General features: G+C 45.9%; 1 protein-coding gene across 1 annotated transcript; it reads right to left on the bottom strand.

Annotated features, from left to right (window-relative positions):
• Nucleotides 1-8,822: 8,822 nt before the first annotated feature.
• On the bottom strand, nucleotides 8,823-34,900 carry E2F7 (E2F transcription factor 7). Its single transcript, XM_065403215.1, has 12 exons — nucleotides 34,808-34,900; nucleotides 30,449-30,727; nucleotides 25,925-26,093; nucleotides 22,489-22,776; nucleotides 21,474-21,632; nucleotides 20,431-20,575; nucleotides 18,548-18,732; nucleotides 17,972-18,044; nucleotides 15,332-15,872; nucleotides 14,045-14,318; nucleotides 11,068-11,492; nucleotides 8,823-8,999 (listed from the first exon to the last, which is right to left on the bottom strand). Exons 1-12 carry the CDS (start codon nucleotides 34,898-34,900, stop codon nucleotides 8,823-8,825), a joined length of 2,808 nt encoding a protein of 935 aa, XP_065259287.1.
• Nucleotides 34,901-72,089: the final 37,189 nt, after the last annotated feature.

A 72,089-nucleotide genomic window follows, 5' to 3' on the forward strand; every position in this document is an offset into this window, starting at 1 on the left:
GGTACAGGGAGAGGTCTCCCTGCTGGATTAATGTGACTGCTTTGTTAGTGTCTTTGATAACCAGGTGCATGTAGGAATGTAGTTTCAGTGTTAGTACTAATCATTTAGGCTGGACTGTTATGCTTTTAATAAGAACAGATTTAAAATTTTTATTAAAGCTAATGTTAAAAAAATTTATATAATACATAGGTTGGGAAAAGAGTGTCTGTACATCTGGGTATAGTGCTTAGATTATCCACAAATACTCCTCTACCCCGATATAACCCGACCCGATATAACACGAATTCGAATATAACGCAGTAAAGCAGTGGTCCAGGGGGGCGGCGCTGCACGCTCCGGCAGATTAAAGCAAGTTCGATATAACGCGGTTTCACTTATAACGTGGTAAGATTTTTTGGCTCCTGAGGACAGCATTATATTGGGGTAGAGGTGTACAAAGTTAGTTTTTAAAAGTCATATGATACATAGAGTACACAATCAGCAATAACCCAAATTTAGGTGAATAGATTTAACAATACAGTTTAGATACTAGAATCTGAATACCCGGGTACATCACTCATGAAAAGTAGTACGGAGCTTTGGTTGTGGAAAGCAAAATATATCAATGAGTGGAGATTGTCCCTCAGTAATTGAGAATTAGGTAGGTTGTCCAATTAGAAACTACAATTCATGAGGAAAGTATTTGTTACTTTCCTGACTGAGCTTCTCAGCAATCCACCCCCTTTGAAAATGATGGGCTATATGTAGGTGGCTGACTTTAAAAAAAAAAAAGTGTTTAGTTTTATAACTATAGCTGTCACATAGACACTAGTGCCATCTCGTGGAGAACAAGGGCAAGAATATTGCGTGGTTGCTAGTGGGATGGAACAGCATAATTAATCATGAATGCACAATCTGTCATCTCACTAAATATTCAATTTCTACATTCCAGATGAGCTGCATACAGATGTGCTGCATGCACGGACAAGATGGGGTGCACAACCTGCTCCATGTATTAGAAAGCCATGGCCCACTCACCTGGGTGCACGGGCTTCACAGTGTAAGCTGCAAGGGGCAGTCCATGGCCTGGCCTCCTTGCCACTTTCTTTTTGATGACTTGCTCCTCAGGGGCAAGTGGAACCTGCAAAACGCAGGGACTGCTACTGTGCAATGCCCTTGCACAACGGGACTGGAGTGGCTTCTGGGTAGGCCCCTTCTCCCATCCTGCACGGGCTGTGCAAGAGCTACTCGTCAACTGAGGGACTGATTTAGACGGCAGAGCATTTATTTAGTGGAGGTGATGCACAAGATGGAAAAACCCAGCTTGAATCTCAGACTAGGGCACAGATTTTGACTCCTGATGTGACCTTTATATGTGTTCTGGCTGCATGTAGCAACCATACAGCTGGTTGTGGGGGGAATTCCCTCAGCATAAGTACAGTATCGGGCTCCTGTCATTCACCCTACACTGCTTCCGCCCCCCCCTCCCCAAGCTGCCGTGTTGGGGGCAAGGGGTTGGAGTGGAGGAGAGAGCAGGCTAGTAATGCAGAGTTCTGTAGTGACTCTAAGGCTGCTCTAACTTACACTAGGGCTTGTTCCTGTCCCTGGAGCAGCCCAGCATCAAGGTACAAAAGTGAAGTAAAACTTTCTGGAGGCACAGAATTGGACCCTGAGTTTGGAGGGCTGTAAGTTAAGTAAAAGGATAGGATTTTTCCCCCCTGAAAATAGCACATTTGGTACAGAAGTAGAAGAGAATAACACAAGGGAGCTCCTGAGGCCATACCTAGCTCTTACATAGCAAGTTTCATAGTAGATTTCAAAGCACTTCACAAAGGTCAGTCTCATCCAGGGCCGGCTCCAGGCACCAGCCGACCAAGCACGTGCCTGGGGCGGCACCCGATAAGGGGCGGCCAATCTTAGGGTGGCGGGGGGCGCTCAGGGTTTTTTGTTTTTTGGGGGGGGGGTCGGTCGGGTGGCGCTGGGGGTGGGGTGGGTTGTTTTTGTTTTGGCGGCTGGGGGGGGGGGATTCGGCAGCGGCGCTCCGGGGGGGGTGTGGCGGGGCGCTCCGCAGGGGGTGGGGGTGTTCGGCAGCGCGGCTCGGCAGTGGGGGTGTTTAGCGGCACTCGGCGGGAGGTGTGTGTGGCGGCGGGAGGGTTTGGCGGCGCGGCGCTCCGCGGTGGGGGGGGGGGTGTTCAGCAGCGCTCAGCGGCGGGCTGGGGGGTTCGGTGGCACTCCGCGGGGGGCTGGGGGGTTCGGTAGGGGGGTTCGGCGGCACTCCACGGGAGGTGTGTGTGGCGGTGGGAGGGTTCGGCGGCGTGGCGCTCCGCGGGGGGGGGGGGTGTGTGTTCGGCGGCGCTCCGCAGGGGGCTGGGGGGATCGGCAGGGGGGTTCGGTGGCGCTCCGCGGGGGGCTGGCGTGTTAGGCGGCGCTCCGCGGGGGGCTGGGGGGTTCGGCGGGGGGGGTTCGGCGGCGCTCCGCGGGGGGCTGACATGTTCGGTGGCGCGGTGCTCCGCGGGGAGCTGGGGGGGGTTGGCGGCGTGGCGCTGGGGGGTTTCGGCGGTGGGGCGCTCCGCGCGGGGGGGGGGGGTGGCGGCGCGGTGCTGCGGGGGTGTGTTATGGCGGCGCCATGGAGGGCGGCACTCTTTTTTTTTTTGCTTGGGGAGGCAAAAAAGTTAGAGCCGGCCCTGGTCTCATCATCCCCATTTTACAGATACCGAAGCTGAGGCACAAAGAGGAGAAATGACTTGCCCAGGGTCATGCAGCAGACCAGTGACTGAGGCAGGAACAGGGCCGGCTCTAACTTTTTTGCCGCCCCAAGCAAAAAAAAAAAAGAGTGCCGCACTCCATAGCGCCGCCATAACACACCCCCTCAGCACCGCGCCGCCACTCCCCCCCCCCCGCGCGGAGCGCCCCAGCGCCGAACCCCCCCCAGCGCCACGCCGCCAAAACCCCCAGCCCCCCGCGGAGCGCCGCGCCACCGAACATGTCAGCCCCCCGCGGAGTGCCGCCGACCCCCCCCCCGCCGACCCCCCCCCGCCCCCGAACCCCCCCCAGTCCCCCACGGAGCACCGCCGAACCCCCCCCACCCCCCTGCGGAGCGCTGCACCGCCAAACCCCTCAGCCCCCCGCGGAGCGCCGCTGAACACGCCAGCCCCCTGAGGAGCGCCGCCGAACCCCCCCGCCGAACTTCCCAGCCCCCTGCGAAGCGCCACCGAACACCCCCCCCCCGCGGAGCGCCGCGCCGCCGAACCCTCCCGCCGCCACACACACCTCCCGCGGAGTGCCGCCGAACCCCCCAGCCCGCCGCCGAGCGCCGCTGAACACCCCCCCCCGCGGAGCGCCGCGCTGCCGAACCCTCCCGCCGCCACACACACCTCCCGCGGAGTGCCGCCGAATCCCCCTGCCGAACCCCCCAGCCCCCCGCGGAGCGCCGCCGAACCCCCCAGCCAACCGCTGAGCGCCGCTGAACACCCCCCCCCACCGCGGAGCGCCGCGCTGCCGAACCCTCCCGCCGCCACACACACCTCCCGCCGAGCGCCGCTAAACACCCCCACCGCCGAGCCGCGCTGCCGAACACCCCCGCCCCCCGCGGAGCACCCCGCCGTGCCGCCACACCCCCCCCCCCCGGAGCGCCGCTGCCGAATCCCCCCCCAGCCGCCAAAACAGAAACAACCCACCCCACCCCCAGCGCCGCCTGACCGAACCCCCCCCCCAAAACAAAAAACCCTGAGTGCCCCCCCGCCACCCCAAGATTGGCCGCCCCTTACCAGGTGCCGCCCCAGGCACGTGCTTGGTCGGCTGGTGCCTGGAGCCGGCCCTGGGCAGGAATACAGCCCAGGTCTCCACGCAGTTTAAGGCTATGGCTACACTACAGCCTAAGTCGATATACATTATGTCATTAAGAAGTGTGAATTAGCCACGCCCCTGAGTGACATACTTACGGTGACTTAGGCACCGGTGTGGACAGTGCTATGTTGGTGTGAGACATACATAGCACTGTCGCAGGCGCTGGAGTAATTAAGCAGACAGGAGAGCTCTTTTCCATCAGCTTAGAGCCGCTATAATAGAGAGCTTACAACAGCACCTAGGATGACACTCTTGAAAGCAGGGCACAGAGCATCCTTGTCTATGGAGTGACATAGCAGGAGAGTAGGCTGAATCCACACCTGACCATGCGTCAGAGCATGTTAGTGTAAGCAGTCTGGATGAGTTCTCCCCTGACCTCTAGTGGTGAGCTGTGGAAAAAGACTTCAGAAGCTGATCTCATTTGCATGGACACAAACACCCTGCCTAGGTGCTCAGCATGATGGGATTGCTTGCCCAAATGATCACTTGTGGCTGATGTTTGATCCCCAGTCTCGTTATTGGGGCAGGAGTAATAAAGGGTTGTTATCCTTGTTGTGTGAACTGAGGGCGGCTGGCAGAGAGGCGTGGCAAGCAGCTAGCAGGGCGGCTGGCAGAGAGGCACAACCAGCAGGGCGGCTGGCAGAGAGGCAGGGCAACCGGTCAGCAGAGAAGCTGGTGGAGAGGGCCAGAGCAGAGCCTCGCAGAGGTGTGGCAATCGGCTGCTGGAGCAACTAGTGCCCGAGCAGTGCAACGTGTAAGGTGCCTCCTTACCCCCCTCTCCTGCCTTCCACCCAGGATGGGAGGTGAACTCTGCGGATAAACTTCTGTACTCTGGGGCTGCACTGACCAAGGACAGCAACTGTGAGTGGGGTGCAGAGAAGGGATGGGCACGTTAAAGGGACTTTTGGGTTGCTGGATTTAAGACCCTGAGAGGAAAAGGACACTGCCCAACTTACTTGGGGGTGGGTCTTTTGCTCATGGTTTGTGTTTATGAACCCTAGTTGCCGTGTTTTCCCAAATTAATGCTGAGTTAATTCCCTCCTTTTATTAAAAGTTTTTGCTACACTAAGATGCTGTGCTTGTGAGAGGGGAAGTATTGCCTCTTAGAGGCGCCCAGGGGGTGATGTGTAATTGTCCCAGGTCACTGGGTGGGGGCTCGAACCAGTTTTGTGTTGTATTGTTGAAAAGGAATCCCTAGATACTGAACCCAGCCTTGGTTGCTGCTGGCTCCACCTGGCAGAAAGGTTACATTACAAAACTTGTCTCTTTGCAAATCCTTTTTGTAATAGCTAAGTCAAGGCATTACAGCAGCAAAGAACACATGAGTGAGACTCGGGACTAAGTTTTTAAGAGTCACAGCCCAGAATTTGCAGCTAAGGTGGCTTTAAGCCATTCTTGTGCCCCGCTGATTCTGGGCTACTCTGGAAGCCAGAACAGCCTCTGGCATAATTTAGACAGACCCTCAAAGCAGTTTGTTGTTTGACTATGGCACCAGCGCTGCCCAGAATCTCTGCATGTGCCGTGGCCCTACCCTGACGCTCCTCTCCGGCCCATAGCCCCTTAACATACACGCCTTATGAGGGAGTTTTTGAAGGATAGCCTGTGGTGGTCTCCTTCAATTTCTGTACTGGGATTTTTGGAGCCCCTTTGCACTGTTCTGGGGCTGTTACCCAGTATACAGGGGTCAAAGAAGAGGTGAGAATCTCACCCATGGTAAGGAAAGCTGCTGAACCTGGAAGCCACTCTGAGGTGCTCTAGGTGGCTCTCAGTTACTGTATTTGGTGCTCAGATGTTAAAGTGATGGGTAACCTGGATAATACATTTTAGATAGATAAAAGCAAAAAAAAAAAAAAACCTCCTCCACAATCTCTGCTTTTTTTTTTTAAGTTCATTTTTTATTATTTTTGTAGTTTTAAGATTTTTCTAAAAGGTATTAAAAAAAATGCAACCCAACAACAGTGTGATTGTAGTACAGTTATATGCAGGTAGCTACAAAGAACATCGCTAGATAGGAGGAAAAGGAGGAATGTCTAACCAGTGAAGAACAGTTACAAGCAGCAATAAAATTAATATCTATATAAAACTAGCAGTGCAATGATACAAAGAGGAAGCAGCTTTACATTAAAAACACAGCTTTTTAAATACAGAAATAGCACCTTTTACAAAAGAAATTGAGAAATGTAAACCTGGTAGGTAAATTCAAGTATATAAATTATACATCCCCCCTCCCCCCAACACTTGTACCAGAACATAAAGGTTTCACAAACCCTGCACAACATCGTGCATGTGCACTTTCCTCAGTGCAAATTCAAATCCTGCTTCACCTTCGCAGTTTTGCTGATTTGTTTGACTGAACACAATGGAAGAGGAAGTGTAGACTGCCATTGCCTCGACTACCAGAAATACTCCAAATCAAGTGCAGCAGCCTAAATGCTGCAAATTCTTCTGCAGGTAGCATGGTTTGATGGGTTATTTTACACTCCACAGTGGTCTCGCTCCTGCTTCTGTTTACCTGGGTGAGAGTCTTGCCATTGACATAAATGGGACAGTGTCAAGCCCCATAGCAACCCTTGCACTCTCTGTATGTTACAAAAGCTAAGTAGGCCTGATTCTGCTCTCACCATAATTGGTCTAACTCCACTGACTTCAGTAGAGTTATGCCTGATTGACATTGGTGAAAATGAGATCAGAATCAGGCCCAGTGTTTTAATGAAAAGTCAACATGTGGAAGTAGATATTGGAAACTGAAGATTTTCTGTCCCTGTATTTTTAAGTATAGTTAGGTCAGTCATGAAACGGAACAGCCTTGCTGACAAAATGAGATGGGCTTTGCAATGATGATTTAACTGTGGAGTAAAAAGGCTTAATATTTTAAATCACTCCTCCTCCCTCCAGACTGCCATTTCACTAACATGCTGCTCACAAGTAAAGGAGCAAACAGATTAGTGTAGACTCTCCATACAGTCACACAATCTGGAACAATAGCAGTCTGTTTCAAGCCTGAACAGGTACTGACGCGTAGTAGCTGAGGAAGAGTCACAGCATAAGTAGCTGTAATTTATGCTTGGCAATATTAATGTTAGCTACAGACTTCATTTCACCTTGGAAAGCAATTTATAATTGGGAGTGTAAGAAAAAATGATTCAAATACAATCATGTAAACTTGCAAAACTGTAGTGTAAAAAATAAAACTTAAATTTTAACATTGGTGAAGTTTCCCTTTCCCACACCTGAAATTTTCTGTTGTAATTTTCCTGTCAAGTTGGTTTTTTTAAAAAGAGGGATTAAAATACTCCCTCCTTATAAGGCTGTTATTGGTCTACTTCTAACATAAGGCCACTGTACTCCCACTTCCAGCTCCACTAAAATTCATTCTTAAATTCCATATTGTAAGGACACATTTCATTATAAAACCCCACACAAAAACATCCTTCACTCCCAAGACTAGAGAAGTAGCACACTAGACTCTGTCTGCTCTCAAGAGAGCAATACCAGTAAACACACCACATTCTCACTACATGAAAGAAGAGCTGATGTGGCTACCCATATTTTTGATAAAAACTCAAAATAACATGATAATATTAAAAAAGAAGACTGAAAAAATACAATTGCAGATTAAGTTTGTGAAAACACATCTCAAATCAGTACTAACCATTACATTATTTCCACTGTTAGAAGACTCTGAATGCTAAGTGTGACATATCCCTTTCTTTATTCCTACTTTCCCTCCAGGAATAAAGATAACTACCTCCCTCTCTTCCCAAATTCATGACTCCCACTCATTGATATCCTCTTTCTACAATTTAGCCACGTAAGTGCCTAAATACAAAGCCTCCCATTTTTCACTTGTATTCAAATACGCCATTCATGGGGGACCATCCTTGTTCTTAATCTCCAGGCATATTAAAACGTAGTTGGATAACTATTATTTCTAATGAGAATTACCAAAAACCCCTACTGTCATTGGTGAACAGTTATGCACACGAGTATTCCCTTTGGAAACTGGATCTAATCTTGTGATTAACTGCTCATCAGTGTAATCTGGCTTTAGAGAGAGATTCTAGACCAACATTTCAGAGGTTCACTATTCCCAAATTAATTTGTCAGATTGTGTTATTTAGGAACCAGCTTCTGGACTATTTGTCAATTAACTTGTACTTTTTGCCCAGTAAAAGACACAAGACAAAGACTAATACAGTTCATTAACACAACTACCAAAAAAAGTTAAGATTCACAGTTATTTTGGTCTTAATATTTTTCATATGTATACATTCATCCATACTGTAAGTTTATCAGGCTTTTGTAAAACAAGTGCAGGGAAAACTGTACAACAACCAATCAATATTCAAGTAGTCATACCCTGAGAAAATCTGTTATTTTGAGGCTGCAAACATTTTGCACTAAATCCCATTCCAATGTACAAAATAAATAACAAGAGGCTGCATTGCTGAGGCAGAACTTGACAGATTGGAACCCAGCAAGCAGCTGCTTTTACAACTGCAGGAGGTTATCGTATTTTACCACAGATTTACTCAGGGTAAGTAAAGGACATGTAAAAAACACTAACCCTAGATAAGTGCTAGACAGCTCATTTTAAAAAAACAAAAAAACAAAACAAAAAACCCCACCACCCAAACAAACAAACAAACCAACAAAAAAGCTCCATGAGACTCCAGTAAGTCTCTTTGCATCTCCTCACAGCAATATGATATTTTTCAAATTAAAACCATAAATGCAATTTGATGCTCACATTGCTGCACTGTACACAAAGTTTGAATCCTAACTAGTATTACATGAGCAATTAATAAAGATATTTCAGTGATAGGGATGATTCATGAAAGAGAAAGTTAAAAGAACTAGTGGGCAAATACACAACAGGGAAGTGTGCCAATAGGGATGACATTTTAACATGCTCCTCTTGTTATACGATAGCTGTTTCTTTTGTAACAACTATGAAGTCATATTACAATATGACCACACCTTTGCAATGAGTTGGATTAGTCACTGCCACTACTTGAGATTTCTAGTCTTCTCTGAACAGAACTGGCATTTCTGGTCTGGTTGCCTTCATTTTTCTTCCATGCAATAGGATCTCCAAGGCTGCCAGGAGTTTTGAAAAATGCCTCGTGATGTGTAGGACGAATGCTCTTCGGAGTAAGTGGGGTTGATGATGGCTAGTTATAAAAATGAAACAAAGCAACTCAGAAATGTCTTATCCAAAAGTGAGAACACACACAATTCGTTAGACATACGGATAGTTTTCAAACCAGGTGTCTAAAATTAGGCTCCTAAATCCATATTTACACAACTGAAAAATCAGACAAATTCAGTAAAGTGCCTCCCTACCAGGTGCCCAATATGGATTTTAGGTGCCTAGTGCTAGTCATCCGGTTTGAAAACTTTAGCGAGAGCTTTATAACACAATCACTTTCCTTGGATATGCAACCTATCACTCTTTTTAGTGGTTATATTGTGACTGATTTTTTAATTCTCTGTTACCACATTTTTCATAAGTTCGCAAACATCCACAAATACAACTTATTTTAATGGCTCGGCCATTCCCCAGTAGTGAAATAATAATTTTAAACAAGTAAGACTAAAGCAAAAACAAGCATAGTGGATATGAGAAGCAGGTAGTGATGTACTATAAGTAGGGCTCCATGTCTGTCATGGAGGTTGCGGAAGTCAAGGATTCCATGACTTTCTGCGACCTCCGTGACTTCTACAGCGGTCAGTGTGGCTGACCCCAGGGCTGCCCAAGCAGCTGGCTCTGGAGCCGGTGTTCAGGTGGCCCCACCTGCTGTGGCTGGAGTGGCCCCAGGGCCTGCCGCACTAGCCACTGCTTGGGCGGCCCTGGGCAGCTGGCCCCAGGGACCACCTGAGCAGCGGTCCCTGGGCGGCCGGAGCAGCCGCTGCTCAGCAGCCCCCAGCACTTGGTGCCCCTGGCCTCCAGGCGCTCTCCCCCCCGCCAGCAGTGGCCCCTAGCTCCTCCCCCAGTAGCACCCCCAACACCCCCACAGATTTAGTTAGGGGTATTTATATTTGGATTATTGCTTATTGCCCATAACCTGTCCATGACTTTTACTAAAAATACCTGTGACTAAATTGTAGCCTTAACTATAATGAATGCAGTTTGATCTCATTTATAGTACGAAACACAGCTGATTTCCTCCCCATTCTGAATTTGTATTTGTGATTTCTTTACCCAAGAAAAACCACAAACACTGTGCTAATTTTTTTTAAATTAAGATCTTTTCTCTATACATTGTATACAATATTTTTGCTCAGCGCTCTAATCTGACACTACCACTAGGAGGTTGTATTATTTACTGGTTACAGTAAAAGATTGGGGGTGGAGCCTGGAGGATTTATATTTCATACAACTTTTCAACCAGAGGCTCAGTCTGAGTTAAAATGAGAATCCTTCTGCACCACACTGCCCCTGCCCTATTTATTTACTTTACACAATGCAGATTTTTAGTGGTAGTGCCTATCTGTAAGGCTGTAAAAAAAATTGCTGGCTGCAATTTTATTGCAGAAAGCACAACTTTTAACACATACCGCAAATTTTTATAGTTACCACAAATTTGAGTGACCCAAATTAACGTGAACTTGTAAACTAGGTTGCAGTGTCACTCACAGACGTCATGGCGGAGGTGGAGACCAGGCCAAATTTGAGTGAATGGTATTGTAACCTGGCACATGTGGTTGCAACACCACTCATATTTTACCTGGCTGCCTCATTGTCACGCTTGCCTTTGAGAGCCAAGCAGGACACATATCATCTCTTCTGTGCTGCTGCCCTGCTTTGGAAGGTAGGCTGCATGCCTTAAACCACAACTTTAACAAAGTGTTAAACCAAACCCTTCCTGCCCTCCCCAAAACTGCCCCACAACTTTCTTACAGCCTTACCAATCAGAGCACTGGGGAAAAGCACAGACTCTGATTTCTGAGAAAGAGTAATAATTTGTTCTACTTCAATATATGGTGCTAGCAAACTTGCAGATACACATATCTGTTTAACGTTACACTTCAGCCTGGCAGGGTTTTTAAAAAAATATTTAACTGCAATGGTAGCCACTGCACCAGAGTTTGTTATCCTCTCTCTCTGAGGCAGACAGACAAACACACACACTCTGAAGCTGAGTAAATGACTCCAGAACCGATTCACTTTCATTCAGTCTCAGCCACTTGACCCCAGGATCGCACTTTTGTATAGCGTCCCTTTAATTAATTCCTCACCTGCTGTAGTTTCAGAAGGGTGACTGGAGGCCCCGTACAAACTGGGGATTCCAGTTTAACCGTGTTGCAAGATCTTCCAAGCACAGGGCTCAAATGTACAGCAGAAGGAAATGGTTGCTGTGGATCCACTGAAGGTATTTTGGAGGTCTTTGGAGTAACCATTGCTGTGGTGCCAATAAAGACGGGTGGTGTTGACGTTAGGCCCGGCATGCTGAAATTCGTGGACGCAGTATTTGGAAAAGAGCAAGCAGGAGCAGAAGAAAGTGGATTGGTGATTGCTGGAGAACAGATAAGAGGGAAGGGTGCCAAGGCTGTAGACGGCACTACCACACAGGGAACACTAAAAGATGGTAACTGGCTTGCAGACAGACCAACAGCACCAGGGGTTTGGTTTGCAGAAAACAGGAAGTTAAAACCACTTAATCCTAAACCAAAAAGAGAGAGAAGATTAAGGAATTAATGCAGTTTGCTAATTGACATTAACCATACTAAACAGTTATTCAGTAAAAGGGAGAAGCAGAAAGTGAAGTTGTTTAGGAAAAAGCAAAACATGAAGGTAACAAACTACATGCCTGAGAAAGCTGCTCAATCTCTCTACATTTGTTATACCCCCACCTTTCCTCATCTTCCTTTCAATTTTTTCTCTCTTTAGATTGCAAGCATCTGTAATGCACCAAGCACCATTTGCTATTGTATAAATAACAAAAGAACCATAAGCTGCACCCTGTATACACAAGCTTAGTACTTGTTTCCCCACTAATAGAAATAATTTGCTGAACTACTTAAAAAAAAAAAAAAAAAAATGTATACACAACTTTAAAGTAGGGCTGTCAATTAATTGCAGTTAACTCAAGCGATTAACTCAAAATAAATTAACTCGATTACAAAAATTAGCTGTTTTAATATCATTGTTAAACAATAATAGAATACCAATTTAAATTTATTATAAATATTTTGGATGTTTTTCTGTTTTCAAATATATTGATTTCAATTACAGCACAGAATACAAAGTGTACAGTGCTCACTTTATTTTATTTTTGATTACAAATATTTGCACTGTAAAAATGATAAACAAAAGAAACAGTATTTTTCAATTTACCTCATACAAGTTCTTTAGTGCAATATCTTTATTGTGAAAGTGCAACTTACAAATGCAGATTTATTTTTGTTATATAACTGCATTCAAAAATAAAACAATGTAAAAACTTTAGAGCCTGCAAGTCCACTCAGTCCTACTTCTTGTTCAGCCAATCGCTCAGACAAACAAGTTTGTTTACATTTATGGGGTGCTACCTGTAATTCCCCACCTTGTAAGGCACTTTCACAATAAAGAGATTGAACTACAGTACTTGTATGAGGTGAATTGAAATATACTATTTCTTTTGTTTATTGTTTTTACAGTGCAAATATTTGTAATAAAAATATAAAGTGAGCATTGTACACTTTGTATTCTGTGTAGTAACTAAAATCAATGTATTTGAAAATGTAGAAAATATCCAAAAATATTTAAATAAATGGTATTCTGTTATTGTTTAGCAGTATTATAAAACTGCGATTAACTGTGATTTTAAAAAAATCTCATGATTAATTTTTGTAATCGTTTGACAGCCCTACTTTAAAGAAATAACAAATTTATAAAAATCCACTTGTTAAGGGCCCAATCAAACTAACTGCAGTCAATGGAAAGACTTTCATTGTCTTCAATAGGATCTGAACTGGCCCGCAATTTATCGGATCTTCTGAACACCTTGATCAACATTTCAAAGTAAGGCCCCCAGCCTGTAAGTTGCTCCACACAGGTGAACTCCTGTATCCATGTGGAGCTCTAGTGTCTTTGACTCAGTGTCACAATGGGACCAAATTCCAAGGGAGCAACCTCTCCATTCCACAGCAGCTTATTCTCTTGCCATAAAATCCTCTTCCCTACACCCCACTCAGGTGCCTGGAAAGGGGAAATCTTGTAACTGTCTTTAGGAGAGCAACTCAACTCCCTGGACTTCAGCTGCTGCAGTGTTCTCCAGGCTGCTTAACTCACCAGCCTAGTCTTCTAGTTCTCCACACTATTGGCTACAAGCCGGACTTCAACTCTGGCTCCCTGATGCCTAGCTCCATGGACCAAAGCATACATTGTAATGCAAGTAACTACCCCTTGTGCCACCTGCAAACTGATCCTGGCAGGGCAGGGAGCCAGAAAACAAGAATTCACATGCCTGGCAACAGCAATAGGACAAATTCTTCAGCAGCAGTGCTGAAGTGTATGACATCCTGGAAAAATAGATTCCATGACTGTGGAATCCACAAAGCCCTGCTTGAGATGAGTGAGGCAGTTCACACTTGCTAGAGCTATTATTTCACCAATACATCTACACTACAAGCGCTACAGTGGTATAGCTGCAGCTACACTGCTGTAGTGTAGACACTACAGTGACAAAAGGTTTTCTGTCACTGTCATAAATCCACTCGCTAGAGAGGTGATAGCTAGGTTGACCTAGCTGTGTCTGCAGTGGGGGTTAGGTTGCCCTAACTACATCACACAGGGAAAGTTTTCACAGCCCTTAGCAATGTAGCTGGGTCAACCTAAGTTTTAGGTGTAGACCAGACATACATTCTCCTTTTCAAGGTTCCCGCTACAATCATAAGGGCTAAAACAACAACAAAAAAGGCAATATTGGTTCCGAAGAACAGGACTATTGTGATGGGTAACGTGTGTTACTATGGTAATACGGGAAGCCCTGGTTATTCATTGTAATCCATATTTAGGTACCTAAATAAAAAAAGTGTACTGGTTTTGAGAGTTGATGAGTACAAGCAGCTCCCGTTGACTTCAGTGGGATTTGTAGGTGATCAGGTTTTCTGAAATTCAGGTCACTTTTATTTAGGTGCCTGGATTTAAGAACCTCACTTAAGATGCCTAAATGTTCAAATTTAGGCCTCATCATTTAGTCCTAATGTATCCCTGTGTATCTATAGTCCTTACCTGCAGCTGGCTGCACATAGAGATACTGTGGAAAGAAGGGCTGTTTGGTATTTTCTTGAGAGATGTGCTCTTTTCCCTGTGAGGGATCTTCAAGGTCTCTGTTCCGAGATTGCTTTTCCCGCTCCTGAGAATCTAAAGGTTTAGTTGTATCCTCTTCTGCAGCCTCGTCAGCAGCAGCAGGAGTTCCTAAGTCAAGATGAAAAGCTCCTAGATGCACATTAGAGGCACAGCTGCTTCCCAGGGGATATTCTACATCAGGTGGCTCAAAAGGTTTCTGAGCAAAAACACAATTAGGAAGGAAGAGTCCAAATTAAAAAATAGTATATGAGCTACCATCTCTCACATGCCTTCCTTGATTGAAGAGTGAAATTCACCCTGGTGCAGAGGGCCAGCACAAGGCCTGTGCACCACTGAAGTCATGGTTTGAGGGCTCCACGGTGCACGGGCCATCTGCACAGGGCTGAATTTCACCTTAAATGCTTAGACTTATTAAATAGATGTAGTTCTCTTGCAAAAATACCCCTGGAGAGGGCTTTTTTTTTTTTTTTTAAATTTGAAGGAAAAACTGAATAAGGATTGTAGATCCCTTGTAGATGCCCCAGACAACTCAGATACAAACACTGACGTGGGGCCAGGACATGCCCCCTACTTCAGCACCTGGAGTGGACTCTGGATGTGATCCTCCTCCCTTTGCAGAAAGTGGCTCATTGGCTTTCAAGGCCCCATCCTCTCCCCACCCACTCATCCTGCTGAGAGGAGAAGTTGGACTAGGAGGACAGAGCGGGAGACGAGACAGGGAAGAGGGGAAGATGCAGATCACCTCTCCTGTGGCCATGTAGAATGAGCCATGCTGCCAGGGTGACCCCTGCTGGGACAAGAGCTGGTGTGAAGGAACAATGTCTCCTGTGGAACTGCCAGGTTTGGAGGCAGCTCCAGTGACAGGACAATGTGGAGAGGAATCCTCACAGATTTCTTCCCCTCTCGCAGGTTTTTCTGTGGCAGGGACTGATCTGGGCCATGGCTCTGTGGAACAGGTGATCTGTGCCTCATTGTGAGGCAGTCATTTTTCCACCAGAGGCACAGCACATCTCTTCCAATTAATGCTTCACCAAATGTATTTCTTCCCCCAGATTATACTTGTGCGGGAAGGTGGCATTTGTTTCTCTAAATAGGTATCTGCAGTGAATGTTCATCTGCAGAAAAGACTATTTCAAGTAATGTAAGTATCTTTCCCCTGCTCTCTGCCTTAGCAACAAAGCTGGGTATCAATTAAATGCACTTCCCTACCTTGGGTAGCACCAATGAGAGGGGGACATCACTCTGCTCCATAGTCTTCCTTTTAGCAGCTGGCTCTATGCTGGCTGCAGGTGTGGAGAGAGATGCACACTTCTGGGAACTACGCTTGTGATAGTTAACAGCAAATACAGCAGCTTGTGGCTTTAGGGGTGAGGCCTGCCCCTCAGGGCTTCTGTTGCACTTTTCTCCTGTAGTTGGAAGGTTCTCCCTCGACAGACTTTCCTGAGGACTGCCACACAGCATGAAGAGAGACGCAGAGGGGAGGTAAACAAAAGGCTGGTTGGGGAGCAGAGCAGTTTTCCCATTCTCTGTTTTGGACGAGACCAAAGTGGGAGTCTGCAAAACTTGGCCATTCATACCATTTGGCAGGGAGAGGTGCGACATGTCTGAGTGAGCAACAGGAAACACTGGGTGAGGTAAGGGGTTAAGGCAAAAATCAGAGTCCCCAGGATCCGGAAGAACAGAGAAAGGAGAGATTATAGCTGGGCTCCTCGATGAATTTAAGATTGTTTCAGTGGCACAAATTTTATTCCTAAAAGAGGTAAGGAAAAGAGAAAAAAAAAAAGTGTTTAGTTCAGAATGACATCCCCATTAACCACCCTTAAAATAAAACAGTGAGGATCTCTGGGGTTATGTGTGGAGACTACCTGATAGAGTGCAGTAATTATCAAACACTTTATCAGTCACTTACATATCATGTCAAACCACAGAGAAGCTGACTCACAGATTCTTTTGCTGTACTACCATTCAGTTCTTTCAATAAGTGCTAGCAGGGAGATACAACATGCGCCCACACATTAAGGGCTCCATGTTATTCTCACCTACGTTAGCAGAGGGTGTTTGGAATTTGGCAGTGGAGCAGAACAGCTCTGCAGCATGCTTACCCCTTTCTTCCACAGAAGCTTCTCCGTGGGGTTTAATCCCCACCCTTTTAGATGGGGAGAAAACAGTTGCTCTCATTAGCATATTCTGGCTCCAAATTAATGAGTAAAGTCAGTATTAACTTGTGTGGAGAGTTGGTTAAAAACCCTAAAAGATTCATCGTTTTGTTAGAAATATTTTGTTTCATTTTAGTGGGAAGAATCCCACTATTTCTTAGCTATTAAAAACTTTTTAAAGGGGAGAGGAAGAATTATTTCTTCACAATTGCAAGATGGAAATTCTATTTTTTGCTTCAAAATTCTGATTGAAACATTTTTTGTCAAAAATTTCAACCAGCTCAGGCTGCACTTCCACAAGTCCAAAACCCCCGTAAAGGTTCTGGATTCAGCAGCCAGTGTGTGCATGGGCTATTTTTAAGAACCAGGCTGCCATAGGGCTGGGAACCAGCCCAGAGGTACTGGGGCCCAAAGTCACAGTAGAAGTTAGGTGGCTAAATACCTTTGTGACTCTGGGCCTGGGCCTGCCAGTGGATGACCCAGGTCTATTGGTAGCTCATCTGAGACTGGTTAAGGGAACTGAACCCTCACAACCCTGACAAAAGAATGAAGAATGAGTAGAAATTCAGTTTTCTTGCCCCATTGGGGTGGAAAAAGCTCATGGTTAAGGCTATGATTTAGTCACAGTCCGTGACCTGTCCATGACTTATACTATAAATCTTGGTTTGGGGGGGGAGGGGGCTGCTGCAGGGATGGGGGCACTCCAGGCCAACCCACCAGCTACCGGGGGCTGCTGAGCAGCGGCTGCTCCGGCTGCCCCTGGGACCGTTGCTGTGGGAGGGCCGGGGAGCCGCTGCTCAAGGGGGGGGGGGGAGCACTGCTTGAAAGGGGGGGCGGGGCCAGCAGCAACAGCTGCAGAGGGCTGCCCCGGGACCGTTGCTGGGGGCCACCGAGCAGCGGCTGCTCTAGCCGCCCCCAGCACCGTTGCTCAGGCAGTCCCCAGGGCCAGCCACACTGGCTGCTGGCTTGGGCAGTCCCCGGGGCCAGATGCCCGGGGCTGCCCGAGTAATGACTGTTGCGGTTGGCTGCGGGGCCACCCGAGCGGCTGGCCCTGGGGTTAGCCACACTGGCTGCTGCAGAAGTCGCAGATGTCATGGAAAGTCACAGATTCTGTGACTTCTGCAATCTCCGTGACAGACACGGAGCCCTACTCATGGTAGGGGAGCTTGTAGCCCTAAGCTTCCAATAAATATATCGTATGAAAATTTCAAAACACTCCAGGGAATTTATACATATATAGTCCATTAATTGTATAGGAAGATTTGCCTAAATCCCCTATGCTGCTTTGAAAATCTCAATAGCTGTTTTATTTCTCTGTTAAAATGTGATGGAGGGATAGCTCAGTGGTTTGAGTATTGGCCTGCTAAGCCCGGGGTTGTGAGTTCAATCCTTGAGGGGGCCATTTAGGGATCTGGGGCAAAAATCTGTCTGGGGATTGGTCCTGCTTTGAGCAGGGGGTTGGACTAGATGACCTCTTGAGGTCCTTTCCAACCCTGATATTCTATGATGCATGTTGGTGTGAATCTTTTACATGCACATGGGAGAACAAAAGTCATCCTGAAAGCCAATTTCTATCCTCTAATGGAAGTCACTGGAAATTATAGATCTCCATCCCAAGTACAGAATTTGACCTTAAATTAAAATGCACAGGGCAGGGAACTGAGCAGACTGCAAATTTTAAGACCCAACTTACTTTGTATCCTTTTCCATCTTCTGTCTGCAGACAGCTGCTAGATTTATCATTTTGGAGCAGTATTCATCTGAACCTACAATGCAAGCTGAAAGAACAATGGGACACTGAATTAATTACATAGATTTACTAAGCACATTTTCATATTGGTAATACAAAGAGTGGAATGCAGTTTTTCCTACCACGGCATGTTTTTATAACATTCACTATTCAGTTTGAGCAGCACCTCCAAGGAGCTGAGCACCCTCAATTCCACGCAAGAAGCACTCAGCACCGTGCAGGCTTCAGACGATTGACAGGGAATTCTGGAAGGACCTGTAATTGCTTTATAACTTTACAATTCTAAAGTGTGAAAGTGCTATAAACTGGATTGTTACAGTAAACTCCATTTTACCAGGAACCAGACAATAAAAATCTGTTCTCTTTCTATTTAAAGAATCTTAATCTGTCTGTGCCATACTTCCAGTGTGTAGAGAACAGAAAATTTACTGAAAAATAAGAGCACTGCTCCAAGGCTGAAAGTGACTGCTAGTGGCAGACACAATGGGTTAGGAAAGAGCAACAATTCTTGGTAGTTACCTTGCCTCTCCCTATGTGGGCTGTTGGGTTCAGAGCTGACCTTCCTTTTGATCCCTTCAGAAGGATGAACAGTGTTAAATGAAGCATGCCGTGCGAGCCTCTGTTTTCCATTAGCACAGGTTTGATGTTGGACACACGCCCCTCGTTTCAGTTCTGGTAAAGCAGCAGATGTTGGAACATCAGTTCTTGGATCATCTAAAGGAATTGGTTTTTGTAAAGTTATCACCTGAAGGACACCTGTTGTCATGGTAGCTTCTGCCACGTCGTGGAGCTTTGCTACGGACACAGCAGAAGAAAACCCCTTTAAACCCTACACTATTCTAACACCACAAAACTATGTCAGAACTAGTGGACAAGATAAGGTCCCCCCTACCCACTCCAGGGCTGTATATAGCTCAAGATCCTGGGCTACATCTAAGCTCTACTTGGAGCAGCTGTGGGGAGAAAAATGGGAAGATGGGGCAAAGTATCATTAACATTAACCCTTACTTCTCCTTTATCCTAGGATTGGCCAGTCCTAAAATAAAGCAGCATAAGGGCTCTACTTTGGGAGCCAAGGATCGCCAGGATGTAGGCACACCATGGCCATGCCCTTTATCTCCTGAAACAAACTCCCCATGTCGGGGGACAGGAGGCAGAGGAGCAGCTCTGCACCACCCAGGGGATTCCCCACGTAGGGGGAATAGTCAGCTGCCTGTTTCAGGCCTATTTATTGACCCTTTGCAGCACAAAGGAGGCCACTGGATGGGCCAGAATGTGGCCCCAAGGAACTGATTTTCCATTGCCTTGCACCTTAAACTAGTGTAACATGCAAAAACAAAACATACAAAAAAACCCAAACGTATCCATAAATATCTCCAATCTCTCCCCTTTCCCTTACATTCTGGCAGCGATTTTAAAGGCTGCCTAGATAGGTGACCTACATTAGGAAATTCAGACACTACACGTTTATGGGTACAGAAGGTAATGAATTCTGACTCACTCTTCAACTAGAAAACAACCATGTAAAATTTGGGAAAGAGCAGGGTAGTTTAAAAAAATTTTTTTGTGTGTGATCGTTTTGAAGAAAAAAAAATGGATTTAAATAAAAAAAAATACAATTTTTTATTTAAATTGGATTTTGTTATTTAAATTATAAGTTTTTCTTTTTAAAAATAAACCAGTTTAAAAAGAAATCTGCTATTAATACAAAATATGTTAAGGCCTAAACTTATAATCTCTTAAATAAAAAAATAAAATATGCTGAATCCATGAGCCTCTATCAAAAAAACCCCATGAAAGGCGGCTTTTCTATATAAAGAAATAACTTGTTTTTCCCTGATTAACTTTTGAGGTCTGGCTTTATAAATTTGGCACACTAAGTCATGTACTGTATTAAGGGCTTATTTTGTTTAATAAAAATAAATGTTATATGCGGTTGTGTGTTTAATTAAATTCCAGTTACCATCATAATGCAGCTCGACACAAATCATGAGCACAAAGTTAATTATGTAGTAAATAAGCAATATATCATTCACCATTTTCTAACATACTAAAAATGTACAATTAATTAATAAGAATCTGACAACATTAAGCTATATAATTGTTTTTATAAATGTATATAGTTATTGTGTACCCTCCTAGGTAGCAAAAAAAAAAAAAAAGTTCAAAATCGAATGTAAAGGCTCTATTTAGTTGTAAATCAACATATTTTAATGGTTATATTAACCAGTGAGAATGTACCTTTCTTTAGAAAATAGCTGAAGTACAAAGGAAGAGTTATTAAAATTGATGATTTAAATCACTAAGTGGAAAGCCTCAGTTTAAATCAATCCACCCGGGAAGAAAGTTCCAGAAAAATACACAAACAGACAACCCTCCCCCTCCCAACCGCCAAACACCACAAATTACCACTATTTCCACTGAATTCCACAGGCCCAATCCATTTGAAGGCTGGTTTGCGACCCCTTTCTTCTGTGACATGCACTTTCTTTATGAGCCCTAAGCTGGTCAGAACGTTGGCGATATCATACAGTCTTCGTACCTTTGCTGAAAGGTAAACAAAAGTGTAAAGAAATATACTGTAATTATGCCTGTACAACAGTGGTCCCCAAACTGCGGGGCACATGCCCCTAGGGGGCCTGGAGGAATATTTTTTTGGGGGGGGGACGAGTGGGGCCCAAGTCAGCCCCCACGGGAGGCAGGGAGGGAACATCACCCAGCCCCACTCTGTCCTCAGCCACAGCTCTGGCCCCCAGCTCCCAGGCTCCTCTCCCGGCCGTGGCTTCCAGTCCCAGCCCTCTCCACGGATCCGCTCCCGGCCACAGCTCCATTCCCGGCCATGGCCTCTGGCCCCTCGCTCCCGGGGGGAGCGGGGCAGGTAGGTTCAATTATGGGTAAGGAGGGGGCACAACAGAAAAAGTTTGGGGACCGCTGCTGTACAAGCTAATGAATTTCTGCCATAATGCCACAGTAACTTTTGGGAATAGGTTAAAAGGAAGTATGTCAGTTTATGCACAAGTCACTTTGGAAAAGCATCCTCTCTTCCTTCTGTCCAATGAATGCATTCCCCAGCAGGAGCAGAATTGCTTGATAAAAATATTTCATCCCATCCTGAACTCAGCAGCAGCATAGGAGAAAACTCATATCAATCCATTTTTTGTTTTTATAATCCCTACAACTCCGATGAATTGAATGATGATGTAGCTGGATGACAACACCCATAAAATACAAGTTGTGCAGCTGAATGCTTCTTCTCCCCCCCACTAGTATATCTGAATATTTAGGGCAGGGGTATTTTTTATGATTATAGTTAAAAAACCCTTAATCACAGATGATTCTATCCATGCTGTCTGAGATTGAAAAAAATCTCAGATGTCAATCTGAATGTGCCTCCATTTTCCCTGCTGACTGGATGATTAATCCATTTCTTAACAATGATACTCACTTTTAAACTTGCTGTGATCTGCTGCATCCTGGCTTTCTTCTATCAGTATTTTTGCTGCTATGTCAAGAGTGACTATCTTGGTTTTGGAGACAAGGAACAGCATGACGAACTTTTGGCTCATAATCCGTAATGACTTGTCCTTTCTGCTGTTTGCAGATGCTGCGTTACAAACAAAATGAGAGTCTTTTAGCATGTCATCTATCAAAGACAAGAAAGCATTAAGAAGGTTTCTCATGCACAACAAGGGTAAAGTTCCTTGTTGGAAAACATAAATCTTTTTATAGGTAGCAAATAATTATGTAAGGCAGATGACAACAGCATTTTAGTCGTCTTCAAAAGGTAATAAAAATTAAAGTGTAAAAAATTGGTTTTAAATGTTACGGAGTCTGGGCCTGATTCCCTGCTCCATTACAGTATAACTGTTGAGTGCCATGGAGTTTATACCAACATTTGACCAGTGTAACAGAGTGGAAGTTCTGGCCCTCTGTTATAGGTGAGGACAAAGCACCATTTACCAGTCAGAAGGGGAGCGGGGGAAAGAGAGAAACAAAATGTTTGACAAAGTCCTTCACAAAAGGCTGTTATGGAAACTAGAGAGACAAGGTGGGTGAGGTAATATCTTTTATTGGACCAACTTCTGTTGGTGAGAGAAACAAGCTTTCAAGCTTACACAGAACTCTTCTTCAGGTCTTGGAAACTTACTCAGAGTGTCACGGCTACAAACAAGGTGGAACAGATTGTTTAGCATAACTAGTTAATACGTGTTTCAAGGGACCTGTCATGGACAGGCCACTGAGTGAGAGGGAAAAGTCTGGAATTGCTGCCATCTGTGCTGTACCTGCACTGTGAATAAAAAGAGGAGCCTTATCTCTAAAGTGGTGAATTCAGCACCTTTCACAAGCAATATCGTGCATTTTACATTTAAAAAAAATAAATCAATTAAATAAGAAAAAAGCCACACTGTATGTTGAACACTATGACTGCATCTGTACACTTCGACCATTAGTCAGCTTACCAGAGGGGCAATCTGCCTCCGAAAAGTCAAGTAACTGTCTGTCTTGGGAATCCGGAAAGGTCTCCTTTTTACAGTCTCCAAATTTATACTCAAGGTCCTGCTCTTTATGCTGGAAGTAAGCCATCTGTTCTTCGTACTTCTGGAGCTCTCCTATTTCCTGAAGATTTTTCAGAGTTTGACTCAGGCTGTGTCGTCCGTGCCAACAGTACTGATTCTTGGCCACACGGCTAACGAGGTGCAACGATTCCAGAACATTCACTATGTCATAGATGCGCCTACGCTCAACTCCTGTTTTAAGGAAGAAAGAGACTTAAAAGCATGCCCATTTTTAAACATGCTTCTACTCTCTCCTCCTTTTTGTATAATCGCGCACTGAACAAGATCTACTCACAGCAAGTTCCCTCTTTCATCATTTCCCTGGGTAAGTCACAGAGTTTGCTCCTACTAAAATCAATGGGAGTATAGCCACTGGGCCTGATTTTCCATTGCCTTGCACTTGTGTAGTACTGTGTAAATTACAGGCACCAACAAATACGTCACAATGTGTACAGCAATGGAGAACTGGACCTACAGTCTTCAATGGGAGCAAGAGCTGGACTTTAATCTCTGACCTCATCTACACATAGGGTGACCAGATGTCCTGATTTTATAGGGACAGTCCCGATTTTGGGGTCTTTTTCTTATATAGGCTCCTATTACCCCCCACCCCCGTCCTGATTTTTCACATTTGCTGTCTGGTCACCCTATCTACACAAAGGAAAATTTTCAAAAATTCCCCATAGGTACCCACTCTAGTTCAGCTCTACTAGTGTTAGCAGTGTTTGGAGCCTGAACACAACCAGGCCAATGCCTGCAGTCACCATTTTAAACAGTCATCTAACCCCACTAAGAACTGGTCTAAATGACAAAGTGCTGGCAACAGCTGTCTGCCTTAGGGCTCACAGTATTGCTACCAGCAGTGGAGCGGAACAAGCACTAGTATGGTGAGAAGTTTTGAAAGATTTCTCTAATGTTTACCCATCTGTAAAATATAGATAATAATGTGGGTACTGGGACTTTCCAATTTGTTAGTGTTTTAAAGTGCATGGAGATTTTTTGAGTGAAATGTGCTACTAAAGTACTGAGTGCTATACATACATAGACATATTTTACAAGACTAGTTCCTTTGAGCACCAGCATCATAAACCCTCTCCTACATGATTCGCTGCATAAAACTCCAGTGCTTGCCAGCATACTGGTGATATGTTGATGGGAAAGGAGATGATGTCACATTGTCAAGATATTTGTACAATTATTCCCAGCCCCACATTGCCCCCAAACACAGGCACTGGAGCCCAAAAACAAATAAGATCAAGATATATATTTTTAGCAAAGTGCACCATTGTCACCCTCCCTCCCATCCCAATCCTCAGTATTCTGCCAATAGGTTAAGAAGCTGTTCAGGAGAAACAAGATTAAGTTGCTAGAGTCAGTGAGAATCTATGCACCCTGTAATGTATTGAGATAATTTTAGTCTCCATCTGCAGTCTGATCCTGCATTTCTTAAAATTCCTATGGTCTTCAGTGGGAATTTTGGGTGAACAAGGAATGCAGGATCAGATCCCCCACAATAAGATTTATTTAGCAGGAATGTTGCAGTGATATTAGATATTAGCTGAAGAATTTGTAGATAAACAGGAAGGGCGTGGACAGACATCTAAGCTAAAACCTGTAGGCTTGACTCATACACTTCTATCACAAGGAGAGATAGGCACTTTAACCCTGGGAGAGGGGAGATGGTGTTTGCACCTCTGTCTTCTCTCATGGGTGCAACCAGAGAAGTGCAGCTTTAATCTGTGGCCAGAGAACTATTGGGAACCCTATTAATGAAGGCTGCCCAGGTACCATAGGCCCTGAGCAGAGCCTGGGAAGCACTGTGTACTGCTGTGATTCGTAAATGGATTTTTCCTAGCCAGGAGCTGTGTGAATACAGCCTTATCTATTGATGGCAAAATCTACATTCAAGCTATTATTTGCTACACAAAGATCAGCAGTGGTATAGGAAATGAAAACCAAAGGGGAAAACAAACCACTATTTTTAAATAAGACACAAACTCTACTAGTACATTTAAACAAACTCCTTTCTTTTAAGTCACCAATGAAATATTCCTCAAAAGGAAAAAAAAAAACAAGTAATTTCATTTCCAGTTAGCAATGAAGGACTACATGTGTTCAGCTTCATGAGGGCAGAGCGCTGGGATTTCATATTAAATGGGGATAACTCTAATACTTAAAACAATTAATTTAAAAAAAAATTCTTAAAAAATGATTACCATAGAAATCAGTCCTTATCTATTATTTATTCTTTTCTGCATTCTTTTCTGTTTCGCTAAGTCAATTTTGGGCACCTCAGAAAGTACTTTAGGAGCTGTCTCACCAGAGCCACATAGGGAGGAAATCCCATCTCTGTTCCCTCTCCATCCTCCTTTTCAAAATATAAAAACTGCACTGAATTTTCTGCAAGTTCTTATCTAATTTCCTATCTCTTTCCTATGAAATAAATCTGAATTATTTTTCTCAGATGCAATACTTTGCATTTATTCAGGCTGAGTTATTTTTGTTATCTCTATTATCTATAGTCTCTCTGGGTCCCTTTGTATTATTTTTTTGTCCTGGATGAGGTTCACAACAGCTCCCAATTAAGTCTGACTTGTAAGTTTAGTTAACATGCAGTTTACTACTTGCAGATAACTAAAGAGGATGTTAAAGACGACCAAAGCTAACATTGGTGTGGTCCCTGAACCACACCACTAGATGCCTCCCCCCAGTTCAACACATTGCTTTTTATCATTCCCCTTTTTGCAGTCCTTCTGTCATTTTTCAGTGTGCAAGACATTGTTCACGTCCAAGACAATTTGGCTATTTAGATTCTGGAAGCTACTGTATTGGATGATTTATTGAAATCAAGATATAAAACCTACTGATTTCCCTCATCCACCAATTTGTAGTTCTATCCAAAAATTCGCCACAGTTCTTTTGTATGATTTGTTCTTTATAAACCCTGCTGCTTATTGCTCAGACTTCAATTAGCTGGAAAATAAAAATCTAGGCATACATATTTAGCAGCACGATTAGTTCACCATGAGAGCACTCAGAGTGATTTGCAATTTTTTTTTAAATGATAGGGTTATATAATAATGTAGTGGTAGAGATCTTCTTAAGTATTAGGCACCTGCAGCTCTTGCTTAATTTAACTAGAAGGGCACATCCAGCACCTCCCAAAATAAATAAATAAATAATGATTTAAAAAAAAAAAATCAGACCTTAAATGTATTCTGCAAATTGGTCAGTACTTTTAAATGGGATCTATTTTACTTTAAGTGCCTTTATGTGGTAGACATATCTTAAAAGACTGCATTTGTCCAGTTCTTGCAGCATTTATTTCAGGCATACATACCAAGACTAGAAGCCACTTCATCCAAAGAAATGGTAGATTTTTCTGCTGACAAAGGGTAACTTGGGTAGCGAGCTAGAAACTTTTGGCATAAGAGTCCTAAGCTCTTCTGTTTTCTGCTGGGTCTCTGCTTTTCAAATTCATCCACTGTGCCATCATCTAGCATATCATACTGTTGAAAAATAAATGTTATTCCTTTATTGTAGAGCTTCAACAGGCATGACAATAGCAAAACAGGGAACATTTCAGATTCTAACATTCAAACTCAGACTACTGTTACAAAAGATAAAATACACATGCCCAAGGGCCTTCATACAGGCTTAGAATGTGATTGTCTCTCTAAGCACCTGGGTCACATGTTTTGACTCATGAACTTGTTTTATCCAAAATCCAGATACAGTGGAGATCATTATGAAAGCATTTACAAGGACATCCCATGGTGGCCAGGTGTTGGAGGACACAAAAGGTGTAACTATGTTCCCACCACCCGTAGATGATATGACCCTATTTGGAAGTAACATTCCCTTTTGAGACCATAAAAAGGAGGATTTCTGCAAACACCTTGGAGTGTCACTCACCAGAGATGTCTACCAACCACCAGAGGGCTCCTGAAAAACTTCTGCACAGAAATTCCACCATCCCTCTATTTGTGGGTATATCACTTTAAGAGCTCAGAGGCATGTGACCCTAGTTCTGGGGGATAAAATTCAGCTGTCTCAGCATTTTGGGCTGTTTAACATTTTGGCAGGCTGTTAACTGAATAAAATCCTATGGAAAAGAATGAGTAGGCCCTTGTAGTATTCCTGAAAGCTGGAGACCTCAGGTATATATAAGAAGGTATGTTTGTTACAATAGCCCCTAAACAATGAACTGACTGTAATTTTTATTTGGACTAGTAATTCTGAAGTATTGATTCTCTTGTTGGAGTGAAGTTGTGTATGTCAATTGCCTGTGAACTTTTTTACTCTTAAGACTTGCAGTATCTCAACTACCTCTTACTGCAACATGAGTAATGAATCCCCTTGCAACATACTATGCTTGGGAATAAATGCCCTTGGTTTTTAAATGGTTTGAAAACTGCAGTTTTCACCTAATGTTTTTGTAATCTATTTTCCACAGACAAGGTTTCGTTCATGAGGGTAAATTTAACAAAAGCTGACATATGGTCTATCAACTTGCTCCAAGTAACATACTGAAGAAGTTCAGAATACTTGAAGCAGTCATGTGCACAATAGCTGAATTAAACTCCATTTTAAACCAACTTTACTATTTAGTCAGTAACTACATTTTAAAATGCGTAATAATAATATTTATATGGCTTTTCAGCAGTAGCTATCAAAGTGCTTTATAAATAAGGCCCTACCAAATTCAGGATCCATACTGGTCAATTTCATGGCCAGAGGGTTTTTAAATTGGTCAATTTCATGATTTCAGATGTTTACATCTGAAATTTTATTGTGTTGTAACTGTGGGGGTCCTGACCCAAAATGTGACTGGGGGGGGGTGTAGCAGGATGGCTACCCTGCTCCTGCCTGAGGGGTTTAAAACAGCCCTGGCAGAGGGCTGGGGCAAAGGGAAAAGCTACTGGGCTGATTGGGGAAGTAGCCACAGCTGGGCCATGCCCCAATCAGGCCCCAGCTGGCCCTATATAAGAGGCTGGGAGCCTGGCAGCTCAGCAGTCTCTCTCTGCATTCAGAGCGAGAAGGGCCTGGCTGCAGGGAGCTAGACCGGGTACCTGAGTGGAGCAGGGCTGGGGAAAGGCAGAGGAGCTGGGGAGCTCCAGCCTGGATAGCCCCAGGCTGCGGCCTAGCGGAAGGCCAAGGGGTACTGGGGGTTGCAGAGGGCAGCTCAGGGCTAGGCCAAGGCAGCAGGTCCAAACCCCCCTTGCCAGTGATGAGTGGCCGATACTGCAGTCTGCCCCAGGGCGTGGGGGCTAGATGGTGACTGGCAGTGGCCTTATCCTGAGGTGAGGTGGGGATAGTGGGTGGGGGTTTCCCCAGGGAGGGGAGACCTACTGTGTGGGTACTGCCAGGGGGCAGCACCCAGAGCAAAGGGCACCGGGGTCCTGGGAGGGACACGGGGACTGAGAAGGAGAGAACGAGTTGGATCACCGGCCTGCAGAGGGCGCTCCAGAGGCTGGTGAGCTAATTCCCTGGACGACCAGCAGGAGGTGCCGCAGGAGTGAGTCCGGACCTCTACAGGGGGTGGGGGGCATCCCAAGATTACCACCCTCACTTCTGTGCTGCCTAGGCAGCAGCCTCTGAGCTTCCTGCAGTTAGAGGAGGTTCCAGGAGGTGGTGGTAGGTAGGATCTCCCCCATGCTGCTAGGAGTGCCCCAGCTGTGGCTCCTAGGTGCTAGTCCAGGCCAGTGACAGATTAATGCAGGGGCCCCTGGCCAATTTGGGGGCCTCCTGGAAAAATGGGTGCCCCAGCCCCAGAAGAAGCCCAAGGGTGGAAACCTGGACTGGTTCACTCTGAGCCCCAGCAGGAGCCCTGGGGGAAGAAGCCTCGAGTCCTGACTGCCCCGAGCTCAGGAGGGGGCGGAAGCCCCAAGCCTGGATTACCGCGGCTGGGGGAAGGGTGTGGAAGCCCCGAATCCGGGCTGCCGTAGCTGCAGTTGGCAGGAGTGGATGCCTCCAGCCCTGGCCAGAGCTGCTGGGGGAGGAAGCCTGGAGCCATAGCAGGAGCCACTGGGGGTGTGTGTGTGTGTGTGAGTCCTGAGCGGCGGGGGGTGCCCCAACCTCCAGCTGGAGCAACAGGGAGCAGAAGTCCAGAGCCTGGGCTGACTCGGGGCAGTGAGGGTGGAATCCCCCAGCCTGGGTTGCAGGGAGAAGGCCCCGAACCCAGGCTGCCCCAGCTGCAGCCAGCAGGAGTGGAAGCCCCCAGCTTCAGGAGCTGCTGGGGGAGGAAGTCATGAGCTCAGGGCTCAGAGCTGCGGCAGGAACCGGGGAGGGTCGAGGGGGTGGAGTGGGGAGAAGCCCCCAGCCCAGCTCCTGGACTGCTGCAGTGCAGAAGTGAGGATGTACCACCCTCATTTCTGTGCTGCCTCTGGAGGTAGGTCTGATCTCCCCACCAAGAGCAGCCAGGCACGGGAAGGACAACTCCTGCCCCTCTCCAGCATGGCCAGACTAGCAGCTAGGAGCCCCAGGCTACCAGCAGCAGGGGAGATCAGATTTCGTGGGGAAAGGCTGATTTCACGGTCTGTGACATGTTTTTTTTATGGATGTGAAATTGGTAGGGCCCTATTTATAAAGATGGTCAATATTATTATCCCCATTTTACAGATGGGCAGACTGAGGCACAGAGGTGAAGTGATTTGCCCAGATCACCCAGCAGGCAATGGTAGAGCTTAGAATTGAACCTAAGACTCCTCAGTCCCAGTCCAGTGCTCTATCCACTAGGCCACACTGCTTCACCAAACCTAGCAATTATTTCAGTTATCCTTTTGGAGAAGGAAACAACTAAAATTTAATGTAGCGTATTTCTGTACACACTGCTTGTTGAAAGCTAAGTTATGAGTGATCTTTCAAATAACTTTTTGTTAGTCTGCTTGCCCCAGGTCTGTCTTTCCCCCACCACTGTTCAAACAGGTTCAGTGCCATACTCTATCCTAAAGAATTATGTGAGCCTTTATGCCTATAAAATAGCATTTTCTTAGAACGAGGGCCTAGTGATTAGATTCTAGTTTCATGTTGCTGATGTTGGAACCACTGGCAAAAGGGGCATCTTATGAGCAATAACTTGGAATGGGGTGCTCGTGGTTCCTGGAGCAAGAAACAAAAGGAGGAGAGGAAGGTGCTCACTGCTGTTGGATAAAAGCTGAAATTGCTCTCCTCCTGCTCTAAGATGCTTAGAGGGTTTTTTGTTTTTGTTTTTTTTAAAAAACAGGAAAGATGGGGAGCAGAATCCCCTAGCAAAAAAACAACACAATGTAAAATCCTGCTTAATCAGGAAACCATTCAGGTGTAATTTTTGACTACCCTCATCCTGACTGTTAGATGTGGAGCTGTGTTTTGCTGAATGAGGTATAAATATGGTTTGCCAATCCAGTGTGGCTAAGGTATACAGCTTCTAAAACCATATTTATAAAAATGCCCAAGACTTGGTTAGCCTGTCTTTAAAACACTTGTACAGAAGCCAAATGAGCTATTATGCTGAATCTGTTTAACTGACTTGGCAGTTTTCCTCTCATTGTGGCTAGGCCTTAGTTTGAAAATGATATAATTAGCGAGGGAGGGGAAGTAACCATATCCAGTCTCTGAATATCTGAAGAAATACTTAGACAGTAAGCTTTTAAGATGGTGATCTTTGTCTAAAATGGCTTGCACACTGGTGTTGCTATATAAATGGTCATCTTTGAGGATGCTTTCAAATAGTGCTGCTCTCTACTCCTAGTAAAGGAGAGTGGCAGAAAGACTGAGGAAATAGTATTTTTTTTATCAAGTAATAAAATATCAATTAACTAGTCAGCCTGCAGAGAGCATTGTGTGTCAGTTATGTCCAAGCTTATTAGGTCAAGTCTCTTACCTGTACAGAATCAGGAAAAGCATCGTTCTGCTCACTGTTCTCAATTGGTCTAAAGAGCTCTTTCTTCTTTTCCCTGTCCCTCATGTCAGGGCTAGCAGCGCTAATCAGCATCTTCAGGTTAGCTGTGGGGGTCCATGGATCTGCCAGAGGTCTGTCGACAAGCTTAACAGGTGTAATTGGATTTCTTTCTGGGGTGCAGCCTTTTTGTTTTGATAAATCAATTGGTTCATTTTTCATGGGAGTCTTTGGGGTCATTCTGGATTGATCAAATATGTTTTCCTATTAAAAAGAGAGGATTGTTTAGGGTTGAAGAGAATCAACACAATCCAACAGTCAATGCCATTGTTCGTATGAAGGTAATGAGTGCCATCATGCTCTGACAGTCCCAAGGTTATATTTAGCACAGCTCTTATTAGCATCAGATGCAGCAAAGTGTATACCATACATCAGTGTACAATGCAGATAAGATACCACCATGAATTGCTTAAGATGAAGTCAATCAGTCAAACCTGTTGTCCGTCAGACTTCTATGTTCTGCCTTTTCATATAAGCCAACTGTGCCACAATTGTAAACCTACTGGTCCAAATTATGAACCCAGTTTATCCCCTGGAGCCATATGTCTTCCGGCTGAATTTGGACTGAAGCTTAAATAGTTCACTAGTTACACTGCACTTAGAAAAAACATAGCATTCTATTTTGGAATCTCCATAATGGAAAGCTCTTTTTTGGGATTTCACTTTACTCAGCCCAGATGGAACACTTCCCTAATTGAAGCAAATTGATAAAGTATCTGCTGCTCAAAACAATGAAAATATATAACTAAAGAAGTGTTAACTATAGTCAAGCAAGCTGCTGGGAAGGCGAAATCTACATATGACTTGTTCTTACCTTACTTTGAGAACAAGAATTCCCTCCTTGCCCCCAGCTACATGATCTGATGCTCATTTTTCTTATACAGGAATGAGGCTGTGACTACCCTTTTGTCCGTTCCCCCTACCACAAAAGTTGTGTTACAGACCAACTTTCAACTTACTTAGATGGATTGACTCAAGTAGGCATCAATGTCATTCCTTAATTAGTGGGGAAAAGCTGCTTTTGAGCAATAGGTACTTCCCCACTCCACTAGTTGAACAGGTTTGTCACCCTGCACTAATAGGATGGAGAGCATGAGAAAAATATGACAATATTACTTGGGTTTCCTTTTCTGCAACAGAGTATTATCAGTGGGCAACAGATCAAACACAGTTAACCTAAAGTTGATGGATCTAATCTGTTTACTGAACCTGCCAGCTACCACTGGATTTTTCTTTGTTACTGTTCTGATCACTGATTCTAGACTGACCAGTATCTAGAGAAAGCCATTGGTACTAAAGCCCTACCAAAACTTTTCTAGCCCTGAGAGATCACAAGACATCAGACATTAAATCATTCTGATTACCATTTAATAACTTCTCTCTGATGCGTTACATAGATTAAAAAAGGCAGTTTCTGGCTTTCAAATGCTATGACTCAGTTTCTCAATCTAGCAGTTTGAAATACTGGTTGCAGAAATCTCAGATGAAGTGAGAGGTAAGAGATGAAGAAAGTAAAATGATAACCAGAAATTTAGATCAGATTTCACAACTTGCTGTTCTTAGAAGCCAAGCCTTTGTACCACTGGAAAGTGTTCTTAAACTATAAGGACTAGAAATGAGACCCTGAAACAGTTACTGGTCCCTCGTCAAGCAGTGTTCTTGGTGTTTGTCCTGAACCGATCATAAATTCCTGCACCTCCGACTAGTGGTGTTTTAAAATATTTGCAAAATGAATTTTAAAAACATAACCAAGTATACACAATAGAACTTTTGGGACAGATATTGTTACAATAGTAGTCTCCTTTTCATTGTTGGTGCTGCAAGGCATTAAGTTTACAGAAAAGTGTACAAGATGAAATAGCTAGCTAAAAGGCATAAGTTTTTATATGAATTTCAGCTCAAACTATTGCTCTGTTCAATTCTCAGTGGCTTGAGAATTATAGCTAATTGATAAGGAGACACCATGGAATTTTGTTTAAACTACTGCACTAATTTATTCAATTTAATTGGAATGCAGAAACTGGATTTTAAAGTTCAAAAATTAGCCAGATGTTCCTGTTCCTAATAGAAAGCCTTCCATAGTTTGCCATCTGGGGATGAGGACAGACATCCAAAGAGTAGGAAAAGGCACTGTGCTCTGAATGTTCAGAATGATTACATAAAATATTTAATGCCCAATTGGATTATCCACAAGAATATAAAGGAAGATATTTTTATTTCAGATAAGTGTTGTGACTTAATACACTGACAAAAAGGGTTCAAGGTAGGGGCCATGGTGCTTCCTGGTATACATGTTCAGTATAGTTAATCCACTTAATATATTCTCGCAGTTTCAAATGTGGCAAGGATTCGACACTTAATCTAAAATGGAAAACCCCCCACCTTTATATAAAGCTGTTTTTCATTATGCTTGGTGCTAATGTAGTTCTAACAAAAGCAGATACCTAGAACTAGCAATCAAGTTACTTGAAAGTTATCCCACTGAGCTCCCATTAATTCACCCAGGTGTACAAACATTACACTGAGCAGCGATAAATGGCTGAAGCTGTAAATGGGTGCAAAACATACTACTACCTACCCTTGAAATCTTTATCCTCCTCACTGACTCACCTGTCCCAGTTTATCTTTTTCCCAGTCCCATATGCTCCTTGGGAGATCTTTAGATCCCGAATTTTCTGTTACCCATATGGATTCATAGTATGTGTAAAGAGGTGAAAAGACGAGATTATGGAGTGCCTCTTGCTCCAAGGAGAGAAGGTAGGTTGAAAGCACAAGGGGAATGTAGAACAGGTAGACACAATTTTGGTTATGTAGACAGGAATAAAAAAATCTTTAGAGGAATAGGAAATGGGCAAGTCTCACAGTGCTGGGTATGTTAATGTATTGGTTCATAAGAAGACCGTAGCATATAGTTGTTATTCATTTTTTGATGTGGAGATGGAAAAAACTTTATTTGGGTAGACCCTCACTAAATTGCACCAACTGGGGATCCACTGAAGATTTTTGAATTTTGCATATTAGCAAGTAAAATGAAGTGGTTATACTGAGGCATTATTCCTGTTTTGGTCATTTATTTTGACAACTGTAGCATAGTTTTATACTTGTTTTACTGGAGTATCCTTTGTAAAATTAAGTCTCAGTAGTAGGAGACCTCACTACACTGTCAGTTATTAAATCTCTGTTGAAACATGGGACGTCTGCTAGCTTTGTGCATATAATATAATGTTCCATCAGGAGTAGAGTGCCAAGGTGAAATGGTCACATTGATGCAGTGTCTTAGCTGACAATCTATTTAAAGGCTAGCTAGAGCTGTGATGCTGCTGTTGAGTCTGGATTGGCAATATTGTTGTTTGCCAATCCTGAAAGCTTTTTATAAACATGCAGACCTGTAAGATTTTAACCTTAATGCACACAACCAGTTCCCAGTGCACATATGTGTTTTCTATGCTCTATAGTAAGCCAGCAGGAAGCTTACAGAAATGCCCTCGGGAGGGGATATTTAAATGTGTACTCCTGACTAAATGGGAAGCACATCTTCAGATGCATCTGCCTCATTACTCACCTTAGACCTGTTTCAAAACTATTTTGGCTGGGCCTAAGCCTATGCTTTCTGCATCCTTTCACAACCATATGTGACTGTGTCTCAGTGTGCTCCATACACAGTTACCCAATATGGCTTCATACATAGGATTTTCTGTAATCCTTTCCCCAGATGGTGGAGGTATTGTTAATGTCCTCTTTAATTAATCCTGACTAAATTCTTGACTCCTTCCTTGAAAGGAGAAGGGGGTGGAGGGGAAATGGGCCTTTCATTAAATTTAAAAGCCAAGATGTCTCCTATTTCCCACCCCAAAATTATCAACTTGACATGTTGGCTGGGGCAACTGAGCTGGGAAGGAAGGAAACTAAAATGGCAGAGAGTGGGAAGAATATTACGATGTTATATTTTAGTCTTGGTGTTTAAGAGGGCAAACTTACTACCTTGGGCCTTATCTCAAAGGTCAGTGGGAACTAGACATAAATAGTCCTGTAAAGAATAGTTTTGTATTCTTAAATAGCCACAGACCAGTAGGTTATATTCATCTCTAACAAGTACTAGTACACTTCTGTAATGTGCTAAAACCATTTTCAGAACCTACCACAGTCCATTCACCTGGGGGGGGAAAGCAAAGGTACAACACATTTTGCAACAAAATTCGAAGTCCTCAGGTGTTGGTGTTGCAGTATTTGCCATAAATCATAGTCAAGAACGCTGTTAAGTGTTATCTGTGTCCATTTACTCACCTTTTGTGCATTTTCCCCATCTTCATCTGCCAGATGGATGCTTGTATGTCTTGGGCTGATCAAGTCTTTTAGTGTTAAGCAACTTACCTCCATCTGTAAGTTATAAAGTTGCACAGGTTAAGTTTGATATTACTTCATTAAAAAACAAACAAACCTCACCGCGATTTCCAGAGGCTAATCTATAGTTTCCCTCCCATCCCCAAAAGGTGACCTTGGCAGCCTGCAGCTGCCCTCCTGTGACCGTCACAAACTCTCAGCGTTAGCCCCGGGGAATCAGCCTTTCCGTCAGATATGCTGCAAAATCAACCCCGTGGGACACGGCTGCAGCGGGTGGGGAGGGAAGGCGGCTGAGCGAGCTACCCCAGCTCGGTGGGAGCCGGCGGCGACTGAGTCAGCAGCGCTCAAGGGTCTCCTGCGGGGCAGTTAGTTTTGGCGCAAAGAACCTGGAGGAATCGCGGCTTTGAATGAATGGGACAGAAGAGTGGCCGGCCAGCCCCCGGCCCGGCGGGGAGAACTCGGCGGAGCCCCGCTCCCCCGGTGCAGCGGGCGGGAGGAAGGGGGGCTGCCTGGCTGCCCCTGGCACTGAACCCCCAAGTCCTCAGGCACGAGAGGAGGGGAGGCTCGTACCTGCTGATGCAGTTGGATGCGCCATTCAGAGCAGCCCCCCAAGTCCGGCAGCCTGGAGCAACAGGGAGAGTGCGGGGCAAGCCTCAAGAAGTGGCTGGGGCTGGAGTGGGGGGCCGAGCCCCCTCCCCCGCGGCTCGTCAGCACTTACCTCGGGGATACAGCCCTTCCCGGCTCTCGCTCGCGGCCTCCCCCGCAGCAGCGCCACGCACTCCGGAGCAGCCGGGAGGCGGGGGGTGCATGGGGGCAGCGACGGGAGAGGAGAGCGCCCTGTGCCCAGCCGCTGCCGCCCCCCCAACGTGCCGCCGCCGCTGCTGCTGCCCGGAGATGCCACTCGGCGCTAAAGCTTCTATTCTGGCGCCCTGAGACACACTTTTAGAATCCGGCCAATCAGGGACGGCCGGCCGGGGAGCTCCCGCGGCGGGCCCCGCCAATCAGCGGCGCCGCCCGGCAGTCGGAGAGTTGGCGCTAGAGTCGGCGCGTTCTCTCTCCGGCGGCGGCCGCTTTTCGCTCCCTTCCCCGCCTCCTCCTCTGCGCCTCCCCCGCCCACCTTGGTACCTGGGATGCTGCGGGGCGGCGCAGAGGGCTGGGCCGTGGGGGGAGGCGGCCCTTTGTTAGGCATGAATGGGGCGCTCGAGCGCTGCTAGTGGGAGCCCAGGCGGGGAACAGATGGAGCCGCCGCGGAGATCACGGGGGTGGGGTGGGGGGCGCGGAGCCACTTCGCTTTCCCCCTGCCCAGCTGCCTGCTGTGGAGGATTGTTCAGCCGCTTCCCCGGCCACTGGAATTCAAGTCACTAGGGACGCGCTCCCTGCTGCCATCCGCCTGACCCGTCGGGGCACCTCTGCATTTCTGAGCTGGGAGGCCGTTCAAATCCGCCTACTTTCCGAAACGAAACTGGACGCTTCACTGTTAGGAGTTGATCTTATCAAAAGTTTACTGTACAACTGTATAGCGGAGTTTGATAAGATCAGGCTTGCAGATGAGACAAAGCTAGCGGGAGGGTTGCAAACACTTTGGAGGATAGAGCTAAAAGGCAGAGGTATCGTGATAAAGTGGAGAACTGGGCTATAGACAACAAAATGAAATTCAACATGTAAGGTGCTATACTTCGGGAAGAAAAACCAAATGCACAAATACAGAATGGGGGATAACTGGCTTGGCAGCAGCGCTGCTGAGAAGGATCTGGGAGTTGAGGTGGATCACAACCTCAACATGAGTCAGCAATGCGATGCTGTTGCAAAAAAAAAAAAAAAAAAAGCAAACGCAATTTTGGTTGTATTATCAGAGGCATTGTGTGCAAGTCATGGGAGGTGACACAGTACTGCTCTACTCCGCGCTGGTTAGGCCTTGGCGGGAGGACTGTGTCCAGTTTTAGTCACCAATGTATAGAAAGGATGTAGAGAAACTAGAAAGGATCTAGAAGTGAGCAGCAAAGATGATCAAAGGGATGGAATGCAAGCCATACAAGCAAAGGCTGAAGGAACTGGATATGTTTAGTTGGGAAAAAGAGGAGATTACGGGGTTGGGGGGACAGGATAGGATACTTGAAAGGCTGCCATAAAAAGATGGAGAAAAGTTGTTTTGTCCTGCAACAGAGAACAGGACAGGAGGCAGTGGGTTCAAACTACAGCATAGCAGTTTTAGATTAAATTAGAGGGAAAATGTAACTGTAAGAACATTAGGACAATGGAACAAACTGGCTGGGGAAGTCATAGTAGCTCCTTCACCCGAGGTTTTCAAAAGGAGGCTGGATAGCCATCTGTATTGGATGGTTAGTCACAACAAATCCTGCATCTTGGCAGGGGGCTAGACTAGACCCTTGTGGTCCCTTCTAACCTTATGATTCTAAGAGAGCGCAGTCTTGGGGTTGGCGGGGGGTGGAACCAAAGCTGCCTGGATTCAAACGCCCCCAAACTTGGAGTGGATGTGGGTCAGGATCCAGATTGTGTAGTGGCCTCCAGTCTCTAAAAACAGGCCAGGTTATTGCGTGTGATAACTGTGTGTTTATGAACAGGATCATTGTTAGCTGATTGACATAGTCATAGAACCATAGGGTTAGAAGAGACCGCAAGGATCATCCAGTCTAACCCCCATGCAGTCCAATCAACAGATACATGTGAGTGAAGAGGGGAATCTACAACACAGTACTTAGAACTTTAAACATGAGGTAATTCCTCACAATCTCACCCAGTCTGTTTGAAATGTTAAATGCTAAAATAAGCGTATGCTTCTATGAAGGCAAAGGTCTTGACATAAATTCTTCATAGAATGAGTCATTCCCTCTGGAGTGATTCCCACCATCCCCATTCAAGAGACACAGAAGTAAATGTCCAATTGTCCTCTCAAAGACCAGAAGAATTATTTGCCCTGGAAAAATTCACCCTAACAAGATGTTGCACTTTGCATGTGATTGTTCCCAGAGCACAACTTCAAACAGTTAGTATGCCTCCATGAGTGTACTATGAGCATTGAAAGAAACTGGGATAACAGCAAATTTTAATCAATGGTTATATATAGTAGTAAGCACAGATGAGAACTTTGTCTCTAACATAAGTAGAAGGCAAGGGCAGTTTATTGCCCAAAATTCAGTCTGATGGCACTCCAAATGCATAAAGATTAAACTAGTGGGAGCTGCAGTAACTAATGATGGGGTGGTTCCTATTTTTCTAGAGTGTAGGGGCTTAATGTCAACTACAAGTTCAAAGAGGATGGGAAAATGACAAAGTACCGTAATTGATGTCTGATGTACAGTAAACTTAATGTTCAATCTAAACTTCTCCTAAACTTGAGATCATTTAGAGCATTCATGAAGAAGTCTCCAGCATGCAAGTTTGTTAGTGATTTTGTTTTCTATGTTTAGTTTGTATGTAAGATAATTAGCCTTTTTGCTTCCTTAGCTACAAGCATACTGATGCACTTGTCTTGTGGTTTTTGTTTTGTTTGTTTTGGGGGGTTTTTTGGTTCTTTTCCAGAAGGATTCCCTTCTTGAGTTACTTGTGACACTCTTGTGGGAGTTCTTACATCTGATTAAAATCACTAATTCTGATAACTTGTAAAATATTATTTTTTTGTCATTACATGGCATTTGTTGCTCAGAAGTGAGCTTTGAATTTAACTTTATTTCACAAGTCTAATCACTAGGAAACAGGATTATGAGTGGTATTGAATTGTACAGATACCTTAATTTAATTATTCTTATCAAGAATGGTACCCTGCTCTATTCTATTCTCCTTTCAAGGTTACTTACTGAGAGTTCCCAGGTCACTATTGTTTGTTGAACTGAATGAAACACAAACTCCTTTCTTTAAAAAGACCGTGGAATTCTTTAATTGCTCTTTGTGTGCCTTATGGGAAAATGAATGCTAATTTGTGATTCACAACCTAAGGTAGTATCTTATTAAAATGATAAATTATTAGTAATTCTGCATTCATATCAGCAATTAAATACTTAAAAAAGAAAAACTTTATTCTACCCAATAGGTAAACTAATACAGCTCTGAGCCACTGTCTATGCAGTGACTCATAGAGCATACCCAACTGAAAGAACTCACAATCAGGCCAAACAAGAATCTTGCACCACACTTGACTGTAGTCAGATGCTGGTTCTGACAGGCTGTTGGGGAAAGCAAACTCAAGATCTGAGGACCCTTTGCAGTGAGCTGCACTCCCCTATAAGTAGGGCCCTACCAAATTCAGGGTCCATTTTGGTCATATTCATAGTCATAGGATTTTTTTAAATCGTAAATTTCATGATTTCAGCTATTAAAATCGTAAATGTCATGGTGTTGTAACTGTAGGGGTCCTGACCCAAAAAGGAGGTGGGTGGGTGGGTATCGCAAGGTTATTGTAGTGGGGGTTGCAGTACTGCTACCCTTACTTCTGTGCTGCTTCTGCTGCTGGCGGGACACTGCCTTCAGAGCTGGGGGCCTGGCCAACAGCCGCCTCTCTCTGGCTGCCCAACTCTGAAGGCAGTGCAGAAGTAAGGGTGACAATACCATGATCCCCTTGCACCCTCCCTGCAAATCCCTTTTGGATCAGGTCCCCCAGTTTGAGAAATGCTGGTCGCCCCATGAAATCTGTATTGTATAGGGTAAAAGCACACAAGACCAGATTTCATGGGGAAAGACCAGATTTCATGGTCCATGATGTGTTTTTCTTGGCTATGAATTTGGTAGGACCCTACCTATAAGGCTGATAAAAATGAATGTGCTATTTAACAAACCCATTATTTATCCTGATATAGTAAATTTTCCACCTTGATTGATATCTTATCTCTGTTCTTAAACTATAGATTTTATTGATCAGTCATAAACAGCTGCACATTAATTACTAATCTGGCAAAAGTCTGTGAATTTACTGAGAGTAATGGCTTTCTAATTGGCGTGTAACTGCATTGGCTATAGTTCCAGAACAATGACCTTCTGGTTGCTTAAGGGCTTGTTGATGTTTATGGGCTTGATGCAGGAATGGCTTGGTGAAATTCTATGCCCTATGTTATTCTGGAGGTCACACTAGAAGATCATAATGGTCCTTTCTGGCCTTAAAATCTATAAGTGATTAAACAGAGGCATCGGCATTTATAGACTGGTGTGAGACCAGGGAGTCAGAGCCAGATAGGCTACCCTGTGTATCTCATTTAAAATGCTACTCTGTTTTCTAACAACTTCAATGGAACCAGGGCCTTTAATAGACGCTTGGGTCATTGTCTCTTCTTGCTCTAAGTCAGGGGTCGGCAACCTTTCAGAAGTGGTGTGCCGAGTCTTCATTTATTCACTTTAACTTAAGGTTTCGCGTGCCAGTAATACATTTTAATGTTTTTTACAAGGTCTCTATAAGTCTCTCTATAATATAACTAAACTACTGTTGTATGTAAAGTAAACAAGGTTTTCAAAATGTTTAAGAAGCTTCATTTAAAATGCTTCATTTAAAATGCTGATCTTAAGCCACCGGCCCTGCTCAGCCCACTGCCAGCCTGGGGTTCCGTTCACCTAGGCCGGCAGCAGGCTGAGCGGGGCCTGTGGCCGGAACCCCACCTGGCAAGGGGCTGGCAGCCAGAACCCCAGACCGGCGGCGGGCTGAGCGGGGCCGGCACCCCAGACCGGCGGCGGGCTGAGCGGGGCCGGCACCCCAGACCGGCGGCGGGCTGAGCGGGGCCGGCACCCCAGACCGGCGGCGGGCTGAGCGGGGCCAGCACCCCAGACCGGCGGCGGGCCGAGCGGCTCAGCCCGCTACCGGTCTGGGGTTCTGTCCGCTGGCTCCTGCCAGCCAGGGTCCCAGCCGCTGGCCCCACTCAGCCCGCTGCCAACCTGGTGCTCAGGGTGGGTGCTGGGTATGTGTGGGGAGTGCAGGAGTCAGGGCAGGGGCTGTGGGGGGGGCTGGGTAAGTGTGGAGGGTGCAGGAATCAGGGATGGAGTCGTGGGGGGCATACAGGGGGCTGGGGTGCAAAGGGGGTCAGGGCAGAGGGCTGGGGGTGGTGGGCTGGGATCAGGGGGGTGCTCCCTGCCCCCTGAGTGGCTCACGGCAGGGGGCTGGAGGGATACGCCCCATTCCTACCCCCCTTCCCGCTGCCTCGTCTCCGCCTCCTTACCGGTCTGAGCAGCGAGGGCGCTGGGGCTGCTCTTCTCCCCTCCCTCACAAGGGCCATCGGCGGCAGGGAGGGAGAAGAGGCGGGGCTCGACACAGCACGCTGGGGGAAGAGGCGTGGGGGAGGGGGAAGCTTGGCTGCCGGCGGAGCCTGCCGTACAGCAGCAGCCGGCAGGACCAAGCTTGTTTCTGCCTCCTGCCCCCGCCAGAGAGAGCAGTAGGTGGGGGGGCGGAGAAGAGCAGGCTGGGTCGGGCAGGATTTTTAATGGCACGCTGCTGCCTGCCGGGGTCCGGCTCAACCCGCTGCCGGGGTTTGGCAGTGGGACCCCAGCAGGCAGCAGCGTGCCATTAAAAATCAGCTCGCGTGCCGTCTTTGGCACGCATGCTATAGGTTGCCGACCCCTGCTCTAAGTTAAAGATGTCTCTGAATATAAATTGCTTAATATTAAAGCTCACTGGGAATATTTTTTGGAGGGCTAATTCAAATCAGAGTTGGTACCATCACTTATTTTTATTTAACATTTTACACTCATACTAACCTTGGCAACTGAACTTCATGCACTGGACACGTACAATGCTACTGACTAACCCCTAGATGAAACCTCTTGTGCTGGTAGTAGGACAGAATATCAAGATACCTGTAGTGTTCCACAAATACAGACTAGAGAACTCCTCCGTGTCTTCCTTGATTCACAAAAAGCATTTTTAAAAATAATCTCAAGAATGCTTTCTGATGGATAACATCTAGTGCAAGTAAACAGTTTTATTTAGTCTGACCATCCTTAAATGTGTTCTGGTAAGCTAAGGAAAACTCTTGAGTGAAGATGGCGTGATTCAGAAAATGAGGTACGTGAGCAAATATCCGCTGACCTAAGCTCTCTAGACTGGATTTTTATGAACCATTAGCCAGTGTGGAATTGGACCCAAAGAATGGAACCTACTTTCAGGGTGAAATTCAGCCCCTTGTGGTTGTGGGTGGTCAGTGAAAGGCCTTCTGTCACAGAAGCCCTACATTGGGAAGAGGTGCAGTCAAAGTAGCCACACTCTGCAATCCTGTGTTCTGTGGAAGTGGTCTCCATAGGTCTTGGATAGGCTGGTGCATGCAGTGGGGAGCATGGGAGAGTGTTGTGTGTATGTTGGCTGGAGAGGGAGGAAGAACGGTGGCATGGCCTTTGATATGCAATTATGTGTTTCAATTACTGGGAATGGTAGTGCTTATGGAGGAACAATGGCTGCTATTCCAGTCCCATAAAAGTGTCCATTTAGTCTGGATGGAGTCCCTAACCTAAGCAGGAAATATTGGTGGCAGCTGTATCATGTAACTCTCTCTTCTGGTATACAGAAATTAAAAATCTCAAAACAAGCTAGCTTCCAAGATCAGAAGGCCTCAAGTAATTTTCAAGTTGTAGTAAATTTGCTTCTAAGTTTGTTTGCCTATAGAAAAGGTTTGTATTGGCTAATATGCACTATTGTAGTAATTTCTTAACGAACTAATTACTTGGGATAGTTATTACTTTACTGAAAGTAACTCAGATCATCTCCAGGAAGTCATGTTTTGCACTATTGCTTAACATGTAAATTAACAAGAGCAAGGACCGGGTGAAACGACATTTTGTTTTCTAGATATTCCAACTGAATCGATCTTGCTGCTCTCAAGAGATTAACTATTGTATCTGTGAATATGTAAATAATTAGGAGAAGCATTTTTTGATGCGCATCGCCATACATATCTACAATGTATGTCAAATATTCCAGTACATCATACAGGATAGGCTTATAAAAGTCAAATGCTAAATTTAAGCAACACTGACTCATTTCTGACTCCTCCACTGTATTGAATCTCTCGTAAAGAAGCAACATTCTGTAAGATTATTTAAATTTCTTGGTGACTGGAAAGCACACAGAGCATATGTAATTTTTCTATTTTTACTATGTAACCTATATTACACTCGCTCTTTAGAGCCGTGCCATGTAGATTACTGAAAAATAAAACCAAAATATGTTAATTTAATGCAATTCAATTTTATCTTTCCTGTTGCAGACCCTGAAAATATATTCTCTTTTATGCAGGATAGGGCTAAATATGCCAGTGCTATACAATATATAGTAGCACAATACAAATGCTGTACTCTGGCAGAGGCGAGAGAAAGCATTCTGTTACAAGTGAAAAACTTAAATACACAATTTTATATTAATTTATTAATATTTCTATAGTGCCTTACATCTGAAGAGTACAAATAACTTTGTAAACATTATTGCATCTAAATCTCGTAAGATTATTTTGAGGGAGGTAAGCGTTATTGTTTTTGTTAAAGATTGAAACTGAGACGTAGATCAAGTGACTTGCCAGGATACACAGGAAGTCTTTGGCTGAAATAGAACTCTAATATCCAGAATCAGACTTGTACTTCATCATGAGACTCTTTGAACTTGCTGCTTTCGCAGGGTCTTGAATCTTTAACAATGACAATCTTACACAATTGTTTCTCATTCATTTGTGTTAAATGTATTAACAAAATAAATATTTCTAAGCTCTCTGAATAAAAATCTCTTCCCTCTGATTCAGATTTCACTTGCTTGGTGTCAGTCATAAACTGACTGTACTAGTTCTTCATCTGGTTATGCTCTTTCATGAATAAGGGAGGGACAAAGACTCAAATCTAATATAAAGTAAATCAAAATGATTATTTATATTATGGCATCTAAAGGTCTCAATCAGGACTGAAGCCTTACTGTACTGGATACTGTAGAACTATGGAGACAGGCTCTGCCCTGGACAGTTTACAATCCAAAATTTTTTTGGGAAGCCTTTCAGAGCTCCTTTTATACATCATAAAGACACAGGGGAACACAACCCCCCCCTCTTCCATTACAGGTTCCTGTTACGGAAAAGAGACACTTATTTTAATTTATTTCTTTTGTTCCATATTGCATTAGATCCGGAGGTGAAAGTAAGCTGGTACGGTACAGCATACCGGCAAGAACCAGTACACAGCCAACCGTACCAGCAGGGGGCAGCTTCCCTAGGTGGGCAATTTAAAAGGGCCCATGCCCTTTAAATTGCCGCCAGAGCCCTGCTGCTGGAGCCCTGGGGTAGTGGCGGCGGCTGGGAGCCCCGAGGCTCTGGCAGCGATTTAAAGGGCCTGGGGCTCCCAGCAGCCACTGCTGCAGCCGGAGCCCCAGGCCACTTAAATCGCTGCCAGAGACCCAGGGCTCCCGGCAGCGGCCGCGACTACAGCTACCATGGGGCTCTGGTGGCGATTTAAAGGTCCCGGGGCTCCTGGCCGCTGCTACCACAGCCAGAGCCCCAGGCCCTTTAAATCACCGCTGGAGCCCCACTGCCAGAGCCCCAGGGTAGCGGCGGCAGCCAGGAGCCCTGGGCCCTTTAAATTGCCACTGGAGCCCTGGGGCTCCCGGCCGCCGCAGCTACTGCTACCATGGGGTTCCGGCAGTGATTTAAAGGGCCCGGGACTCCTGGCCGTGGCTACCAAAGCTGGAGCCCCAGGGTAGCGGCAGCGATTTAAAGGACCCAGGGATTTAAAGGCCCCGCCCCTTCCGCCAAGGGACCCCCTTCCCCAGCCTGCTCAGGACCCTGGCCCTGCGTACTGGTAAGTCCCTGAAGTTATTTTCACCCCCGATTAGATCTCTACGTCCCAATAACAGTTGGTACCCCATTATACTAATTGCTGCTGAGACATAACATAAGATCATCTCTGTCCCAAAGGGCATACCGTCTCCGCTGCTTTGACTTTAATTCAAGGGTTGTAAGTTTGCATACTCAGCTATGAAACTCCAGTTTAAAAAAAAAAGCATAAAAAATGCATACATTCTTGTGTAACATTAATAGTTTAATAACTCTAAATGTAGTGAACATTTTGTACTACAAATATTCAAAACTGCTCTTTGTTGCTTAAGTGCTACATTTTTCACTGTACAAAATGGCCTGGAGGCTAGTTCTCTATGGCCCAGCCACTTGGAAAGTTCAGCTTTTTTAATTGTGGGTCCAGGAAAAAAAAAAACTTTTTTATTTTTTACAGCGGAGTATTTTCCCCCACATTTTCAATCCTTTGAGACCAACTGTAGAAAACTTCATCTGAAAAGGAGGATTTTTTCCTGAAAGTTAGAAGCATAAAAAGAGGTTATACCGTTAGTCCCAATGTAACCCTAAAGACAGCATGTGCTATCAAGAGAAATCTATAAGGATCACACAACAAAATAGTTATAGTGAAACCATCTAACGCTTCAATAACCACAAATATCCTATTTGAGGAATACAATCAAGATAAATCTGGGCAAGAATGAAAACAGAGCTGTGGGTACTTACAGGTACCCCTCAGTTTTGTACCATCTTTGTCTCTGGCAGGGCCGGCTCTGGCTTTTTTGCCGCCCCAGGCAAAAAAGCCTCCGCCCCCCCCCCGTGGGGGGGTGTGTGTGTGGCCGGAGCCCGGGGCGAGGGCGGCGAGCCCCGGCGGGGGCTCCGCTCTCCCCCCGGGGGCAGGGCGCCGGGGGGGAGGGCGGCGAGCCCCGGCGGGGGCTCGGCTCTTCCCCCCCCCCCCCCGGCGGCCAGAGCGCCGGGGGCAGGGCTCGGCTCTTCCCCCCCCCCCGGCGGCGGCTCGGCTCTTCTTCCCCCCCCCCCCCCGGCGGCCAGAGCGCCGGGGGCAGGGCTCGGCTCTCCCCCCGGCGGCCAGAGCGCAGGGCGGCGAGCCCCAGCAGGGGCTCGCCGCTCTCCCCCCGGTAGCCGGGGGGAGGGCGCGGGGGGGAGGGCGGCCAGAGCGCCGGGGGGAGGGCGGCGAGCCCGGCTGTGGCCCCGCTCTCCCCGGTGGCCCGAGCGCCGCGCCGCCCCCCTCCAGGTGCTGCCCCAAGCACCAGCTTGGTTGCCTGGTGCCTGGAGCCGGCCCTGGTCTCTGGCCCATTTCTATTTCGCTCTGACAACGAATACCACTTCATTGTAGTTTTGCCATTCTGCCCTCTATTCTTGGAAAAGTTCCTAGATTTTCAGGCCAGAAGTCATTGGATCATAGTCTGACCTCCTGTATTATACAGGCATTATATTTCACTCTGTTACCCCTGTATTGAGCCCAGTAATTTATGCTTTAATTGAATGCAACTTTCAGACAGGCATTCCGTCATGATTTGAAGATGGCAAGAGAGAATTCACCACTTTCCCTGGTTGTTTGTTCCAATGGTTAATCACCCTCACTGTTAAAAAGTTGTGCCTTATTTCTAATTTGAATTTGTCTGGCTTCAGCTTCCAGCCATTGGATCTTAGTAACATCTTAGATCTAGTGGAGGAAGAGCCTTTTGATACCAGGTATTTTCTCCCTATGAAGGTACTTATTACACTAATTCAGTAACTTCTCAGAGCTGGTCTACACTACAGCTTAAGTCAATGTAATTTACGATGCTCAGTGGTGTGAAAAAAACCCCACACCCCTGAGCGACACAAGTTACAGTGACTTAATCACTGTCCACACTGACGCTTCTGCCTTTTGTGGAGGTGGAGTAATTATGCTGATGTGCTACAGTGGCGCAGCTGCACCGATGTAGCACCGTAGTGAAGACTTGTCCTCAGTCTCTTTTGATAGCTAAAGAGATTGAGCTCTTTAAGTCTCTCATTGGAAGGCATTTTTTCCAGCCCTCACATCATTTTTGTGGCTCTTTCTTGTACTATCACCGATTTGCAACACCAGTTTTTTAAAAACACAGACACCAGAACTGTACAAGATGTTCCATTATCAGTCTCACCAGTGCCATATACAGAGGTAAAATCACCTACCTACTCCTACTTACTACTCCCCTGTAGAATTAGGGTGGGAAATGGTTTTACCATCCTGAAAAATTTTGAAATTTCAAAAAATTGCAGTGAAAATGCAATCTTAAATGTTCAAAAACTGAAAATTTTGGGTTGGATTAATGGAAACATTTTGTTTTGATTTTGATCTTTTTAATCTCAAAATAAATTTTACTCTGTCCTGTCCTCATTATTTACCACTCCACCAATCTTTGCCATCTGCAAATTTTATCAGCAATGATTTTATATTTACTTGCAGAACATCCACTGTGTCCCAAAATACCAGGTGCCCACCACTTATTTGAAATCTGTCCCCAAAACTCACTGCTTCCACAAACTAGCTCACACCAATAGAACTGACACTGCCTACCCATCTATTTAAAATAAAATGGTGAAAGCAGTTCCAAGATGGTCTCCTGTGCTTTTTCTTTGTCTCTTTAGGCTCTGATCCTGCAGTCCAATCCACACAGGCACACTACTATGCCTACTTGAAGGCCTATTGCAGGATTACTGTAAGCTCTTAAGGGGAGGGGTACTGATTAGTTCTTTGTTGTGTACAGGGACAAAACACAACAAAATGAGTTGAATAAGTTCTCCATCTGCAAAAATGCCACAATTGAATCCATCTTACCTGTAGGATTCTGGTAGCTCTGATGTTTTATGAATTCCACTTTCTAGAACAAGTATGTTATGGTTATGCTGCACATGCAAGTATATTTTTGTCAGTCCTACCTTGAATTAAAAGGTCTACAACCAGCTATCTGAACTTAACACTCCCTCTTCCCCACTAAATTTGAGGTACCTGGATAAAAATGGACCTATAGCCAAAAAACAATTGCAATTAGCCTTTTCAACAAAGCTGTTAAGCAATGGTATTGAAAGAGCAATACCTTATACATTTCCTATGTGAAGAGCAGTTCCTTTCTTTGGGCCCAAACCTACAATAGGAAGGTGTTCGGCACATTGCAATAACAAACCCTTAATTTATTGGTTTTAGTGAGATTTAAGAACAGAAATATTAAAAACACACTACCTGGTGGTAGTAAGGGGGAACTTTAATGACCACCGAGATGTCTGTTGGAAAAGTAATACAGCAAAACACAATATCCCACACATTTTTGGAATGTACTGGGGACAACTTTTTTGTTTCAGAAGGTGAAGGAAGTAACCGGGGAACAGCCATTTTAGATTTTATTCTGACTAACAGAGAGGAATTGGTAGTGAATCTGAAGGTGGAAGGCAATTTGGGTGAAAGTGATGATGCAATGACAGATGTCATTATTCTAAGGAAAGGAAGGAGTGAGAGCAGCAGAACAAGGACACAAGGGACTTCAAAAAAGCAGACTTTAGCGAACTCAAAGAACTGGTAGTAAAGTCCCATAACTCCTATGTCTACACTCAGGGCCGGTGCAACCCATTAGGTGACCTAGGCGGTTGCCTAGAGCACTAGCATTCTGGGGGCGGCATTTCGGGTCCTTCGGCGGCGACTGCGGCGGCCGGATCTTTGGCCGCCCTGGTTGTCATTGGCATTTAGGCGGAGGGAGCTGGGGCAGGGGGGCGTGGGGAGGGCGTGGCACGCAGGGGAACTCCCCGCCCCAGCTCACCTCTGCTCCGCCTCCTCCCCTGAGCACGCTGCCCCGCTCTGCTTCTCTCCCTCCCAGGCTTGCGGCGCCAAACAGCTGATTGGTGCCGCAAGCCTGGGAAGTGGGAAAAGTGGAGCGGTGACGGCGTGCTCGGGGAGGAGGCAGAGCAGAGGTGAGCTAGGGCGGGGAGCTGCTGTATGGCTCCCCAGGCCTGGGGGAGCTTCCACGGGGGGTGGGAAGCTGCTGTGGGGGGGCACCTTAGGGTGGGGGCGGAGAGCTACCACAGGGCTCGGGGGGTGCAAGGTGGAAGTTTCGCCTAGGGTGCGAAACATCCTTGCACCCGCCCTGTCTACACTACAGAAGCTCTCCTGCCAACATAAGTTATGCCGCTTGTGGAGGTGGGATTTTTTATGCCGACGGGAGAGCTCTCTCCCGTTGGCATTGAGCATCTTCACCACCCGCACTGCAGCGGTGCAGCCGTACTGGTACAGCCATGCCACTGCAGCGCTGTATGTATACACATGGCCTTAGAGGTTTTCTGAGCAGTATTTGGCTGGTAAAATACTTCAAATATTGAGTGTATGTTCTCATTCATTTTAATTCTGAGAGAATAAATTATAGCAGGTGTATGTTCACCCGGTTGTGTCTGAGTTTAGAGGCTTTAAATAGTTATGCTGAGAGATACTGGTGCCTGCTTAGATCACAAACCTCTTTGAGATTGGGTGTGAGTGCACTCTTCACTTAAGACAGTTGTAAGAAACACTTAAAGGGCCACACCTAAAACAGTATGTCTACACAGCAGCTGGGAGGTGTGAAAGAAGTGGACTTGGGATGACATGTCCCAGGAGATGCTGCAAGCCTGTGCTGCATCAGAGAATGAGGCCAGAGCCTGGAAGATGACCCTTGCAGACAGCATGGAGAAGAAAAGAGTGGAGAGGTCTGGGAGTCCAAGCAGGAAAAGGAGAGGGAGCTGCACCAGGACACAGTGGGGCTTCTCATGCAGCAAACAGAAATGCCATGGATTCTGGTAGATCTGCAGGTTCAAGAATCTCATGTTTGCCTCCCTCTGCAGCCAATAGCCTTAATGTCAGGACCTCCCTACACTCCCTCTTAACATTCCATGTTGTATCAGGGGTCACTGCTCTACCAATCCACGCTAGGGGACATTAATGACAATCACAACTGCACATACACTGACCGGTGAAAGACACGGTGGGTGTATGTGAACCTGAAATGGGAATAACCATTCTTTCCCCTCCATAAGTTCTGTTCCCTTAATTTATTACGTTTTTTATTAAATTCTAAATGTTTATTTATTTGCTGGGTTACAGAATAAAATTCTATTTTTTTGGGAACATAATCTTTATTAGCTCACAATATGTGCTGAGCAGACCTGACACGCACCAATTTCCTGTTGTTTCATTTTGTCACAGAACCCTTAACATCATTCACAAACAATATTAATAGGTGCATTGGCAATGTTATATTCCTACACACACAGCACTCACTGCGAGGTTCATACTAGGCTGCAAAAGAGCAAGGCCAAATAGAGCACACTGCAGCAACACACGCTACTCTGGCTCACTATTAAAATGGTCTTTCAAAGCCTTCCAGAGCTGCATAGCTCAGCACTGAGCTCTTCTTATCGCTCTTGTAGGTGGCTGTTCAAATTCAGCAGACAGCCACTCCACCTCTGCCCTCCACCCCGGTACAAACTTTCTCCCTTTCCTTCACAGATATTCTGCAGAACCCAGCAGGCAGCTACAACCATTGGGATAGTTTTTTCCACTGAGGTCCTGTCCAGTCTCGTGAGTAGACAACACCAGTAGGGTTGCCAACTGTCCCAGTTTTGCTGGGAGTCACCCTGAATCAGGCCCTATCTCCCGGAGGCTACTGAAGCCAAACTGGGAAATTTTAGGCGCTAAAAGTCTGACAACACAGCAGGGCTATGGCAGGCTCCCTGCCTGCCCTCACCCCATGCCAATCCTGGAAGTGGCTGGCATCCCTGAGGCCCCTGGGGGTGGAGGTAGGGGGCTCTGGGTGCTGCCCCCGCCCTAAGCTCTACCTCCACAGCTCCCATTGGCTGGGAACTGCAGCCAATGGGAGCTAAGGGGACGGTGCTTGTGGGCACAGGCAGCGTCCGGAGCCCCCTGCCCCTTCCCCCAACAAGGACATGCTGGGCAGCTGCTTTCGGGAGTGGCGCAGGGCCAGGGCAGGCAGGGAGCCTGCCTTAGCCCCACTGCGCCACCAACAGGAAGATGTCTGCACCCCCTCCTGTGCCCCAACCCCCTGCCCCAGCCCTGAGCCCCCTCCTACACCCAAACTCCCTCCCAGAGCTTGCACCCCACACCTGCTCCTGCACCCCAATTCCCTGCCCCAGCCCTGAGCCCCCTCCAGCACCCAAACTCCCTCCCAGAGCTTGCACCCTGCACCACCTGCCCAGGCTCAGCTTGGAGCCCCTCCCCTCACTCCAAACCCAGCGGCCGCAGCCCCTCCCGCACCCCAACCCCCTGCCCCAGCCTGGTGAAAGTGAGTGAAGGTGGGGGAGATTGAGCGACGGAGGGAGGGAGAATGGAGTAAGGTGGGGTCTTAGAGAAGGGGTACTGCCTTGGGGCAGGGCAAGGGTGTTTGGGTTTGTGTGATTAGACAGTTGGCAACCCTAAATACCAGTGAGCCTTTAAACAACCAAAGACACATTCAACTGTCATTCTGCACCTAGTGAGCCTGTCGTTGGAGCGCTTCTTGGTGCTATTGAGGTGGCTGGTGTACAGCTTCATGAGCCATGGGAACCAGGGATAGGCTCACTCTCCCAGGATCACTACTGGCATTTCAATATTTCCAGTGCTAATCTGCCGGTGTGGGAAAGCTTGCAGCTTTCTGAATAGCGCTGGGTTCTTAAAGATGTGCACATCATGCACCTTCCCTGACCAGCCCACACCGATGTTGGTGATCCAGCAGTGCTTGCATTACCATAGAAAAGTTGCCAGTGAGTACATCAACAGAAAGGGCTCTGTGGCCTGATGCTAAAATTGGGCTACGTGTGCCATCTATTGCCCCACCGCAGTTCAGGGAGTCGATTGCTTCAAAACCATCCACTATGTCCTGCACATTGGCCAGAATCACAGTCCTGCGTAGCAGGAGGTGATTAATGGTTTGGCATCACAACAGCCCCTTTGGTGGATTTCCCAGCTCCAAACTGATTCCCGACTGACCAGTAGCAATCTGGTGTTGCAAGTTTCCACAGTGTCAGCACGGCTCTCATTTTGGTGTTGCTGGAGGGCTGAGGGTGAGTTTGGTACACAGATCCAGGAAGCTAGCAGATCGAGGGACGTGATCGTTCCCCTCTATTCGACATTGATGAGGCCTCCTCTGGAGTACTGTGTCCAGTTTTGGGACCCACACTACAAGAAGGATGTGGAAAAATTGGAAAGAGTCCAGCGGAGGGCAACAAAAATGATTAGGGGGCTGGAGCACATGAGTTATGAGGAGAGGATGAGGGAACTGGGATTATTTAGTCTGCAGAAGAGAAGAATGAGGGGGGATTTGATAGCTGCTTTCAACTACCTGAAAGGGGGTTCCAAAGAGGATGGATCTAGACTGTTCTCAGTGGTACCAGATGACAGAACAAGGAGTAATGGTCTCAAGTTGCAGTGGGGGAGGTTTAGGTTGGATATTAGGAAAAACTTTTTCACTAGGAGGATGGTGAAGCACTGGAATGGGTTACCTAGGGAGGTGGTGGAATCTCCTTCCTTAGAGGTTCTTAAGGTCAAGCTTGACAAAGCCCTGGCTGGGATGATTTAGTTGGGATTAGGTCCTGCTTTGAGCAGGGGGTTGGACTAGATGACCTCATGAGGTCCCTTCCAACCCTGATATTCTATGATTCTATGAATGTGGCCTTGCACATCAAAAAGTTCTGCAGTCACCGCTCATCATCCCAAACCTGCATTCTGATGCAATCCCAGCAATCAGTGATTGTTTCTTGGGCCCAGAATTGGTGTTCTACCATCTGCAGCTCATGTTCCCTGCAGCTCCTCTTGCGGCTCTGCAAATATTGCAGGATCAGGCACCCTATGCTCGCAATGTTCATGACCATAGTGCAGAGCTGTGCAGGATCTATGCTTCTGTCAGAGATGGTGGACAGCAGGGAGGGACACACGAGTTTGTGGGTTTTTTAAAAGAGGCATGAAATATTATGGGGTGCAAGATGAAATTATTGGATGGAGAACACTGCATTATGCCCCATGCGACTTGTTTTGGCCCCACTCAGCATTGCAAAAGTTTTCCAAAACACCCTGTGTTGAACGGTGGTGAGTTGCACTGTTCACTGCACTGCACATTGATACAAGCAATCTTGATGAGTATGTGCACCGCCAACACAAGGAGTGTAGCATGCACACGTACAAGCGATGTAATAACTGCAACAGCTGTATGCTGACATAACTTAGGTCAACGTAGTTTTGTAGTGTAGACGTGGCCTGAGAACAGACAAGAATAGAGATAAAGGTAGAGGCAAAAAACAAGAAAGCCAGGCAGCAGCCTGTAAATAGGGGTGGCCCTGGAAAAAGCTCTAGAGCTTTTGGGTCTGATGTGGGCTACAAAAGCTTGGGGCTGAAAGCTAAGAAACTGTTCCTTTTGGTTTTGGTTCTGCCTGTGTTCAGAGAAACAGGACTTTGTCCATCCCCTGTAAATAAACAAGGATTGCATCAAAGAAAATAGGACACTATCCATTTCTACTTTTCAGCTAGAACATCCCCATGGCCCCAAATTTTGATTAGCCATTCAAGTTGAAAAGGGGCAACCAATATTTACATCTTAGGAAATAAAACTCCCTGGTATAATCATAATGCCCAAGTGTTTTGAAAGGCGGATACACTTGCCTAACGTTGTCTGTCTTTTAGATGCAACTCAGGTGCCCTTAAGGGCAGTATAACACTTCACTCAGATGTTCAGAGATGCCAATAAGAGGATGTAGTGAAAAGAATATAAAATAATTCCTGACAGTTTATTGTACCTTATGGAGCAAAAATTTGCAAATTATGCTAAGTGTTAATGAGTAAAGTAGTACTTCATGTAAGCATGATACAGTGCAGTGAGTTTCATGAAAAACATCCCTGTGAAGTATTTACACCTATTTTACAGATAGTTTAACTGAGACACAAAGAAGCTAAGTGACATGCCCAGAATCTGCTGGTGACAGCAATAGGAATAGGCAACCGGAGTCTTGTCTGTTTGGACTCTTTATTTCAGGAGAAGACTAAAGACCCTTCCCTCAATAATTGCTGCTGGAGGATTTACAGCTGGGTCAGTTGCCCAGTAGAGGTGATGATTGAGTTCCTTCTGACTGAAGCTGGTAAGACCAGTACCATGTTCCATTATATTTCTCAAAAAATGGATGGTTTAGAAAGCCATTAAAAATAATTTCTTAGTCATATTACTTGATAAAAGTATTGGTTTTAATTTCACATGCTGGACTTAACTCTGCTTCAGATAAGACCTTTTTCCATCAGCAATTCCATCCAACCCTAGAGTACTCTCTGATTGGGGGAGAAAAACAGAAATGGAAATCACTTATCTTGGTCTAAACCAAGGCCCGCAGTTTACTCTGCCATTTATAAAGGCACTTAAATTTACTTACAATTTTCATAACGGACGTATAGCCAGGTGCACCGTAAATCATGGGAGTACAGCTTCAGCTGAATCTTGCAACAACCCAGAATCGTCAGGTGTCACCCTGTCACTGTTGCTATGATCATCTCAATCAGATTTTAATTTTTTTAAAGTAAAATGTAAAAAGGAAGGGCTTGTATTTTTGGAATCATGATACAGGATCTTATCTATTACTACCATTGGCATTGCAGCTATAAACTGCATAATTATGCTGCAGCAGTGTGCGATTTTTCTACAGCCCTCTAGATTGTGTGAATGAGCTGCAGGGTGTGCTATCAGCTGCTTCCGCTACCTTGGGGAATTCAGTCTTGGCATGAAATTAATCTCTTATAGCTGCTTTGGTAGAGCAGGTGAAAAGTGAAAAGAATTATCAAAGCTCCATGGCTGCTGATAATTGTATGAAACCTCTGAATATGCCTGTGCCATAGGTCTCTAGCATAGCTTGTAATTCACTGAAATGACAGTGTTTAAAATAAAGGCCAGGACCATTTTCTTCTTGAATGGCTGCAAAGGCCAGCTAGTCAATCACACAGCTTTAAAAAGCCCCTCATGTTCTCAGTGCGAGCTTTGACTGAATTGCTTCTTCAACATGCTCCAAGTCCTAACAGGCACAACCTGGGCTACCCAGAGTATGTCATGAGGCTCAGTGTGTTGGCCTTCTTCCTAGCCTGAATTAAAAATAAAACCACCTGATGTTGCTAGTAATGCGCATATATGATCCTTTTAAAATGCTGCCTGTAACCTAGCAAGTTACAACTGAACTGAACACATGTCATGTTTAACTGGGGCTGGTATGGTTAAGAATGACTTCATTTCCTCTTCCTTTGCTTTTTATGAGGACTATGGTCTACCTTTAACTCTTCTCACTCTCAAATTAGTTGTACAGAGCAGTTGTTAATAACAAGTCAACACTTTGATTTTTTTTTTAAATAAATTATATACCGACAAGCAAGAACAAACTATTTCTGTACCAGGAGTCAGATTTGTGTACCCCCAAGTTTCACCTCACTTAAAAACGACTTGCTTACAGAATCAGACATAAAAATACAAATGTCACAGCACACGATTACTGAAAAATTGTTTACTTTCATTTTACCATATTATAAAATAAATGGAGTATAAATATTGGACTTACATTTCAGTGTATAGTATACAGAGCAGTATAAACAAGTTATTGTCTGTATGAAATTTTAGTTTGTACTGACTTTGCTGATGCTTTTTATGTAGCCTGTTGTAAAACTAGGAAAATATCTAGATGAGTTGATGTACCCCCTGGAAGACCTCTGCATACCCATGGTTGAGAACCACTCATGTAGGCTAGAGATTCCTCAGATGTGGTGTGTGAGCTTGATGGAAGCAATACACCAGGGGTCGGCAACGTTTGGCAGGAAGCCGCGGCCAGCACATCCCACGCCGCTTCTCGCCACCCCCATTGGCCCATGACGGCGAACCGCGGCCAGTGGGGGCCGCGATCGGCCGAACCTGCCGCGTCAGCAGGTAAATAAACTGGCCCGGCCCGCCAGGGTGCTTACCCTGGCGAGTCACGTGCCAAACGTTGCCGATCCCTGCAATACACTGTAACAATGTGATTTGTCCCCTTTAAGAAGGCATAGAGCCTGGGACCAGCCAATCTCGGTTCTTTGAAATAGCCCCTTTAAGGAAGGAAGTATTCAAATGAGCAGCAAACTAGCTGGGTAATGGGGCCAGGTGTTACTCAGCTTCCTTCTTAACATGATAAAACCCAGCTGCAAGGTGACTGATGTAAGGAAAGAAGACAGATATCCTAGAGAAGAATTACAGGAAAGTATTGGGTTAGGAGAGAGGCTCTCTGGACTAGGCACCAGAATCTGAAGAGATTGGGGACTGTAAAAGCCTGACTGAATCACAGCACATCCTCAAGAAGGAGGGTTGAGGGGGGGGCCCTGACCCAAGGTGTTGAAGTGTGAGCATCTAAGGATTAAGGTTGTAATGAACTGGAATATGGATGGTCAGGCCTACTGGTTGCAGCAGGGGTGGTCAGGCTTAGGGGTTGGAGCTGGAATCAGGACTGGAGCACAGCTGGGAACAAGGCTAGCACAAGAGAGATCATAGCTGTGGACATGTGTATTGGATAGTCAGATATTAAATCTTGCTGTTCAGCAGTCAGCTGGAGTTGTCAAGCAAGTGGCCTGCCCTGCTATAGCTCAACTGTGCTTCTAGACTGCCTTTAGAGTGGGCAGGGGCAGCTGTGAGCCCTCATTCCTAACAAAGGGAGGCTACGTGGAATGGGGCTGGTACCTGGATAGAGTGCACTGTGGAAGCCTACTCAAATTGTGGCACAACTCCAAGGAAGGAAGTTGGAAAAGAGATTCTACAGGAAGGAGTTGAATCAAAGAACCAGGGTAGGAGGAGTCCTGAGTGAAGGACTCTAGAAAGGCTAGGGGCTGCAGAGCTTCCTGGCTTAGAGGGAACGTGAAGCCTTGAAACAAGACTGAGTTGGAACTGAAGCTACCTGGTGCCCAGGTAAAGCTGCCCCCCCCCCCCATTCCAGACAAGACTTTCCCCTCATCAACCCAACCCTTATTAGTGTAGGGTGGAAAATGGTTTTCCCATCTTGTGAAACTTTTCCTGATCTCAAATGTTCAGTTTTGTCCTGGTGTGAAACCTGAGACCTTTTTAAGTTACACTCACCCCCCCCCCCCCCCCAGGTGAGACCTTTTGAAGTTACACACAGAGGTGGGATTTGCACTGGTTTTGATTAGCAATTCCATCCTGGGCTTGAGAGACCTTTCCGGGCCAAAGTTTCAATGAAATGGGTATGTTCCCATGAAACATTTGTTTTGAAAAATCAGCATTTCTCACCAAAAAATTCTTCACTAATTTTAACCTCTCATCCCTAATCCTCCCATGCAGACTCCCCCAGCCAAACTTTCTTCTCTTCTAATTTCCTTCAAGCAGATCTCCACCAGCAAAATTCAAAACTTGTTTTGCAGTGAATCCAATCTTTAAGCCTGTTAAGGCCCAAAATAAATGTGCACAAAAAGGAGAAATTTGCAAGTGGTATTTCACACTTTTTTTTTTTTTTTTTTTTTTTTTTTTTTTTTAAAGATGGTAGCTTAGCGATATAGGGACATCAAAGATGTAAGCAAATGGCAATAACAAAAATTCTAACTTAACAGGTACACTCAGGTCTTGTTTGCACTGAGGATTACCCAGTTTTACAGATAGCATAGTTGCACCAGTGCAAATTTCTAACAGAGACAAAGAAAGCTGCAATTTACAGGAGTTCAGCTGGTGCAAATCACTCCTTTCCTTACCTTCACTTGAGGTTTGCACTGGTCCATCTACCCTGAATGCTGACCTGCCTCTCTCCTCCCCCCCAATGGCAATGGTCTTGTTTAAAATTTTTATTAAGATGTTAAAAAAAGTGAACCGAGTTTGAGCCTAGAAGTTTCTGGTTATCAGGAAAAACGTACAGATTATCGAGGGTGCAAAGTTTGGTTTAAGATTGGGTGGCATAATCTGCAATATCCTGGATTGGGGGTAAAAGGTTGATGGGTCAAAGTACAGGCATTGAGATATGAGGGTATGAAGTTCATAGAGTGGCTATGTTCGGGTGTGGAGTATAATGAGTGGATATGATGATGAGGATGGATTGACCCTCATTTGGTGAGATTTAATGTTCAGGGAGTTTCTGGTTCCAGTTCATATGATCCAACAGAGAAGGTCTCTTGGTCCCTTTCTGGTAGTCGAAGAACGATGTCACTCTGGTACTACACTAGGTATTAACCCCAAGTGTCTCTGCAGGCACCCAGTGTTTTTCCCTTGTGGGATCTTTGTTGATAACTAGAGCTGAATGAGTAATAGATCTCCTTTCCCTCCCCCCCCCCCCCAGGTTGGTGGCCAAACTCCCAACATTCAGTTTGTTTTGAACTGCAACTGAATTTTTTTTTTCAGGTTTTTCTCATCAAATCAAACAACGGGGGGGGGGGGGGGGGGAGGGAGGAAATCTTGTTTGGGTTGAACAAAATATTTTCAGTGTTGACTTAAATCATTTTAGAAATGCATTTTTGGCAAATTTACTATTAGCTGAAAAAATGCCACCTAGCTCTATTGACAATTCCTTTCACTGGGGAGGAGGAACGCTGCTTTGTAGGTAAAGAGGTTTGTTGCATCTCATACATGTAGGTAGGTAGATCACTGTTTATACAGTGCTTTGAAAATTGTAAATCACAATAAGTGCAAATATATACATAGAAAAATGCATTGAGCCATATCAATCATGGATGTGTTGAATTGAAGTGTTCAAGATCGTGTATGTAGTGTCAAATTTTGAGTAGAATTTGACTTGATCCATGAATGTGCTAATATATGAAATGGCTGTCAGCAGATATTGATTCTGGAAAGCAACTAGTGCTAGAAAATTTGATAGGATAAAATTTAAATGGGTCTGTCACTCACTACTTGTTGGTCCTTATAGACTTTTTTTTAACAAGTATGGTATCCGTCCATGTTGGCATCTCAAATGACAAACCATGATGCTATAGTTCAGAAATGATATGCATGAGATGTGGAAGAGAAAGTATAGTAAGTAACCTTCTGTATTCTAAGTAATTTCAACAAGAGCACACTAATAGCTTCAGCTGATAGGAATAACATTGCCTCCACAACGAACTTCATGGAGTCCAAGAAGGCAGAGGATAAGTAACAGCAGAATGGAAGCTGGGCAGAACTAAGGGTGAGATCCACAAAGGGACTTAGCCACCTAACTGCCACTTTAGGCACCTAATGCCAACATTTGGCACTGCTGGGTCTTCAAAATCACTGCTCAGCTGCCGCATAACACTATAGGGGCCTAAATTCCCTAGGCACCTGAGGTTCTGCCAGTAAAGGCCCCCAAGCACCTAAGTTTCCGCTGGTGGGCATATGCAAAACCACCTAAATCCTGATACTGCCAAGATGCTTGCTGCCCTTGCTTGCACCTAAGCCCCAGCAGGGTTCACAAACTAGAAGTTCCCCCACCTATCTAGCTTGTTGGGCCTGATCCAGTAGGCATGCTCTGAGAGCACCTAACATGCACAAAAGATAGCCAGGGCACGTGTGTCCTCAGATACCCAATAGCCTAGTGCAGTGGTTCTCAAACCTTTTCTTTTCGCAGACCACTTGAAAATTGCTGAGTGTCTCGGTGGACCACTTAATGATCTTTCCAAATGTTGTTTGTACTGTTAGCTAACTATTGCAAAGCACTTTGGATAAAAGCACTATATAAAAAAAGTAATAATAATTAAAGTTGTTTTGTTCTACAAATAAAAGCGCACAACTCATATTTTAATATCCATAGTCTTACTTTTCTAATGCGATGGATGTGCCCTCTCTCCCCCGCCACGGCAGCCCCTTAGCTGGGGCTGGGAAGGAGGGGGGGGTGTCTCTCCCCTGCCACAGCAGCCACAGAGCTGGGGCTGGGAAGGAGGGCTATCTCTCCCTGGCAGCCGCAGCTCTGGAGCTGGGGAAAGTCGCCTCTTTCTCTGGCCACCACAGCCCTGCACGTCCCAAATTTCCTCCCCACTCCCTTACCCCCCTCCCACCTGCCTCCTATTCCTCCCAAGGCCACCACCTCATCTTGCATGTGCGTCTTCTCCAGGGTCCAGGCACCTAACTACCCCCTCCCACCTGCATGGCTCCACTAATTAGGTGGGTGGCCCTTCATTCTCTTGTGTGCGCCCGACCAGGTACGCACCTTAGAGGGAACTATCTGCGGGCCACCTGAATGGAGCTCACGGAGCACTGGTGGTCTGTTGACTGCAGTTTGAGAACCTGTGGCCTAGTGGTTAAAGCACTCATCCAAGAGGTGGGAGACCGAAAGATGAATCCCCACTCTGCCTGATTTAGAGCATAGACTTGAGCCCAGGTCTCCCACTTCCTAGGGGAGTGCTGTACTCCCCAGGTCATTGCAAGGTGGGGCTCTCTAAAGCTCCTCTCAAAACTGTTCCACTTCATACAAGCCATGGATGTGTATTGGGCCAGAGGGGCAGGCTGTAGCCCAGTGACTAGGGCACTCACCTTGCACACAGAACATCTAACTAGGGGGCTATTGGCTGTAATAGGGGGTCCCTCATTTTTTCATGTGAGGGATGACATGGCTTAGGTGCCCAATTCCAGGAGAGGGTTCATGGCTGAGAAATCTAAATGGAGATAGGTGCCTCAGGCCAGAGGGAGGTGCCTAACTACCTTTGAGGGGCAGGGTTTTGGCCTTGCACCACTTCTTGGCGTTTACTATTGGTTGGCCTAGGTGGCTCCCTGCTCATCTTGATGTGGATCCTACTCTGGTTTCTGTGGATCCTACTCTTAAGCACCTAACTCTCCCCATGCATTGTATAGGGAGCCTGGGTGCTTAACTTGAGGCTGAGGGTTCCATGGGGGGGCTAAACACTGGGCATTGCAACACTCAAGACTCTCTATGGATGTAGCCTGATGTAACTCATACATCATCTAGAACGAAGATTTGTGCCCTGAAACCATTCTGCTGTTCATGTCCCTTCAACCCTCAAGTCAGTTACTGGGGGGAGTAACTTTTACATCGTTTTTAATTGAAAGAAGGTATCTTGTACTTTATGAAAGAGCAGGTACAAAATAAGCTTGAGTAGAGTAGTTGTAGAGAGATGTTTCTAGACTGTCTAGTCAGAATAAAATGAGTATTATCAAATTGTATGAAAAATTGGACTTGGTTTAAAAATATTTAATAACCACAGATGTAAAGTCTTCAAAGATTTTATTTTTTTTTGGCTAATTCTTTCGTTTTACAAGAAACGAAGTGGGAGAATCCAAGGGATCTGGAGTAATTTTTGAATGTAAAGTATAATTATCATGGGATGGGGAAGTGGGGGTATTAGTATGAAGGAGGCCTGGCAACCATATTCTGGAATGACCTCCTTTCATTTTATAGCCAATATAATATGGTGACCACACAAAGAGGGGGAAATTTCTCTCTCCCCTTCTGCCCTGAAAACAGCTGCATAAACCTGGTGCTTTGAATTTTGAAACATTAGTTGCCTTGAATCCCACTCAGTAAGTCGGATAGCAGTCAGTCAGGGTGGCTGAGAAGTCCTGTCACTCAGCAGCATGAACACACCCCTTAGATCATCTCTCCCAAACTGATGCTGGAGAGGAAATTCCTCCTGGTCTTAATGGGTATGTCTACACTGTGTTGTAAACCCAGATCTGTGGGACCAGGGCTTGTGGACTTGGTGATGTCAAGCCTGTACTTGAGCATCCAAACTGCATTGTAAACCCGGGTTTACGATTGCTGGATTTGGGTCTTTCAGCCATGCTAGCACATGCATACTGCATTACTCAGACCTTCTGATTCAGGTCTGCAGCCTGACCAGAGTCTATGCTGCAAAATGGCAGGGCTTGGCCTCAAATTACTGCAGAACTTGGACTCTGACCCAACCCCCTGGCAGGGTTCTAGGAGCTTGGTCCTCAGTGCTTGCTAACCTGAGTCAGACTGATTTGTGTGGATGGAAGAAGGGCTGGAGTTCAAACCTGAGGCAGAGCCCAGGCTAAGTATACAGTGTTGATGTACCCAGGTTCCTTGCTTCCACCCATTTTGCTGAAGGACATCCTTCTCAAACTGACTTCATCTCCAATGACAAAATTGGGACTAATAGCTTTTCACCAGTCTTTACAGCATATGTGGCAATGTAGACAGGACTCGGGTACTCTTACAATTGTGTTGTCTAACTAGAGTGACCAGATAGCAAGTGTGAAAAATTGGGACGGGGTGGGGGGCAATTGGCACCTATATAAGAAAAAGCCTCAAATTTCTGGGCTGTCCCTATAAAACCGGGACATCTGGTCACCCTATATCTAACCCTACTTTGGGTGGTGGTAGACCATGTGGTGGTAAACACAGCTGAGACGAATCTAGACTAGAACTTTCACCACGGCAGCTCCACTGGTGGTAGCACTAGCAGTGAATTAAAGGTCTGAGTTTTCCTGATGTATACAAGACCATCCTCTAACCTCTCTGTTATGGTGCAGCTGTTATGCATAGGCCTGAATTTCCTCCTTCAGCAAGCAGCTTTTAGCTGTCACTTGCCTTTATTAAGGGAAATCTTTATTGCCATTGTAGTGGAGGTCTTGGCATATGCAAGGGCTTTATAATTCCAAATGAGTTTGGATCAGATCCTTGCCTCTTCATGCAGCTTCTTGCACTGCACAGACAGTACAAAGCAGCCCTCTAGTGTAACTGTGGGGATTCCCATGAAGGGAATAGCTGGGTGGTGTAAAGCTGATATACTTGCCCCTTATCCACTGCTCTCCCCTGCGTGTCAGGGCAGGAAGATAAGCCATGGTAAATGTGGAAGGGGACAGGGCTAGCAGACTTTGTGCTTTTGTGATCCTTTGGCTGACCGAGTGGTAGGCATTGTGTAGACATAGGCACTGACTCTGTGGGTGCTCTGGGGCTGGAGCACACACAAGGAAAAATTAGTGGGTGCTTTGCACTCACCGGCAGCCAAGCTCCCCTTTGCCCCACCTCCTCTGCTGCCTCTAGGGTGACCAGACAACAAGTGTGAAAAATCAGGACGGGGGGTGGGGGGTAATAGGATCCTATATAAGAAAAAGACCCAAAAATCGGGACTGTCCCTATAAAATCGGGACATCTGGTCACCCTAGCTGCCTCCCCCTGAGCGTGCCACGTCCCCACTCCTCCACCTACCTCCCAGCACTTCCCGCCAGGCCGCCACCAAACAGCTGTTTGGCAGCATAGCAAGCTCTGGGAGGTAGGGGGAGGACCAGGAACATGGCGTGCTCAGGGGAGGAAGTGGGGAAGAGGCGGGGCCAGGGTGGGGATTTGGGCAAGGAGTTGGAATAGGGGCAGGGAGGGGGTAGAGTTGGGACGGGGACTTTGGGGAAGGGGTTTGAATGGAGGTGGGGTGGGGCCTCATGGAAGGGGTGGAGTCGGGGTGGGGCCGGGGACACAGAGGGGATGAGCACCCACCGGCAGGAGCAGAAGTCAGCGCCTATGTATGTAGACAGATTGTTGGCTTTTTTTTAAAGCCCCCAAATGAACTCTATATGATTGGTGAAACTTGGCAGTGCCTATTATTTTTACTTTGACACTAGTATGGGTCTCTTGTGACAGTTGTGGGTTTGATTTAGAAATTACTGGGTGGAAATCTATGGCCTGTTTTATGCGGGAGGCCAGATTAGATGATCATAATGGTCCCTTCTGGCTGGCCTCTGAATCTATGAAATATTCAGTCATCTGTCTCGTTCACGCTCAGCGTTGTAGTTGGAAGGCTAAAGTATGCAATTGCTCACTTCATTAAAAAGGGGAATTGTGTGTGTCTCATGTACTCTTGTGTTTTCCTGTTAATTGTTAGCTGCCTCCCAACTTATAAATTAATGCAGCACTTTAAGCAATTCCATATTAACATAAATTTAGACAAGGTAAATAATATTACACCACTTATTGGACCAACAAATAATTATATGCATATATTTTCAAGCCAAAAAATATCTCTCTAAAGTGTTGGCAGTTTTATTGCCTATAAAAAATTCTAATCAATCAGAGTGCTAATAGAATAAGTTCTCCAGATTCCCTGGATAGCTATTTAAAAATAAACACATGTAATCATTTTAGTCAGGTATGTCGAAACAGCACTTATTAATGGTAGCTGCAATGAAATTCACATCTTGCCAATGTGTTTGAAGTCATTGCTGTAGCCTTTTCTTTTTGTAAAGAACCAACGCACTTTGATTTTAATTATCCCAACAACAAAAGAACACCAAATAAATGGGAAGTCATAAGCATCAGGCCTGACAGCTTTCAAATGAGAATGTAATATGACTATTTACCGACGGGTGGAGTGACCATTGTGTTCACTCCATCTTTTGTTATGTTAATGTATTATCTAGTTAACTGCACTAGCTGGATAGTTTTCAGAGTAGCAGCCGTGTTACTCTGTATCCTCAATATATGTTTCACTCTATATGCATCCGAAGAAGTGGGTTGTAGCCCACGAAAGCTTATGCTCTAATAAATTTGTTAGTCTCTAAGGTGCCACAAGTACTCCTGTTCTTTTAGCTGGATAGTGCCATTGTACAATAAGGTTTGAAAACAAATTCAGTATATGAATCGTAGGGAAGCACTATGGACAGAGCACTAGACCGGGACTCAGGAGCCCTGGGTTCTATTTCCTGGTCATTGGTTCGCTGTGTGATGCTGGGCAAGTCACTTCCCCTCTCTGCGTGAGTTTTCCCCGTCTGTAAAACAGGGATAATGACACTGAAATCCATTGTAAAGGGCTTTGAGATCTGCTGATCAAAACCGCTAGGTATTATTACTTTTATTTTTGTATACAATGCCCTATTTTTACTACATGTCCTTGTAGACCTAGCCTGAAATCTACACTTGGAGCTGGGACTGTGATTTCCAGTTTAAGCAGACATATTCGCACTAGCTCTCATCAAGCTAGTGTGCTAAACCTAGTAGTGTAGCTGCAGTAGCATGGGCAGCAACAAGTGGCTGCATGGACTAGCTGCCCCAAGTATGTACCCATGGGGTCTGGGCGGGTTTGTACTCCGGGCAGCTAGCCTGTGTCACCGTCAACTGCTGCCCATGCTACTATAAGGCCACTACCTTTAGCGTGCTGGCGTGAGGAGAGCTAGTGCGAGTGTGTCTGCACAAGCTGGGGCTCACACCCCTAGCTCCAAGAGTGGATATCGCCTCAGGCCTGGTCTACACTACGACTTTAATTCGGATTTAGCTGCCTTAATTCGAATTAACGCTTGACCCGTCCACACAACGAAGCCATTTAATTCGAATTAAAGGGCCCTTTAATTCGATTTCTGTACTCCACCCCGACGAGCGGAGTAGCGCCAAAATCGAATTTGTCAATTCGAATTAGCGTTAGTGTGGCCGCAATTCGATGTTATTGGCCTCCAGGAGCTATCCCACAGTGCACCATTGTGACCGCTCTGGCCAGCAATCTGAACTCGCATGCACTGGCCAGGTGGACAGGAAAAGCCCCGGGAACATTTGAATTTCATTTCCTGTTTGCACAGCGTGGAGAGCACAGGTGACCACAGAGAGCTCATCAGCACAGGTAACCATGCAGGCTGATAATCGAAAAAGAGCACCAGCATGGACCGTACAGGAGGTACTGGATTTGATCTCTATATGGGGAGAGGATTCAGTGCTAGCTGAACTGCGTTCGAAAAGACGAAATGCCAAAACTTATGAAAAAATTTCCAAGGGCATGATGGAGAGAGGCCACAATAGGGACACAGATCAGTGCCGCGTGAAAGTCAAGGAGCTCAGACAAGCCTATCAAAAAGCAAAGGAGGCAAACGGTCGCTCCGGGTCAGAGCCGCGGACATGCCGCTTCTACGCTGAGCTAAATGCATTTCTAGGGGGGGCCGCCACCACTACCCCACCTCTGACTGTGGATTCCGAGCTGGGGATAATCTCATCAGGTACACCTGATGATTCCATGGAAGGGGAAGAGGAGGAGGAGGAGGACGAGCTGGCAGAGAGCACCCAGCTCTCCGTTCTCCCCAACAGCCAGGAACTGTTTCTCACCCTGACTGAAGTACCCTCCCAAGCCTCCCAAGCCAGCACCCAAGACCATGACCCCATGGAAGGGACCTCAGGTGAGTTTACCTTTTAAAATATAAAACATGGTTTAAAAGCAAGCATTTTTAATGATTAATTTGCCCTGAGCACTTGGGATGCATTCGCAGCCAGTACAGCTACTGGAAAAGTCTGTTAACATGTCTGGGGATGGAGCGGAAATCCTCCAGGGACATCTCCATGAAGCTCTCCTGGAGGTACTCCAAAAGCCTTGCCACAAGGTTTCTGGGCAGTGCAGCCTTATTCCGTCCTCCATGGTAGGACACTTGACCACGCCATGCTAGTAGCAAGTAATCTGGTATCATTGCCTGACAGAGCCTGGCAGCGTATGGTCCCGGTGTTTGCTGGCATTCAAGCAACATCCGTTCTTTATCTTGCTGTGTAATCCTCAGGAGAGTGATATCGCTTAGGGTAACCTGGTTGAAATAAGGGAATTTAATTAAGGGGACTGAGGTGGCCGTTCCTACTGGGCTGTTTGCCTGTGGCTGAAAAGAAATCCTTCCCTGCATTTAGCCAAGTGCAAGGGGGGGGGGGAGGATTGGCCCAGAGCTTTTCGCGTTTTGCTAGCAGGGATCTTCCCTGATACCAGCCAGGCGGTGGGGGGAGGGATAAAGCACTCATCCCAGAGAATTCATGGCGGGTGGGGGGGGGGTGTTAGTTTGGTTCCTGCAGGGATCTTCCCTGATACCAGCCACGCGGTGGGGGGAGGGATAAAGCACTCATCCCAGAGAATTCATGGCGGGTGTGGGGGGGGGGGTGTTAGTTTGGTTCCTGCAGGGATCTTCCCTGATACCAGCCACGCGGTGGGGGGAGGGATAAAGCACTCATCCCAGAGAATTCATGGCGGGTGGGGGGGGGGGTGTTAGTTTGGTTCCTGCAGGGATCTTCCCTGATACCAGCCACGCGGTGGGGGGAGGGATAAAGCACTCATCCCAGAGAATTGGATGGGGGGGGGGGTGTTAACCTTCAGCAGCAGAAAACAAGCTAACAGGAAAACTGCAGCACAACGGGCTTTGCTTGGTATGTGGGAAAGCAGGGCGCAGAAGCCTAAAGACAGTGGCTTACCATGGCAGCATGCAAGGTGAATTCTGTTGCCCCGACCTGCGTCTGTGATCTCTAGCAGCAAAGCCACAGGCACTCAATATTAAGAGGCAAAATGCGACCTTGCACAGAAATCACATGTGCTATGTAATGTGAATAGTATACACCGTGAAAGAGTATAAGCATTGTTCTGAAAAATGTATCTTTTAAAAAAATTCTCTCCTTTTTTCACTCCCTCCAGCAGGTGCAAATGTTTCAAGCCTCCCTCCTCCTTCCCGAAGGCTATCCCAGATAAGGCGTCGTAAAAAAAAAACGAGAGAAGAGATGTTTTCCGAAATCATGCAATCCACCAGGAATGAAAGAGCTCATCTGAATGAGTGGAAGGAGACGGTTTGCAAGTATAGGAAAGAAGCCAGTGACCGTGAGGACAGGAGGGACCAACGTGAGGACATGAGGGACCAACGTGAGGACATGAGGGACCAACGTGAGGACAGAAGGGACCAACGTGAGGAGAGGAGAGACGCTCGAGATGAGAGGTGGCGGCAGGAAGATCAGAGGAGTCGGGAAGCAACGCTGGGGCTGCTGCGTGAGCAAACAGACATGCTCCGGCGTCTGGTGGAGCTTCAGGAACGGCTGCTGGAGAACCGAGTGCCGCTACAGCCCCTGTATAACCCCCCTACCTCCTCACCATGTTCCATAGCCTCCACACCCAGACGTGTAAGAACACGGGGGGGGAGGCTCCGTACACCCTCCCATTCCACCCCAGTGGACAGCCCAAGCAAAAGGCTGCCATTTTTTTAACCTTTTTTTACTGGGCTTTTCCTTCCCGCAGATCCTCCTCCCAAACCCCACTCAGGTTCTGTGCCGCTACAGCCCCTATATAACCCCCCTACCTCCTCACCATTTTCCATAGCCTCCACACCCAGATGTGTAAGAACACGGGGGGGGAGGCTCCGTACACCCTCCCATTCCACCCCAGTGGACAGCCCAAGCAAAAGGCTGCCATTTTCTTAACCTTTTTTTACTGGGCTTTTCCTTCCCGCTGATCCTCCTCCCAAACCCCACTCAGGTTCTCTCCCTCTTTTTATAATCAATTCATAAAGAATAAATGATTTTTAAACAATGGTGACTTTATTTCCTTTGAAAGCAAGCTGGGGGAAGGGGGAGGGTGGGTTCCTTACAGAGAATGAGTCAATAAAGGGGGCGGGTTTTCAGGAAGGATAAACAAACATAAATTTCACACTGTAGCCTGGCCAGTCATGAAACTGGTTTTCAAAGCTTCCCTAATGCGCAGCGCTTCATCGTGTGCTCTTCTAATCGCCCTGGTGTCTGGCTGCGAGTAATCAGCAGCCAGGCGATTTGCCTCAGCCTCCCACCCTGCCATAAAGGTCTCCCCCTTGCTCTCACAGAGATTGTGGAGCACACAGCAAGCAGTAATAACAATGGGGATATTGGTTTGGCTGAGGTCTGAGCGAGTCAATAAGGATCGCCAGCGACCTTTTAAACGGCCAAATGCACATTCTACCACCATTCTGCACTTGCTCAGCCTGTAGTTGAACAACTCCTGACTCCTGTCCAGGCTGCCTGTGTATGGCTTCATGAGCCATGGCATTAAGGGGTAGGCTGGGTCCCCAAGAATAACAATTGGCATTTCAACATCCCCCACGGTTATTTTCTGGTCCGGAAAGTAAGTCCCTTGCTGCAGCCGTTTAAACAGATTGGTGTTCCTGAAGACGCGAGCGTCATGAACCCTTCCCGGCCAGCCCACATGGATGTTGGTGAAACGTCCCTTGTGATCCACAAGTGCTTGCAGCACCATTGAGAAGTACCCCTTGCGGTTTATGTACTGGGTACCCTGGTGCTCCGGTGCCAAGATAGGAATATGGGTTCCATCTATTGCCCCACCACAGTTAGGGAATCCCATTGCAGCAAAGCCATCCACTATGACCTGCACATTTCCCAGAGTCACTACCTTTCGTAGCAGCACCTCCGTGATTGCTTTGGCTACTTGCATCACAGCAGCCCCCACAGTAGATTTGCCCACTCCAAATTGATTCCCGACTGACCGGTAGCTGTCTGGCGTTGCAAGCTTCCACAGGGCTATCGCCACTCGCTTCTCAACTGTGAGGGCTGCTCTCATCTTGGTATTCTGGCGCTTCAGGGCAGGGGAAAGCAAGTCACAAAGTTCCATGAAAGTGCCCTTACGCATGCGAAAGTTTCTCAGCCACTGGGAATCGTCCCACACCTGCAACACTATGCGGTCCCACCAGTCTGTGCTTGTTTCCCGGGCCCAGAATCGGCGTTCAAAGCCTATAACCTGGCCCATTAACATCATAATCTCCAAAGCACCGGGGCCCGCGGTCTCAGAGAATTCTGTGTCCGTGTCCATGTCCTCATCATGCTGGTCGCTGCGCTGCAATCGCCGCCTCCTCCTCCTCCTCGCCTCTTTTTTCTGGTCCTGTGTAAGCATAAACTCCACGAGAAAGCGCGAGGTGTTTATAATGTTCAAGACTGCGTTCTGGAGCACAACGGGATCCATGCTTGATGCAGAATGGAGTCTGCAGAGTTCACTCAGGAAAAAAGGCGCGAAATGGTTGTCTGCCGTTGCTTTCAGGGAGGGAGGGGGAGGCTGTACCCAGAACTACCTGCGACAATGTTTTTTGCCCCATCATGCACTGGGGTCTCAACCCAGAATTCCAAGGGGGGTGGAGACTGCGGGAACTATGGGATAGCTATGTAAAAGCTACCCACAATGCAACGCTCTGGAAATCGATGCTACTATGGTAGCTTGGACGCAAACCACCGAATTAATGGTGCCTAGTGTGGCCGAATACATTCGAATTTATAAAATCGGTTTCCTAAATTCGAATTATATAAATTCGAATTAATCCTGTAGTGTAGACATACCCTTAGAGATTCTAATGCAGTGCAGTGTTTCCAGCGCAGGGGCAGGAGGAGACTAATTCAGGGGAGGGTCAGTGCAGAAGAGCTGTGGGGCAGGAGGAACAGCTTGACCACAGACACATCCTGCCTCCTGTAGCAAATATGCTGTTCCTTAGGTGTGTGTCAGTTTACCAGTGTGAAACCTGCTTGACTTTCCTCTGTGCTTCCTTAAAGTTCCTTTAGGGCTTGTGGTGCAGCCACGTGTGACAGAGCAGCTGTAAGTTCAGCCAGCAGCCTGCAAGCCCAAACTTGCCTTCTCGCTCAGGGAGTGGCGCTAGTAGCGCCCCCCCCCCCCCCAGCATGAACAGTATGTAGCAGTCTGTTAAACTGCGGGGGGAGGGGAAGGAGGAATAAACAATGAACACAGCAAAATAGAAAGTATTAAAAGGGGGCAGAAAAAAAGAAACAGGAAGGAAAGAAAAACCAAGGGATCCAGAAAAGACAGGAGCAAGTTTGTCAACACCAAGTTCTCTGTGTTGTACAAGACACGAACACAGTCCTACCGTGCCTCCAAAGAGCTTATACTTAATGGCAAGCATAGCAGGGTATGATGCAGAGGGACACAAAGGGGAACCCTTCCTGATCTGTCCCCAGGAAGGATTCGTATAAAAAGGTTGTGAACATATTTTTCTCTGGTGCTTAAAATTCACCCTTTACTCATAGCAGTTGCTATATGTGATCAGAGCATTGGTCTGTATCTAGTCTCTTTTCCTGCCTTCTGTGACTGCCCATATCTGCTGTTTCACAGAAAGCCCTAGATTTCAGAACTAAATAAGGCACCTAATCTGCTGCACAGTGATGTAAAGGTGGAAGGGAAAGTGTTAATTTCAAAATATCAACCTCCAGTTTTTGCTATTGTTATCTGTGGGGATCAATATACCAAGGCACTTAAGAGTACTTCAAAGAGAGAAAATGCAGCTTTCTTCAAACAACTAGAGGCCAGTCTCCAAGTTCATTAAATGGAACTTTTTTTTTCTTCTAGCTTATTTCTTAGCAACGTAATTTAGCTAACAAGGAACTATTGGCTATAATGAGGGTAAGGTGCATGAGGCTATTAGGAAAGAATAAGAGAGCTAAAATTAAAACCTCTTGGCTGAGATTTTCAAAGGTGACTAGTGACTTTGAGTACCTCAATTTTTGGGTGTCCCATGTGAAACCCCTTTTAAAAGGGACTATGTATCCAAGGGTGGATGCTCAGCACTTCTGGAAAATGAGGCCACTTTTAAGGTATCTCAGGTTGGAGTCCCAAAAATTGAGATACTCCGGTCCAGATATTGAAAGGTCATGAGGCATTGCTGAATTCAGCGTTGCATTGCTGAACTGATTTAGGAGCCGAACTATTGTTTTCAAGAGGGATTTAGGCTCCCAAGTGCCTAATTACCTTTAAAAATCTGGGTTCACATCATTACTGACTCTGAAAATCTTGACCAAGATATTGTCATGACACAGTGGGATCGATTCTCACTTTACACCACTCTGGCAGTGTAAAGAGGCCTTAGAGAGGGTGTAAATTGCATGTAAGGACCTCTTACTTTGCCAGAGTGGGGTAAAGCACCTTAGAGTGTAAATGAAAATCAGCCCAGTAACTTAAATCCAGTTTTACCCCTGAGTAATAACCATTTAATTGGACCAGCTCTCAGGCCAGCTGATCTTTCTGCTTCCCTGTGCTAAGGGGTTGTTGCTTGGGTTCATAGTCCAGAGGGATCCTGCAAATAAGCAAGCGAAAGGGAGGCCTCTGACATGTCTTTCTCTTTTCCACCTCAGGCTCTCCACAAGATTTTGGGACCAGGGGCAAAAGAGAATCTTCATGGCATTTTCTCCTCCCTAGGCATCTGTCTGCTCAGCTACGAGTAACTTAATGCTGCTTGAAGCATCATTAGTAGGCATCCTGTCTGGCACTCCTCCAAAGGGTTTGAGCTGTCTAATCAGTGGCTGCCAGGAGCCATATTACCAGTACCAAACTTAAGAACATAAGAATGGCCGTACTGGGTCAGACCAAAGGTCCATCCAGCCCAGTATCCTGTCTGCCGACAGTGGCCAATGCCAGGTGCCCCAGAGGGAGTGAACCTAACAGGTAATGATCAAGTGATCTCTCTCCTGCCATCCATCTCCACCCTCTGACAAACCGAGGCTAGGGACACCATTTCTTACCCATCCTGGCTAATAGCCATTAATGGACTTAACCTCCATGAATTTATCCAGTTCTCTTTAAACCCTGCTATAGTCCTTCACAACCTCCTCAGGCAAGGAGTTCCACAGGTTGACTGTGCACTGTGTGAAGAAAAACTTCCTTTTATTTGTTTTAAACCTGCTGCCCATTAATTTCATTTGGTGGCCCCTAGTTCTTATATTATGGGAACAAGTAAATAACTTTTCCTTATTCATTTTCTCCACACCACTCATGATTTTATATACCTCTATCATATCCCCCC

Source organism: Emys orbicularis, chromosome 1, assembly GCF_028017835.1.
Source record: "Emys orbicularis isolate rEmyOrb1 chromosome 1, rEmyOrb1.hap1, whole genome shotgun sequence".
Lineage (NCBI taxonomy): Eukaryota > Metazoa > Chordata > Testudines > Emydidae > Emys > Emys orbicularis.

Excerpts from the sequence above, each read along its gene's own strand:
- E2F7 (XM_065403215.1), bottom strand. The coding sequence starts at position 34,900 with ATGGAGGTAAGTTGCTTAACACTAAAAGACTTGATCAGCCCAAGACAT. Across the intron at positions 21,633-22,488 it reads GGAGGCAGATTGCCCCTCTG|CATCTGCAAACAGCAGAAAG; the intron begins GTAAGCTGACTA and ends TTTGTAACGCAG. Across the intron at positions 20,576-21,473 it reads AGATCACAGCAAGTTTAAAA|CAAAGGTACGAAGACTGTAT; the intron begins GTGAGTATCATT and ends TTTACCTTTCAG.